The sequence below is a fragment of the Elgaria multicarinata genome, chromosome 18 (assembly GCF_023053635.1).
Source record: "Elgaria multicarinata webbii isolate HBS135686 ecotype San Diego chromosome 18, rElgMul1.1.pri, whole genome shotgun sequence".
Lineage (NCBI taxonomy): Eukaryota > Metazoa > Chordata > Lepidosauria > Squamata > Anguidae > Elgaria > Elgaria multicarinata.
In genome coordinates this window covers 24,067,176-24,122,371 of record NC_086188.1, presented here as the reverse complement: position 1 = coordinate 24,122,371, position 55,196 = coordinate 24,067,176, and the positions used below count along the sequence as shown (strand labels likewise).

Genomic DNA, 55,196 nt, shown 5'->3' with positions numbered 1-55,196 from the left:
GGTAGCGCCATCTTCCTCTGGATGAAATCCTAATGGAAGAAAATACCATTCCTTCATTCACTTAAAAGAACTATAGGCTCCCTTTTAGGAGAACTCCTTGAAAGGCAGCAGGCAAAATTAAAACCATAGTACACACACAGACACACAAAACCAATAAAGTATAAAAAGTTAAGAATTGAAACCAGCTAAGCCCCATCTGTCCAACGGCACATAACAAACTAGCTCAGCTCTAAGCCAAGGTGGACAAAAGTCTTTAGGGCCCATTTAGAGGCCTGTTGCAGAAGAGGAACAAGTGCCAGGCCACTGCTAAGAAGGCCTGTCCCTCACACCCACCACCCTAATTACAGGCGGGCACGTAAACAGAGCCTCCAGTGCTGACCTCAGAGTGTGGGCAGCAGCAAGCTTCACAGAGCTCCTCTCCAGGCTGGATCTAGGGAACTTACACTCTCTCCCCAGGAGACACTAGTCCAACCAAAGAGACACACTCGCCTACTTTGGGTCTCTCTCTGATCAAAGCCTGGCAAAAGAGCATGGCTTTGCCAACTGGCAGAAGTCAGCCAGAGCCACCTGTGTTGCTTGGGGGGAGGTGTTCTCCAATGTTGGTCTGCCAACATCTGGGCCTCCGCCCTTGGTGGGGCTGGCTGATCGATCGCAGAGAGGGAAGCAGCCCTCGTGGCTGTTGCCCCTGCCCCCGCACGTGCTGTGCACGCGACCCCCATTTGCATTATTCCCTGAGCTGCAGCGTGGGACGGTGGGTTGTTCCAAGCCAGCACACGGAGGGTTGGGGATTCATACCCACCCTACAGCCTACAGTGTGCAATAGAGCTTGCAAGGTGGGTGTGACCTGCTGCCAGCTGTGGCGCGTGCCAGGTTCAGAAGACACACTAACCTGCACTGCAGTGCGGGGAATAATACAGCTGGCGGTCACGAGCACAGCAGGGGCAGGGGAACAGCCGCGAGGGGTGCTTCCCTCCCAGAGATCATCTGAACTTGCCCAAAGAGTGGAGAGTAACACACCAACCAGGGCCTTTTGAACAGTTAGCATCCCCAGAAGACGCCCAAGTCCCCAAAAGGTAACACGGCTATATTCTGCCCAGATTTGGGCCATTATTGAGTGGACACCTAAAGATCCTTGTTCAAATCGCAATGTTGCCCCCCTCCTTCGTGCGGGATCTCTCTGCCTCGACTCTCCTTCCTCAGCTCATCTCTTGTCCCAGTGACCTGTCACCCCAGCTGGGCTGAAGCGCTTCAAAGCCACACTGCTGACCTGGGCTTGCCACCGCTTAAGCTGAGAAATCTTCAGGGCTTAATGAGGATGGTGGTAGCTTTGCCCACTGCTGGGCTAGAGGCTGAGGGGCGTTTGCACCAGCAGACCACAACTGCGGCAAAAGGACTGATGCGCTGGGCTCAAAAGTGTTGGGCACTGGCTAATTCCCGAAGTGCCCCCCCCCATTTAGTATATTTATATACTGCTTCATATCTAAAATAGATTCCAGAGTGGTGAACATAGGTATAAACAGTAAAAAGAAAGAAGATTAAAAGGGCAAATTAAAATTGTTCAATTTAAAAAACAAAGGACCAGTAAAAACAGTGGCTAGTCAGTTGAGTTGAGGAAGGCTTCTCAAAACAGCATTATTTTCAGGAGGTGCCAGAAGCATCCTAGTGTTGGCATCTGCCTGACCTCCAGGGGCAGGGAGTTCCACAGAGAAGGGGCCACTACACTAAAGGCTCTTCTCCTGGTGTATTCCAATCAGGCCACAGGTCCACGTGGAACCACCAGGAGCCTGCCCTCCGACGACCTCAGTGACCGACAGTTTGGTAAAGGAGAAGACGCTCTCTCCGGTATCCTGGTCCCAAGTTGTTTAGGACTTTGTACACTAGTGCCAAAACCTTAAACTTGGTCTTTGCTTCTGGAGCAGCCATAACGGCAGCCCCACATAGAGTGCATTGCAGTAATCCAGCCTTGAGGTTACTAATGCCCGTACCATTGCGGCCAAGCTATCCCTGTCCAGAAGAGGCCATAGCTGAAGAGCCAGCCAAATTGGAATCCACGATAGTAAGGAAGTGGTAGCTGAGCATAGTTGGATGTATACCCTGAGAAAGCCAGGGAATTCAGGGGAAAACAATTTCAAAGAGAGAAATGTAGGCTAGAAATCCCCCCTCTCCCTAAAAACTTTGGCTGTTGGGTGGTATAAAAATGTAATAAATAAATAAAATAAATAATAAATAAAAACAACCTCCAGAGTGGTGGGAAATTCTGAAAAGTGAAATACTCAGGGCACAATTGCAAACTATTCCAGTAAGAAGGAATGGGAGACATCTAAAGGAGCCAGTGTGGCTTCACCGGTTCTCTGATGAACTGAAACTTTAAAAGCACATTTAAAAGGGATGTAAGGAGGGACTCGTATAGCACATTTATAGAAGATGGAGGGAGTGTTGTCTCTATCATCAAAATAGTTTAGGGGGGGATGGGGGGGCGGAGAAGGTCCGGGAAACCATAGGCAGATAATAAACCATAGGCAGAGGCAAATTTATAGAACAGATTATTAAGCAGTTGGTCTGTGAGCATCTAGAAAAGAATGCATTTTTACTAGGAGCCAGCATGGGTTTATGAAGAATCGGTCATGCCAGACCCCCTTTATCTCCTTTATAGAGAGAGAGTTTCTAATTTGGTGGATCCTGGCAACACGAATGTCATGGACATAGTATATAAGAACGCAAGAAGAGCCCTGAGGCTGGATCAGACCAAGGGTCCATCTAGTCCCGCACTTTGTTCACACAGGGGCCCGCCAGCTATAGCCTTATTTCAGTAAAGCATTTGAAAGGGCCGCCCGGCCATGATATCCTGGAAGACAAGATGGTAAAATGTGGGCAGGGTGCACAGCTAAGCAGCAACTGCTTGTTAATGGTTCTGCGTCAACCTGGAGGGAGGTTCCGAGTGGAGGGCTGCAGGGCTCTGTCCTTGGCTTTGTGCTCTTTAACATATTTAGATATGACTTGGAGGAGGGTGTGGAGTGGATGCTTATCAAATTTGCACATGACACAAAGCTGGGAGAGACAGTCAGCACCACGGAAGACAGGCTCAGGAATGAACTGCTGCAAAAGACTGTGGCAAGCTTTCAAGTTCTCCAGAACTCTTAACTGGGCTAGATGGTACAAAAACTTGGGGTGGGGTGAGGTGGAGGTGGACAGGCATTATATAAAGATGAGGGCAAATGTTGTGGCCCATGAAGTCTGCAACTTAGACTTTAGGTAAAGCTTGTAAATGGAATGAATTAGTTACTGGTGGGTGGTTCAGGAACCAGATTAGACCTGGCATTCTGGGACAAAGAATCAATGGCTTAGTTTATTACAAGCTGAGTACGAGCCAGCAGTGTGAGGGGGCTGCTTAAACATTTATTCAGTCTTAGGCTGCATTAACAGACAATATGCTAAGTCATGGTTAGGCTGCTAACTCCTTTGCAGCAAATGGTTAGTGAGTGTGTTTTAACCATGATTATGTAGCCACTATGGTTAGGAATGGTTCACATGACACGTTAAGTCATGGTTCACATGATGAGATGTTAAGCCATAATGTTTAGCTCAAAATGCTTAACCACCATGTCGTCTGAACAGGGTCAAAATGTCAAGCTGAAGGACCGAGGGGACAGGAGCAGGCAGAAGTAACATCGGGGCCTGCTCCTGCTGGACTCTTCCCCCCCCCCCCCACAGGGCAAACTGCCATCTTGGCCCTCTGGGGAAGAAGAAGAACCGAGGGGACAGGAGCAGGCAGAAGTAACATCGGGGCCTGCTCCTGCTGGACTCTTCCCCCCCCCCACAGGGCAAACTGCCATCTTGGCCCTGTGGGGAAGAAGAAGGACCGAGGGGACAGGAGCAGGCAGAAGTAACATCGGGGCCTGCTCCTGCTGGACTCTCTCTCTCTCTCTCTCTTTCTTTCTCTCTCCTCCCTCCCTCCTTGACTCCTTTTCCTTGTGTGTCATGTCTTTATTAGATTGTAAGCCTGAGGGCAGGGACTGTCTTTTTTCCTAAGTGTAAGCTGCTCTGAGAGCCTTTTTTGGCTGAGGAGCGGGGTATAAGTATGATAAATAAATAAATAAATAAATAAATAAATAAATAAAAGTCATAGTTCTGCTCAGTTCTGCGCCGGTCTGTCCGCATTTGGAGTACTGTGTCCAATTCTGGGCATCACATTTGAAGAACATTGACAGACTGGTGTGTGTCCAGAGGAGGATGACCACCATAGCGAGGGGGCCTGGGAACAGTTGAAGGAGCTAAGTATGTTTAAGCTGGAGGAGACACAATAACATCTTAAAATATCTGAAGGGCTGTGACACAGCAGACTTGTTCTGTGTTGCTCCGGAAGACAGGATTAGAACCAATGGGTGGAAACTGCAGGGACACAGATCTCAGCTGAGCATTAGGAGAAATTGTGTCCAGTTCTGGGCTCCACAATTCAAGGACACAGACAAGCTGGAGCATGTTCAGAGGAGGGCAATCAGGATGATCAGGGGTCTGGAAACAAAGCCCTATGAAGAGAGACTGAAAGAACTGGGCATGTTTAGCCTGGAGAAGAGGAAATTGAGGGGAGACATGAGAGCACTCTTCAAATACTTGAAAGGTTGTCACACAGAGGAGGGCCAGGATCTCTTCTCGATCCTCCCAGAGTGCAGGACACGGAACAACGGGCTCAAGTTAAAGGAAGCCAGACTCCAGCTGGACATCAGGAAAAACTTCCTAACTGTTAGAGCAGTACAATAATGGAATCAGTTACCTAGGGAGGTTGTGGGCTCTCCCACACTAGAGGCCTTCAAGAGGCAGCTGGACAACCACCTGTCAGGGATGCTTTAGGATGGATTCCTGCATTGAGCAGGGGGTTGGACTCGATGGCCTTGTAGGCCCCTTCCAACTCTGCTATTCTATGATTCTATGATCCTATGAAATTTCCTAACGGTAAGATCTGTTTGACAACGGAACAGGAGGTGGTGGGCTCTCCTTTGCTGGAGGTGCTTAGCAAAGGCTGCCCAGCTATCCGGCAGGGATGCTGAAGCTAGCATTCAGCATCACAGAACCTGCATTGAACCAGAGATTGGACTACCTGACCTCTAAGATCCCTTTCAACTCTGACGCTATGATCACTAAAGGCTTCCTTCCAAAATCTGCAACAACCACGGAGCAATTCAGCAGCATCTGTAATGGCACAGCGCCACCTAGTGCCCAATCTGTGCACTCCTAGTATTGGCTTACTTATCCAAATTCACCCCCTACCCGCACCCCAGGGAGATTCCTTAGAGGGTCTTTGGTCCTTGTGAATGCTCAGAATCCTTTCACTGAGGTGACTCAGCTTTTACAGTGTATTTGCTTTTAATGCCAACAGTTCTCCCCGGGCTTTGAAAAACCTGCTGAATAATTTACTACACAGTCTAGAGCAACAAGCCAAAGATCAAAGCATCATTGAAACTGGAATGAACTTGAAGTCTGCTGCTGCATTGGCGTATTTCTGCCCCTTCTCTCTCCGCCTCCCCATCCTCTCACTCAAAACGCTCCCTGAGAGAAGGGCCTGGCTTGGCTTATGCTACTCTGTGTAGCATCTTGCTGTTGATGGAGGCCAGAACGTTGTCTGAAGGCACCTGATGCAGCACCTTTGCTGAGCCCAAGAAGGCCTAAATTGCCTGGATGGGAAACAGCCTGAGAATCTGAGGTAGGCTCTCTTGTGTTCCACTGAAGGAAGATGGGATTTGAAGAAATAGAATGGCATAACAAGAGAGTCTCCCCAACTCTGTGGTGTGTGCATGCCGTGTCTATGGCTCTCTGGATGTATAGCATCTTTTCATGTGATCTCTCCCAATGGAGAATATTGGTGGACTATTAATATCATCATAATCATCAATATTTATATGCCACTTCTCATTTGAAACAAATACCAAAGTGGTTAACAAAAGAATCAAGACAAACAACAAAACAGACTACACACATATACACATGCACATACAAAGATGACTCGTGGTTGGAGGAAAGCCAAAGCAAACCGATGTTTTCAATAAACACCTAAAACATGCTACCACCATTGAGGCCTGACGTACTTCAGAGGGGAGACCACTCTACAGGATGAGCAAGACTGCAGAGAAGGATGTGAGCTGGGGCAGTGCTGATAGTCTAAAAATGCTCTGCTCCCTGCTCATCTTTTTAAGCTGTCCTTACAGACGTTACATGGAAGGGCAGCTACTACTGCAACTACTATAAGTGTGTTCAATTGCAGAGGGGAAGAGCACTCCGCAGCTTAGGAGTATGTTTCCTATATCATGCAATTTAATATCTATTTCCTTGAAAAATGAGGTGCCAAAATCTGTCCTCCAATTTCCTAAAAGTTTTCTTCCCCCATGAAAGAGGCTTCCACTTTTCCTGCCGCATTCTCAGGGTGTTTTATAATTTATTTTGAGTTTGTTTTGGTGGTGTTTTTGAGCTGACCTAATCACTACAAGATGCCCAAGGTTTCTATTGCACATCTATCCATTATACGACAAAGGACAGGAAACTTGTGCACACTCCTTGGCCAGCTCATAAATACGGTAAGCACAAGAGCCCTGAACTCAATCGTTGAGAATTTGTCCCAAATTTGTTTTCTGAATTTCACTTCAAAAGTAATTCCTTTTCTATCAAACTGAATGAGAATGGTCAGGGTGGGAGAGATGCAGAAGAAATTTTGACCAGAGCACTAGTACGATGTTCTAAATTATCTCAGAGTAGTGGTCTTCTGCGGAGAGGCTGTTTAACTCTCACCCTATGCTGATCTCCTAAATCATTCCATCTTCCCTCAAACCCGCTATTTGCTCAGCTGGGGGCGGGGGGAGCATGCCCCTCTTTTGTGCCTGTATGCCCTCCCCATCCAAAGTGGGCAAATGAGCAGCACCTTGCACCGGAGCACCTGGAAGCAACAACTAGCCACAAATGACTGATGGGCTAGCAGAGGCAAAGAAGTAACTTCCACAATCTGGTGTGCTGGTGAGAGCGTGCTGAAGAACATCTGGGGCCAAGAAGGACCTCCTCTGCTGCCATCGTCACAGGGCTGGGGAAGGGACTTGGTGTATCACGGTCCTCTCAGCACCTCCAACGGAGCAGCAGGAACACCTGGCTGATTGGAGAAGGCACTCTGAAGAACATCTAGCTCCAACACCTTTCAGCACAGCAGGGCCAGGAAGCACAGAAGAGCACCTAGGATTCCAGAGCTATCCTTATGATCGGCCTATCGATCTGATGTTGTTTATTTATGAGTTATATCCTGCCTTTCCTCCAAGTTGCTCACGGTGGCAATCACAGTCCTCCCCTCCACATTTTACCTTCTCAACTGCTTTGTGTGGCTGAGGGTGAGCAGCTCAAGGCCACCCCTGGCTGCAGGACCGGTGCCAGACTATTTTGCACCCTAGGCAAGGAGAGCTACTTGCCCCCCCCCCCCCGAAACTGCCAACTTCAATTTTTAAGAACAGATGGTTTGTAGAAAAAATAAACAGCACAAAACTTGAAACTGCTAAATTTATTTTAAATTGCAAGAATAAGTCATTCTTGCAATTAATTTTTGATTATCTTTCGCAAATACAAAAGAAAATATTTTGGTACACAAATCATTTTGACCTAAAGGGTACTCGGTATAATGCATACCTCCGCTATTGGCAACACAACATGAAAACCTTTTACTTCACACACCTTTAAGTATATATACTATTTAAGGTTACTGTTAAGGTTAACAGTATTGCTAGTGTTGAAAACAATAAACTGGTTATGAACTAACAATGAACTATTATATTTTCCTTTTATGTTTTTCTGAAAACAGCTAATTTGTGTAAAACTGTGATCCTTAAAGGTCAGTACTGTGCCCCTCTGAGGTCTGCGCCCTGGGCGGCTGCCTAGTTGGCCTAATGGTAGCGCTGGCCCTGCCTGGCTAACTGGGGATTTGAACCCTAAGCGAGGATCTCAGCGTTGGTGGCAGAGAAGGGAGTTGAACCCGGGTCTCCCCAATCCTTGTCCACACAGGGTGATTTTATTATCATGAACGATATTGGGAACCACTATTGTTAGACAAAGGTTCTTCGCCCAGGGGCGAGATCTAATTAGCCCCAAAGCACGACTCTACTTTCACAATGACAGAGGGTTCAAAAAGCGCTTTATTGATTTAAATCAAGATCTGAGCTCTAGAAAGGCGAGTGGTCAGACAAAGAAATCGAAAGTTAAGTACCCTTATATAGTTAGTGTCTGGGCTTTGCCCAGTGACAGTGTTAGCCAATCAGAACATAAAGTTTGGCATAACAGTTATCTTGCTCTGTATTCCTTTCGTCTTACAACAACTGCTGTGAGGCCTATATCGAAAGCTGACATGCATTGCATCCTTTGCACTCCTTATTTGGTTGACAAGTAACTGCTTCAAAGCATACTTGGCAGATCGCCAAAAGGTGCTTCCTCTTGCGCGTGCACTTTACCTTAAATATATATATATATATATATATATATATATATATATATATATATATCTGTATTGTTTCCGCCCAAGTTGTTGGGTGTAACATGCTGATGCTCTAGCACGTATAACCTAACCTTGCATCGATGTAATCAATAAACAAGTTAAGGATATTTGGTGTCGTCTCGCCAGAGTAAGGTCCGGTTGGACAACCTAAACCATTATCCACATCAATTGGCGAGCCAGCCAGGAGCCGGAAGTCCGACTGGTCGTGTGAGGCCGTTGCGGCCCCACCGCGGCTCTCGGGCGCCTGGTGGAATTTTCTACCTCACTTAGTCGTCGGTGGGACGCTTCGGACTCCACTTCCCCCAAAGGACCGCGCTCCTGACAGGTGAGACGAACCTATATTCTTAAATTCAGGGACAAAAGGGTAGAAAGGCCTGGTAAATAGTGACCCTAATTCTACTCGGCGAAGTAGAAACTAATTAAACTTGTCGTGGCAAAAGACAAGAGGAGAAAATTTTGAATCATGGGTCAGGGACAAAGTGTCCCGAGTGGAAGTCCACTCAGTGTAATGTGTGAACAGTGGGATAAAGGAAAACTGCCTAGCACGGCAGGATTGTCAAAGAAACGTATGATTGTATTGTGTGTTAATAAGTGGCCAGTGTTGAGTCACACTTGGCCAGAAATAGGATCCTTTAATTAAACTTTTTTAAGAGATCTCAGAAATGTGTTAGAAGAGTTACGTCCTGGCCAGATGGACTATTGGTATCTGTGGGCGGATGTTGCCTATAAAAGAGCAAAATTTAATAAAAGTCGTGGCCCAAGTGCTCCACCCCCGGCTTACCAATGCCCATTGGACGAAGTCAACAAGACCAACATCTCAATGCAGGCGCCTTTAGTTCAAGTCCCCCAAACAGTGGTCACCAGGCCGGAATTACCCGCCCTGGGAGACCAAGCAGGCATGCCAGCTGTGGTTACCCATACAAATAGGTGGACCCATGTGCCCTTCAAACCAAAAGACTTGATTTTGTGGGCCAAAAACACCCCAGACCTCTATGAAGATCCAGAAAAAGCAGTAGACCAGATCCATCTAGTTTTTGATATGTACCATCCCAGTCCAGCAGATTTGAATCATTTTCTCAGTAGTGTTTTAAAGCCCACCCAATTCCAAGATTTCACTGCCAGAATGTCCGCCAGTCTGGCTTCCGATCCCCTGTCAAATGCTGGAGGTATCACCTTAAATATGTATCCTATTAACACCACTCTTGATCCGAATGAAGAGCCAGAACAAGATCTAATAGTACGCCTTGGCCAGAGAGCACTTGTAGTTTTAAAAGACATGAGACGGAAAACCATCAATTGGTCAAAAGTCAAAAGCATCCCCAAGAAAAATCTGAAAGCCCAGCCAATTTTATGGCTAGATTGAGAAAAGCGATTTGGACCTGGGGAGGTTTGGATCCGGAGGCTGACCAAAATGCGGCTCTAATAGTTAGTTTGTTTGTTAATCAAGCAGCTAGTGACATTAAAGAGTATTTCAAACTACACCAGCCTGGTTAGCAAGGAAACACAGTTTCCCACATCCTCACCACGGCTAAATATATCTTTGATGGTAGAGAAGAAAAAGAAAGTGAGAAGCGTAAGAGAGAGAAACGCGAAGAAGCGACGATGCTCGTTGCCGTGCTGACTCAGACACAATACACACAAGCAGGAAGGGGCCGGGGAGGCAGCCCAAGAGGGCGTGGAAGAGGCACGCCGTTCTTAGTAACCAGAGGACGGGGCCGAGGTGGCGGCCCATGGAGCAGTCAGCAAGGAGGGTTCAATCAAGGTTGGGGAGGAGCACCATGCTGGTCACCAAGTGTGCCTAACTCCAGAGGCGCTCACGAGCAGGTAACGCCCCGCCAGTTTCAAGGGACGTGCCACTTGTGCGGTGCATATGGACACTGGCAATATGATTGCCCATTGAAGCAGGAATCTCCTGCTGGGCCTGGAAACATGTGGCCATCAGGGGCCGCAGAGCAGAGTCTGCAATGACTACCTGATGCACCTCTCCCTGACGCCTCCGCATCCATCCTGGCTCCACAAATGTCCCCAGTTGCCACTTGGAAATAAGATATTGAGAAACCATTTCTCAAAGTGAACATTGGTGGACAGACCGTCTCATGCCTTGTTGACACCGGCGCCTCAAAAAGCATGCTAAACTCGTAATGTTTGCCTGTTTCTCCCGGACGCGGGACTACAGTTGTAGGTATTGAAGGAAAACTGTCATTTTTGCCTGAAAGTATACCTGTTAAAGTTTGCATTGGGTCTGCTGAGGTCATGCATCCTTTCTTGATAAAATCTGACAGCCCAGTCTGCCTTCTGGGCAGAGATCTGCTAACTAAGTTTCAAGCAACCATCCACTGCAATCCTGATGGCTTGCATGTTACTCTCCCATCAGAACACCTGTGTTTCCTGATGGCCATGATGCCAACCCAAATGAGTTCTGATTCAAATGTCCCCAGCCCGAGTTCATTATCAGATTCGGTCTGGGCAGAGACTTCCCAAGATGTAGGGCTGCTGACCTCTACTGAACCAGTGCGAATTACTATCAAACCTAATGTACCCTACCCAAATGTTCGTCAATAACCCACGTCTCATGAAGCCCATCCCCTCAACCCTCCGGCTTCAGCACAAGCCGCTGAGCTCATAGCACTCTTCCGCGCCTGCCACCTCGCTACAAACCGCACAGTGACTATTTACTCAGATTCTCAGTACTGTTGCTCATGCCACTGGCGCTATCTGGTGGCAGTGCAGCTACCTTACCTCCTCCGGTTCAGAAATTGCACACGCTAGGCTTATGCACGGACTTCTCTACACCATTTTGGCTCCCTCCAAGATTGCCATCATCCATTGTAAAGCTCATGGCAAATCCAGTGGTGACATACACCAAAGGAATGACTTTGCTGACCAGACAGCCAAAGCTGCGGCTTTGGCCACGACCCCCACCCCTGCCCACTTGTTTCCTATGCTTACTCCTGATGACACCCAAAATGACTGTTCCACTCATCAGTCATTAGCCTCTCAAGATGAAATACAGACTTGGCGTGCAGCCGGAGCCATGCTCCAAAGAGGTGCCTGGACTATGCCTGATGGCCGCCTTGTGTTGTCCAAAGCCGCCTTACGCCCGTTCTGTATTAATGCTCATAGCGGAGCCCACTTCGGGTCTACGAGACTCACTCAAGCCATTCTTCACAGTTGGTTCGCCCCAGGGATTCACGAAGTCGCCAAGCGGGTAGTCTCTTTCTGTCCCCAATGTTCCCAAATCTCACGGAAGCCCACTCCTCCAGGGCCACAAGGGGGGCGGCATTGGTTCCAATTACCCTTTGAAAGTGTTCAAATCGATTATGCCCATATGCCCAAGTCCAATGGTTTCCAGTGGCTCCTAGTAATTGTAGACCAGCTTTCCAGCTGGGTCAAAGCATGCCCCGCCCGTCGGGCTACAGCACGAGAAGTAGTGAAACTCCTCCTCCAGTTAGTAGAGTGACTGATGCTCTGCACGTCTCTCTACTGGGGGGGACGAGCAACTAACGTCTTATATCATTTAGTTACAGAAACAATTTCAGGTATTGCGGACATATGCCCAAGATGCTCAATCCCTGCCACTAGAAGTTGCTGCGCACCTACTGAAACCCGGAGACGCTGTGTGGATCTGCAAGATACCTGCCCGCCCAGGCGAACTGAAGTTGAAGGGCCCGTGCCCTCTCCTCCTTACTACACACTCATCTGTTCGAGTGAAAGGAGTCAACACCTGGATCCACTATACTCATTGCAGCAAACAGCCACCAGTAGAAGGCCTCACAGCCAAGGTGAGCCCCCGGGGGAGCACTGCCAGCCTCCCTACGGACCCACAGGACGAAAAGAGGCCAGAAACAGACGAAGCAAGATACTCTTGCCACCACGACCCTGACAAACCCCTCACCCTCATCCTTCACAGAACCACCTCCCTGTGACAAATAGACCACACGTGGGAGTAGTTCCTCATTAGCCTGCTAGTACTAGTGTTTGCTAGCATCTGGGGTTTCTTCCACTAGTTGCATTTTTGTGGTTCAAAATAGTATGGCATCGTCCCCGAGCCTGAACCTGATCCTGATCCTCCGGATCTGATCTTGTCATGGAATTACATGACAGTCCAGTGTGGCATTGCGTGCTGCCCTCCAGACATACCGAAGTGTGGCCCTTCTAACTATACCCCTCCAGAGTACTGGTCACGAACTGTAGTTGGGCCAGTCCCAAAGGGGGGACACAATGCTTGTAGTGGCCAACAAGAATTGCAAAGGCACCAAAGAAAAGGCCGCCTCAAGGTAGCACACATCACGGCCCATACTTGCACCGAAAATGATTCACATGTATAGATACAAGGGCAGTATGAGCACGCTTAGCCAATGCAGTACTGGAACATTTGTATGAGTACAAGCCTAGAGTGGGCCACAGCAATGGTCATACACTGTTCCACCACAGTGCAGCACAAGGTCGTTATCCCTTCAAACTTAATATGGTCCACCCTCAAGAAAGTTGGACAATTTTATGTAGTGAGACTGCGGGTTACCGGTAACGCCCAGCTCTGTATCCCCAAATCAGCAACTGCGACCTATAACAGAGCCGAACAGAGGTGGAAAGCTCGGTTGTCAAAAAATACAGCTTTGCAGCGCCCTTCTGTTGCCCTAAATCAAACTGTATGCACAAACATGACCATGAGGCCAGCAGATCTTGACTTACAAAAGTATCAATATCTCTGCCTCACTCAGTTTAAAGTTTCCCCCAACCTTACCGAAGGAACGAGCTGGAAAAAGCAAGGGAAATCCATCTCCTGGATGCGGAAGCCGGGGACAAAAAGATTGGTTCTCATTCGAGCCTCTGGCTCCTGAGAACGCGATCATGTCCACCGTAGAGGTTATCCAGTCTACCTTGCATTTAAAAAAACTGTTTTGTGTGTCTTAATGCTGGAGCTGGGCGACCTGGGTCTCCAGTGCCATGGGGAATCCAGCCACTCCAATTATGGAAAAATCCTGAGAAAAATTAGCTCAAGACATCAGGGATGTCACATACGTCCCTGTACAGACCTGGAAAAGCTGGGATGTCTAGAGTTAGCTCACCAGTTGGCTGCCAGATTGGCCCTGGTTGAAGTAGATAGTAGTCATCGGGTTAGCAGTCCTTTTAATCATCCTCTGCCTCCCATGCCTAATTCCTTGCTTCCAAGGGCATTGCTCTGCAATAATAACTTCTGTTGTCCGCAAAGAAGTGCGCCACCAAATGTATATGGCCTTGCCTCAACAAGACGACGAAACATCCCGTGCTGGAGGCCCCCACCTCAGAGCTTGGGTAGGTACAGCCCTTTGAAATGGACCTGCACCTTATAGGTTAGGTCCAAAGGGGGGATTGCTGTGAGGCCTATATCTAAAGCTGACATGCATTGCATCCTTTGCACCTATCAGAAGAGTATATTTACATTCGCTCCTTATTTGGTTGACAAGTAACTGCTTCAAAGCATACTTGGCAGATCGCCAAAAGGTGCTTCCTCTTGCACGTGCACTTTACCTTAAATATATCTATATATATATCTATATATATAGATATATATATCTGTATTGTTTCCGCCCAAGTTGTTGGGTGTAACATGCTGATGCTCTAGCACGTATAACCTAACCTTGCATCGATGTACTCAATAAACAAGTTAAGGATATTTGGTGTCGTCTCGCCAGAGTAAGGTCCGGTTGGACAACCTAAACCGTTATCCACATCACAACCAACACTGTTCCTTTGTTCCACATCAACAATGGCCTTCCAGGCCGGAGCTAGAAGTAACTGTTTTTGTTAGATAAAGGGGGAAACAAGCTGACACCTATGGATAGACGTGACTTCTCGCTTGCTGTGAAATGGCTGCAATTCTACTTCCTTTCTAAAATGGCTTCACTTTGGCTAACATAGCTCTCTTTTTTCCTAACACTATGGTTTAAAAGTGGTAAACAATTATTGTAAATTTTTTACAACTGTTTCCAAGGCTGGATGGTGTGCAGAACGCTTATCCATGTGCAGGATGGTGTCTCCACGCAAAGGGAGCCATGAAATTGGGTGGAGAGGACCATGTGGACACGGCATCCATCTGTGGAACATATTTGGGTGTTTGATTTGTGTATGAACACTCTGCTTTTAGATTATTTTTATTGTGTCTATTTTTGTCGTGTGCGTTATATCGATTATAGCCTATATTAACTTTTGTCTTCCTTGATTATGGATTTTGCCATCTTTTCTTGTGCAAGGTGCTTCATTTTCACGGCGCTTTTGTTAAATGGGCACCACGCAGGAGAAGGCAAGGCGCTCTGCACATGCTCACGGGGTCCCTTTTCCTTATTAAGACCCCGGAAAGGAAAAGAGACAGCTCTTGTTCTTCAACCGCCGGTTTTAAACAGAAAAAAACGGAGGCAGTGCAGTAATGAGCCCCCGCCTCTACTCGGGGGATGGAGTTGGTTGCCATGGCCACAACCAGGCCTCCAAGAACCCAGGCGGGAGCTTCCGTCTTCCTCCCAGCACTGTTCCCATAATCCAGCACGGTCAATAGCCGCGCTGGAGCTTTTTAATTGGGCAGTCAGCCTTGGACTCTACTATTAGGCAGAGGGGGGGATTCGTAAGGGCTCGTTCTGAGCAAAAGGTTGCAGGGGAAAGGCATCATCGTCGTCCCACTACCTTGTATGATACATCATAGGCGCTAAGGCAGCCTGGAGGGACCCAAGCAGAAATCGACTTATTTCCCCTCCTCCCAAATAAATGGACGACATCCGCTCCAAAGGTGGAATGTTCCACCCGCTCCGCGCGCCTCGGCGGAAATTCGAGCCTCCCCCGCCGTAATGGAACCAATGGACCGCCCCAACCGCTCCATCCTCTTCCTCCAGGTCCGCCAGGCAGTCAATCTTCTCGGCCGGCTTGTGCTCTCAACGCAACTTGCTCCTCCTCTCGCGCCTATAGGCCGGTGGCCTTGCCGATATGCAAATAGCGGAACTCCGCCTGCCAACGGGGAGGCGCAAGGCCGCTTCGCGGCGCGGCGATTGGCTGGCGGCGCGGGTAGCCGGCAAGGCTAGCGGGTTGAGGTGCCCCCTTGCGGCTGAGGCCGAGCGGCTGCGGCGGAGGTGTCGGCGTGAGGAGCGGTTGGTGAGGGCGCTGGGCCGGCGGCCGGGCGGGCGGGCATGTGCGGCGGCCGCAGCGAGGCGGGTCCGGGGCCCAGCTGAGGGGCCGCGACGGAGCCAGAGATGCTGGCGGCCGGGGCCGGCGGGCTGCCGCCGCCGCCGCCGCGGCTGGCCGCCTCGTTCCTGTTCCCGCTGCTGCTGGTGCTGGTGCTGCCGCCGCCGCCTGCACCTCGCGCCGCAGAAGGGGCCAGCCTGGCGGAGAACGTCATCTGGGCCGTGAACTCGGGCGGGGAGGCCCATGTGGACGTCCACGGCATCCATTTTCGGAAGGACCCGCTCGAGGGACGGGTGGGACGAGGTGAGCAATCGGCCGAGGCGCTGCCCGGCCCCCGCCGGCGTGTGGAACTCCCCGTCACAAGGCGGCGCGCGCGGGGCGGCGGCAGCGGCTGAGAGCGGCCCGGCCCGGCCCGGCCCGACCCGGCCCGGCCCGGCCCGGCCCGACCGCCAGGCCCCCGGAGGCGCTAGACTGCGACTCCCAGGTGGCTGGCGGATGCTGGGAGTTCTAGTCCCAACCTATCTGGAGGGCGCCCTCTTGGGCGAGCCTGGCTTTCCCGGCCTGGTCCCCTCCCGGTGTGTTGGACTACAACTCCCACCATGCTGGCAGGTGTGACGGGCGCTGCAGTCCAAAGTACCTGGAGGGCTCCAGGCTGGGGAAGGCTCTTTTTGAAAAAAAGGGGGGAGGGAGTGATTGGGAGGAGGGCGATGTGCTTATCAAACAGCTGTTAGACACGACAGCTAAATGGGACCTCCGTGCGCAGGAGCCCTCTACCTGGTGACTGGGATGAACAGCAACGGGGAAGGGCTTTCTTGCTTTCTTTCCTGCTTGTGATTTCTCTGGGCATTTGCTGTGGGAACAGAACGATTGCTGGGCAAAGAGATAGGAAGTTTTATGAGTGGTGTGTGGAGTTCTCGCCGTCTCCATTTCACCCAAAGGCAGTAGGTTCAGAACAGGCATAAAGAGGGATTTATCACATAACCCAGCCTTCCCCAAACTGGTGCCCTCCTGGTGCAGCTCAAAGGTTGCACCAACCTGGTGCATGGGAGTTGTAGTCGAACACACCTGGAGGGCACCAAGTTGGGGAAGGCTGACATAACCTGTAATTTATGGAAGACGCTGCTGCTGCAAGACCTAAGGGTGGCTTCTGTTTTAGATGGCTTTAGATTAGGGAGCTTCATGGGTGGGGATAAATAAATGGCTATTAGTCATGCCAGCTAGATGGAGCCACCATGTGCAGAGACAGTATATCTCTGAATATAAGATGAGGAGGACAGCCGCCCTGTTTCTCTGCATTATGCCGTGAGAAAGAACTTGGTAGTAGCTGCTTTAGAGACAGAATACTGAACTGGGGCAGGGGGGCATTGGTCTGATCTAGCCGGGCAATTCTTGCTCCTGCTGTTGTTCCATCAAGATTTTCCTTGGGCTTCTTTCCACAAAAGTAACAACAAAGTTGTGTTCTCTTCTTGCTCTAGATAGCTTAATCTGGATTATCAGAAGTAACTGCCCATGGCCCTTTCTACACCTAAGGGTTATCCCAGGAAAATGGAGGGATCGTCCCTGCCTGCTCTCGGGATCCCCTGTGTGGCATTTGTATGCACAGGACTGATCCCAGGATATAGGGCTGGTATAGTCATGCCCCAAGTTTGCTACCATGGATTAGAAGTACTAGATAGCCAACAGCTACCCTGCTCTTAATGATAAAAGTGTGGCTAAAAGGCATTACCGTCCAGTTCTGTGCACTGGTGTTATATGGTCATGGTTAATAATAGTTGAAAACTGAAATTGCAGCTAAGAGGGTGATCTGAAAAGTCTTGCAGCTAAAAGAACTGAAAAGCAGTGAATTTCCTGGCAGTGCAATCCTAGACATGTCTACTCAGAAGCAAGTCCCCTTGAGTTCAAGGGGATCCACTCCCAGGTAAGCAGGAATAGGGCTGCAGCCTGGGTTACTTTCTGCAGGCCGCTTGGGGGTGATGCTGCTGATACTAGTCTATCTTAGAGAGGTTTTGTGACGTTTACTGAGAAAACGTACATGAAAAGCATTGTGTAAATACTAAGTAGTCATATTGCATGCCATAAACGCCCTAGTTCCTGTCACCTGGAGCCCTCTGGATATTTTGGACTTCGGCATGGCCATTGGTCAGGAATGATGGGAGTTGTCATCTAAAACACCTAGAGGGCATCAGGTTGGGACCTAGAGTATAGTCCCATTTCCTCTGCTCCCCCTCACTCGCAGTTTTCTCCCCACTGGCTCTGTTTTTGCATGCTCTGGAAAAGCCTCCTGTGCCACCTCCCTTACACATCTTTCTGTCTTCCTGGGATGTCGGTTTTATCCCACTTTCTACTTCTTCCCTTATATTTGCATTCACAGCAGCCGCTGCTGCCCACCCCCATTCTGTCTTCATGATGTGAATTCCAATTCTTGCTCTGTATACAAGCAGATATTTAAGCAAGAACCTCCTTGCCGTTCTCTGTGGATGGGATAAATGAGGAAGGGGGTGAAAACATGTGGAGCACAACACAGCTCTTGTGACCTTGAACGCCTGCTTCCATTGTCCCTTCTCGCTGCAGTGGCCTGCTTCCCTTCGCTCTGCTGTTCCTTTACCCAGCCTGCTTCTCTCTTCTCCTGCCTATCTGCCCTTCCCAGCACCTTGATTTCCACAGCTCCTCTCCCTTGTTACTTGCTTCCCTCCTTCCACCAATATCCTTCTCTAAAGTTCACGCTATGTTGGCATCTCTCACTGCTGGACTTTGCCCCTTCTGGGGCTGTTCCCTGTCTCTGGAGTCTGCCAAGGACTCATTATAACCTGCCTCCCGTTTATGAATGGTGAACTGCAAACCTTGAACTTGAGCACGTGGTTGCTTCCCATTTTGTTTGGTGCATGTTGGAGGAGGGTGGGGGTGGTCTGTTGGTAGACTCTCAGCAGCTTAAAGCTGATGGTTGTGGCTGATGCTTTTGGTGAAATGCATTCCACAAAGGCGCCAGAAGCTTTTCTTGGGAACCGTTTGTGGCTCCCGTAAACCGGAAGCTGCTTCTTTTCAGCCATTTCTAGTGGCTTAGGTTATAAAATGGCTCTGAACATTTTTCTTTCTTGTTCTTTCTGCATCTTGGACCTCCTCCCCTTTTTCCATTTGTGCTGTGCTGTCCCTTTGATCTCCCTGGCTCCTGAGGGTTTAATATGTTGAGCCATTGCCTGATGAAAGCCCCTTTTATTTACAGTCTTTTGTTCTAATAGATCTTTATTTGTGTGTGTTAATTTAACCAAGGTTCCTGTACAGCAGCTTTCCCCAACCTGGTGCTTGAGATGGTTGGACTACAGCCCCCATCATCCTCAGCCAGCACACCCCAGGGGCATTCTGGCTGGGGATGATGGGGGTTGTAGTCTGGCCTGTCTCAAGGGTGCCAGGTTGGGGAAGGTTGCTGTAGACTTTGCTTTCCCTCAACTTTGGCTGCAGTTTCTCTTCCTGTGTTTAGTCCAAACTCCCTTGCCTACATGTCTTAGCTTCTGCTGTATGCTGGTTTCTGGGTCTGAACTGCCAAGTAGGCAGCCTATTCTAGGCTGAGTGACAGAACAAGGATCTATCAGGGGCACAAGGTACTTTGCCACAACTCTGCAGTGCCTGGTATCTCCATCTGCACACTTGACAGTGGGGAAGAGATATGATGGGTAAAACTTTAGCAGGCTCTGAGGTGGTAAGCTTCACTAACGCCTGCAGACCTCCAGTAGCCTTTGAAGATACAGAATGTGATTTTTCTATATACGTATAGTGAAGAGTTATCATGCTGCAGAAGTTTCCTGCCTGCTCATGTCAACATCTAACACTATTGTACAAATTAAAATCAAATTTCTCATCTAGAATCATGCCAGTTTGTACAGAAGTTGCTTAGCTTCAATTGTCATTTGACATTACATTGGAACTCCGCTTAAGACTTATTGGCCTCATTCAGAAGACACCTTAAACCACGGCTTTAACCATGGTGCTTAAGCCAGAAAGCCTTATTCACCTTGGTTAAAGCCATGGTTTAAGGTGTCTTCTGTACACGGCCTGGCTTTCTGGCTTAACCACCATGGTTAAAGCCGTGGTTTAAGGTGTCTTACAGTACTTACTGTCTGTATGCTTTCAAATTGCCCTGTGCAACCACAAGGGTTAGAAACTTGCTTTCCTTCACAAGTTTAATTTTGACTGCACAGAGTTCAGACTCTCTTGGTGTTTCCAACAAGCAAGCATTCGTTTGGAGACATTGCCCATCACCTTAAGAACTTGGAGATGGAGTATGCAGTAGGGATCCCAGTACCATTCCTCCCAGTCTTTTGTCCCATCTGCTGTGGCAAACAGGTCTTCATTTGCACCCGTCCTGTAGCTTTAGCAGCTGCATGGCAAGACAAAATTCAGCAGTTGACGCTTTTCCTTGCAGATAGGATTTCTGATGATCAAATAGCAATTAAAGTCTGCTAGAACTCTGCCAGAAAACTGTATTAGCATTGTGGAAGGAACAAGACCCTAGGGCAACCTGGTGCTCTCCAGATGTGTTGGACTACAATTCCCAGCATCCCCAATCAGCCATGCGCCAAATAATCACCCTTCTCTACTGACTCTTTCGTGGCATTACATAATGCCCACTACTGGATAGTGGGGGATGAACTGACAGTTGGTCGCAGCTGGGCCAAGTCGAGGTGGGGTGGTTGCTGAGCAGGCAGAAAGGAACTAATTGTTCTCCTTTTACAAGAATTCCACAAAGAGACTTGAACCTCAGGTTTCCTGCACTGAGTTGGAATGCTCTTTGCACATGCTCAGACCCAGGAGCCCATTGGAAATGTCTTGGCTCCAGATTCAGAATTAAAAACCAAAATGTTTGGTATTCGGATGGTGACTGCTTCTTTAATTAAAGTTTTTTCTGTATCTTTTTAATGTGAAAATGAGTCAGAATAAATAGTAAAATAAAATAGGTCAGCGAGCCTCTTTAGAGCTATAATATCAACTGTTTTTTGAAAGTCAACTGAGAGGGAGGTAGTAAAGATGATGATTTACAGACCTCTTTCCCAGAGCAGCTGACAGCTATCCCTCTGCTACATGACTGACCCCTTGTTCATTTTCGATGGATATGGGTGTTTTTTCTTGTTCAGCATTTTAAAAGTCTTGTTCTTTTCACTCGCTGGTAAAGCCTCTTTTGGCCCTTGCTTCTCCTCCTGTGCTCATTCATTTGAGCCCTTGAAGGAATGTAGATCCATGTGCATGCAACTAAGTCTTGATCTTTGCCATCCTGAGCCCTTGGGTTAAGGTGGGATATAAATCCAAATAAATCAACATTAATCTATCTTACTCACTCTGGCCCGCTTCCATTGGCTGCCTGTATGTTTCCGAGCCTGATTCAAGGTGCTGGTTTTAACCTATAAAGCCTTTCATGGATTGGGACCACAATACCTGATGGAATGCCTCGCCCAACATTTATTTATTTATTGCACTTCTATACTGCCCAATAGCTGAAGCTCTCTGGGCGGTTCACAGAATCATGAACCTACTCGTACACTGCACTCAACATCCAAGGTCCTCCTCCAGGTGCCTACTCCGAGGGGAACTCGGAGGACGGCAGCAAGAGAGAGGGTCTTTTCTGTGGTGGCCTCCCAATTGTGGAACAATCTCCTGAAGAGGCCCACCTGGCACCGACATTGTTATCTTTTCGGTGCTAAGTCAAGACTTTTCTCCCAGGCATTTAGCAATATGTAATTAGCCTGGGTTTGTTTTTGTGGTTTTTAAATTGTATGTTTTTGTGATTTAAAATTTTCGTATATTGTTTTTACGTGTTTTTATCCTATGTAAACCGCCCAGAGAGCTTCAGCTATGGGGCATTATACTAATGTAATTAATAATAATAATAAATAATCTTACAGTGTGAAACTTTTTTTTTACTCTCCATTAGCTCTGGATATTGGAGCATATCTGTGTCCTGTTCGACAGTGCAGTCAGGGTTTGTGACTCACGCCAGAACACCTTGTTGTGGTGCCCACCTTCCTTAGATTTCATCCTCATTCCAAACTTTTCCTTCCCCATCTAATTTTAGTGGGAAGGCCATGTTCAGAAAGCTGAGGCACTGGAAATCACAGGCATGCTTCATTCTTACAGCATGGAAGAATTTACTTTTAGCACAACCTGGTGCCTCCAGTTGGTCTGGCTAGATGGGAATGATGGGCACCAGAACAGTGGAAACTTTTTTGGAGTGTGTGAGAGAGTAAAGAGTTCCCTGACTAGTCCAGTGTCTTGTGCAAGAGGCTCTAGGCTGAGCTCTTCTGAAGGTGGGAGAGGTCTCCATCGGGAGCGATGGACTGGTACACATGGGCACCCATGTGACAGACGTAGCCCACCTGCAGCGAAGGTTGGATTATTGTTGTTATTATTATTATTTATTACATTTATATACTGCCCTATAGACAAAGCTCTCTGGGAAGTTTACAAAGATTAAAACAGTGAATGTTAAAAACAAAATTTAAAAGCATAAAAATAGACAATATCTATTTAAAACAACTATTCTGGAGTCAGTTAAGAAAAAACTCAGCATATGTTGTTAAATGCCTGTGAGAAGAGAAAAGTCTTGACCTGGCACCGAAAAGATAACGATGTTGGTGCCAGGCGAGCCTTGTCGGCAAGATCATTCCATAATGGGGGGCCACCACTGAAAAGGCCATCTCCCTTGTTGCCATCCTCCGAGCTTCCCTTGGAGTAGGCACTCGGAGGAGGACCTTAGATGTAAAGCATAGTGTACAGGTAGGTTCAGGAGAGGCGTTCCATCAAGTATTGTGGTCCCAAGCCAGTTTTATAGGTTAAAACCAGCACCTTGAATTGGGCTGGGAAATGTACAGGTACAATATTTCTGGAAACTTTGAAGCCACAGAAAATGTTTGGGGGAAACTGATAAATATGCAATACTTTTTTTTTTTAGTGCCCTTTATACATCTAAAATCACTTTGTTACTTTGGGAGCATAAAATGTATTGCACATAACTTAGTTTTCTCATAAAATCATCCTGTTTATTATATTACAGATAAAGGTACAGTGTATTGAGACAATAACTCCACATTTACAAATTGAATTTAGTTTTAAATATTTTGTAATAAAAGGAGCTACTAGCTGCTGAACTGTAAGGAATCTAGTATCTCTTCCTTTTTCCCAGTTTATGAGAAGCAGGCAAAAAGTCAAAAGTTGAAAACAAAAGAAACCACCAGCACATATAATACAAGTAAGAAAGTGTATTGATTTGATTTCTACTCTGTCTTTCTACCAAAAAAGGGCACTCAAATTTATTATATGTACTGAACCTAGTCTCCTCCACCGTGTCAAGCAGACACAGAAAGCACCCATTTTCAGAAAAACAGCTAAAAGAGAGGAAAAAACAAGACTCATTTCATAATCCATTTTTTTTCAGTGTTCTGATTTGGGGAGGGGGAGAATACAGGGAAAGAAACTTTTTTTCTGAGCCGTCAGATCTCTATTTGGAAGGAGGCAAGACCAAAGCAGTGACTCACCCAGAGCTAGAGCCTCCTCCTGCCACGCCACATGGCTGCTGTGATCCGGATTGGCAGCTCATTCCATATTGGCAATCTCTGTGGTATCGGTGGAAGTTCAGTCATAAGAAATTGCCCTTCAGCTATGGCTGTATTACATCTCAGTCAATTAAGCACACAAGTTTTAGTCAGTTGATTTTTCAATTTGTGTATGAGTGTAAACAATAGTTTTGAAGCAAGAAGTCTGCTTTCTTTGTTTATATGTATTCATATTAAAATCTACTTCCTGACTGATTGGGGATATCTTTGTAGTCGTTATATGTTTTTTAATGTTATTCTAACTTTTTAAACACTTTCATAGCCAAGATGCTTGTAGAGCAGCCTCCCCACCCAGCGCCCTCCAGATGTGCTGGACTGCAACTCCCATTGCAGGGAATAATGGGTGTTGCAGTCCAACACATCTAAAGTGCGCTAGGTTGGGAAAGTCTATAATAGGGAAAGAAGTGTCCATTGTAGCTGCTACTCCTTGGCTCATTCTGAGCTTAGTCCTCCTGGTAGCGAAAACACCACAACCGCTCTCAGGTCAGTTTCCAAGGGCTGGGGCTGGGGGTGAGGGTGGGGGGAAAGGGAGCAGACTGGAAATGGGCTCAGAACAACTTGGTCACTGTCTTTGTGCAGCTGTTTGATGTGCTTTACAACTGGACCGTGTGCATGCCCTCTTCAGAAGGCAACTCTCCTGTCAAAGGGGTTGCTGACATTTTGCTCACAAAATGTTGCTCACATTTTGCTGTTGCTCACACAGAGGCCACTTCCTGGCCCTCTCCAAGAGTCATGTTCCTCTGCAGTTTCCTCCTATGCTTGCATAGTTGTGGAGATGAGCTTGGCTCTGTGGTCTTCAGTTTTGCCTGGTAGAAGCACTGATCTCTTACTGCATCCAATTTTATTGGGGGAGGAGATAAAAGAGATTAATTGGGCTGTTCTTCTTGTGGCTGATCCACCTGCCCTCACCCTTTGCTTTGTTAGCCACAAGTAGCACTGGTGTGCACCCATTTGTTGTACCTTGAGGGTTGGGGCTGCCATTAATTTCCTCTTGCTCACTGATATGGGCTCTCTTTGGAAGCTTTTTGCTGGCTGCTTCTTGGAAGCCTGTTGCTATTCTAGCTGCGGGTCACAGGCTTTGTGCACAGGTTGGGGATCTCGTTTTATCCCTTGCAGACATTCTTACTGGGAAAAACTGTCCCACCCTTCCAGCTTCTGGAATTGAAATTGGGGGGGGGGGGGCTTTACTCTTGTTACACCCAAAAAGCATTAATTCTAGAATGTGAAACTTGTGCAACCCTCAGAGGAGGCCCAACTTGTGCAGAGTGTTGTTGGGCGACTCATGCATTGGGTAGACTCCTCTAAAGCTGTGTGATTTTGTTGTGTGCCTGTGTTGGGAATCCTGTGGAAGTTCAGTCTCACCAGATACAGGGATATAGCAGAAGGATCTGTCCTCAAGAAAGGCTAGAAGGCAAGATGGAAATAGTCAGTTTTATTTATTTATTTATTTGTTACATTTTTATACCACCCAGTAGCCGAAGCTCTCTGGGCGGTTCACAAAAATTAAAACCATGAAAAGCATAAAAACAGCCAACAATTTAAAAACATGAATACAATATAAAAAGCACAATTTGACAGTTCCACTGCACGCACCCTCCTCCTTCTTTGGGGAAGTTGGGAGCCTTTAATTTTTCTCATGGATGTTAACAAGGACTTCTGTGTAAAATTAACAAACTTAAAACTTCTTGTTGGTGATTTCCAGGCTCAGACATTTAATCACAAAGTTATGAGCTGATCTTGGCAGTCTAATGTGGATTCCAATATTGAGCAGGTGATTGAACTTGATAGCCTTATAGGCCCCTTCCAACTCTACTGGTCTATGATTCTATGGGCCTATTCAGTCAACAGGCTAAGCCATGGTAGACTGCTTACCCTTTTGCAGCAAATGGTTAATGAACATGTTTTAACCATGGTTATGTAGCCACCATGGTTAATAATGGTTCACATAGCATACTAAACCATCATTTTTAGCTCAAAATCTTTAACCACTGTGTGTTGTCTGAACAGGGTCAAAGATTCGATGATTCTGTGTCATTTCTTCAAAGTAAATTCCCCTAGAATTCAGTGGTCTGAAACCCCCTTTGTCATCTCTAAATGCTTTCACTCCCTGGTTCTTCTCCCCCACTCCCCAATCCAGTGAGACAGTGAAGGAAGAGTGCTGCCTGTGGAATACAGAGCAAAAACTTCCAGCCGTGTACAACAGAGTGAAATAGATGGCTCTATGATTCTGTTTGGTCAGCATAGCTTGAAAATGTTTGGTCTGCTCTTAATTGACCAGCTATTCAACAATCATCGTTTTGATCCAGGGTCATGTAACGGAAAAAGTTCTAATTTTCACTGCTGACACAGACCCAACTGAAAATTCAGCAAGTCGTTTCCAGTCCACATATTACACAGCTATAATGTGAGAATGTCAACATCAAGTGATATTTTGCACGTGTAGTTTAGCCAGTGCAGACCAAATGTCACAGACAGAATTTTCATGCCACTTCACACATGAGTCAGCTTATGTATTAAGCTGTGTTTCAGCCAATATTATCCAGTGATGAGAAATCAAGATAGGTACATGCGTAGAACACTACATGTGTAGTGTTCTAGCCACCAGATCTTGCCCTGTGTTAGTCTCTAAGCAGGATGTCCTACCCCTGAAAATTGGGGGGAGGGGAGGGGGCAACTTGTGTAGACCTGATAGGACTGTTAGGAGAGGTAGATGAGTAGCTAAAGGTGTGGGCATTCACACAAACAAAAGTAAACTCTGCAAAGTTGGTGTGTTTTGAGCGTGTTTCCATTTATTTTTGGAACACAGCCTCCGACTATGGCATGAAGCTTCCAATCTTGAGATCCAACCCAGAAGATCAGATTCTTTACCAGACAGAACGCTACAACGAGGAAACATTTGGTTATGAGGTCCCCATCAAGGAGGAGGGCGACTACGTTCTTGTGCTGAAATTTGCGGAAGTCTATTTTGCACAGTCCCAACAGAAGGTACGGAGTGTGTCATCCTGGGAGGTACTCCGTTGGGTCTCCGTATATAGACTGTCTATGCCTGGGTGTCTCTGTGGTCTCCTTTTTTTGTGAGTGGACAATAGCGTTTGAAAGTATTGGCATAAAGTTTAGCTGCAGCCAAGGGTGGAGTGCCCTTTTTGGCACTTCTGGAATGCCACAGAACTGTTTTCTCCTGAATTTTATAGCATCTTGGGGAGTCACGCAATGATTCTTTTTGGTGATGGCCTATCCCCATTCTGCTGGTGGAACAGAGAGGCACTATGTTTCCCCAGTTGGTTAATCGTTCTGTGTCCAAAAGGGTGAGAACCATTTTACAATCAAAAATTCGAAGTTCCCCATCTGCCTGATTTTGCCACTAAGGGGCGTTGCCATTCTGCCTGAAGAAGAGCTCCAGGTCTTGGCATATTCTCTCCAAAACATGAGGTACAAAATCAGTACAGCAATATCTTTCTTAGCATGACATCTGTTGGTGGCATGGCTTGCAGATATTTGAGTTGCACATACTTTTTCATCAGGCAGTATGGAAAAGCAGCTGCTTCCATTCTGTGCAACTTTCAAACTTGCATTCAACTATGCCAATGAAAGTACTGTTGCCCTCGCATCCCATAGCAGTAGCGAGTAGCAAGGGCTGTCTTTCAAATTCTTTATCAGCTGGTGGTCGTCCAGCCCGTGGGCCTGCCAACCAGCGCTCAGTATCAATCTGCCTTCCACTCAACTAGAAGCATGATTTCTTTTCAGTCTTGTCTTCCTCCCATCCTAAAGGTGTTTGATGTGCGTTTGAATGGCCACATGGTGGTGAAGGACTTGGACATCTTCGACAGAGTCGGACACAGCACAGCCCATGATGAGATTATTCCAATCAGCATCAAGAAGGGGAAGCTGAGTGTCCAGGGAGAGGTTTCAACGTTCACAGGGAAGCTTAACATTGAGTTTGTCAAGGTAACAACAGACCCTGGCATGGTGGTGGCCTTTTTCTCTCATTGTGAGGTGTGAGTAGGGCAGGCCTGCTAATTACTTACTCTTGCTAAGTCATTTAAGAGTCAGGCTCCGCCACCAATAAGCCCCACCCCTGTGTTGTGCAGGAACCTAGGATGAGGCTTATGCAGGAGCAGGCTTGATTCTCAATGGTTACATGCCCTGACTCCCACAAAGAGCATAATGGCAGTGGGAGACGGGTGAGGCCACAGCACTACCCCCACCGCCAAAAAGGACACTCTGCTCCAACTGTCAAGTGCCCTGGGCCTGCAGAGCTGGAAGGGAGCAAACATTAGCCCCATCCAGAGGCCAGGGGGCTACGGTCTCATGGTTTGCATGAGTTTACGGTGACTGGGTTTGGATGATCGCAGTGGGGGGAAAAGCCAGCATGGCTGCTTCTGCGCTGCAGCACAGGTTGCTGCGTCGTCTGAACCCGGCATGGGGGGTGGGAGTGTCATACCCACCCTACCACCCACGATGTGCAGTAAAGGTTGTAGGGTGAGTACGAACGAAGTCATGCCCACTGCGCCGGGCACCAGGTTTGATGGCATGCTGACTTGTGCTACACGGGGCTGGAGAAAGCCCCCTCTGAGGAAAAGTGTCACCGTCTGTGGCTGTTCCACTTTGAAGAAAGGTTACTACGAGGAAACACGGTAAAGGTGAACAAAATTATGCGTATGGTGGAGAAAGTGGATATGAAGATGTTCCCCCCCATAATACTGGAACCCATGAAGATGAATGGTGGGAGATTCAGAAAGGAGAAAAGGAAGGACTTCTTCACACTATTCAGCTATGTAATTCACTGCCACAAGGTGTAGTGACGGCCACCAACATGGATGGCTTTAAAAGAGGATTCAACAAATTCGTGTAGGTTAAGGCTATCAACGGCTGCTAGTTGTAATGTCTCTGAATAGTAGTTGCTGGAGAACATGAGCAGGGGGGTGCCGCTGCATGCATGTCCCGCTTGTGGGCATCCCGACAGACAGCTGTGTGAAGAGAATGTGGGACCAGGGAGGCCTCTGGTCTGTGTCCCTGTTTTCTTCTGCTTGCTTCACTTGGAGGAGAAAGGGGGAGAGAAATGAAGCAAAGGACAACAGAGGAAGTGACAGAAATTGCCACCTTCCACTTTCCTCCTCACCTCCTCTGCCTTCTCTTGGCTTGGCTCTCCTGACAGCTGATCCGTGGTTGTTTGGAAGCCTCCCTGGCTGTCTTAGCAGTGCCCCCCTCCCCTGCCCTCGTCTTTGCTGGCTTTCCTTTCCTACTAACTCAGTGATCTGTGGCTATCGGGCTGTTCCCCACCCCAAAGATGTTTTGCAAACACCTTTTGCTAACTTACACAAACCTTGGGGTTCTCTCAGACTTGCTCATACCTCCTCTCGGATGTGAATGGTGATGTTTTGGCTCTGTAAGCAGCAGCACACAGAACCAAGATCACAACTATTGGCAGAGACTGGTTAACATCCATGCTTGTTCAGGGAAAGCATGAATGAGAAACTTGATAACTTGATTTAAATCAATATCTTTGATGGTTTTAATCAAATTTTAAATTGCCTTGATCTTACTCAGTCCACCTGTGCTACCTAGTATGAAATGGCTCAACAGATAGTTATATAACAACGTTCTCCAAATTGGGGCCTCTTGCCTCCCTCAAATATACATGGATTAAGGGTAAAACTGTTGTAAACATTGTTTTCACACTAAATAAAGACCTTGTTCTGTGGAAATTCAACTTAAAAATTTGCAATTGAGAACGAAATGTTTTTTTAAAAAATTGTTTTTGAAACCTCTAGGCAGGAATTGATTGTAGGCAATTCTGGGTCGGCCATTGGTAGGGAATGAAGCTTCACCTCTGCTTTCCTTTCCCACAGGGGTACTACGATAATCCAAAAGTCTGTGCACTATACGTCCTCCGAGGAACCATGGATGGTGAGTTTTCTTACAACCCCTCCAATGTCAACCTCCTCTTTCTCCCAGCAGCCAGGGGTGTTGTATGTGATTGCAGGCGACCCTAAGGGAGAGTCTGAAAGGGGCCTCCTCAGGGACCCTTCCTCTGCCTCAGGCCCCACTCCACCGCTGCCTCCTACCCAGGACCTTGCACTCCGTGCGTGAACAAAGGGCAGTTTTGTATCACCCAACTTTGCAGCTTTCCTCCCCAGTTGGGTGCATTGGCTGGCTGGCTGCTGCTGGTCACAGACTTCTCCCGGCCCAACTCAGCTTGCTTTGCCTGTACCCCAGGTGCAGTTGGTCACGACAAGACCCTGGGACAACCCTCAGCCCCATCCTCTAGCTTTTCCTGCTTCTCTTTGCTAGGGGAGGGCTCTTGCCCTCATGTCTTCCTTGTGAGCTTCCCAGGCGGGACATCCAGTTGGCCACTTGGAGGAGCAGGATGCTGGCCTGGAGAAGCTTTTGGTCGGACCCAGCTGTTCTTGGGTTCTAGCAGATTCTGCCTCCAGACTGGCTGTTTTCCCATCAGGAGAAGCTGGAAGGGCTGAAGGCAATGCTGGTTGCAGGTGCTCAGGCTGCTTCTGACCTGGAGTGCTCCAGGGAACCAGGGATTAGGGGGACTGGCAGCTACAAGTTTTAGCTCGGCCGCCAAAAATTGGTGACACTGTAGGCTATTTCATACATTTCACAGAGGCTAACCTGGGTACACCATTGTTTGCACTCTCCAGCTCTCTGATATGCATATCTGTTTGACTCGTGTGCCTGTAATATTCACATTAAGCCAACGTGAGTGCGTGCCTGAAAAGTGGGGTGTAGCCTTGCGTCTCCATAGCCACGAGGTCCAGACCTTTAGTCCTGAATCCAAATGCTCCCTGTTCTCTGCTTTTATTACATGTGCTGCAGACCCTTGACCCCACTCCTTCTCTTAACCCCCACAGATGTTCCAAAGCTGCAGCCCCACCCAGGCCTAGAGAAGAAAGAGGAGGAAGAAGACGAAGAGGAATATGAAGAAGGCTCCAGCACTAAAAAGCAGACAAATAAGAACCGGGTCCAGTCGGGCCCCCGCACACCAAACCCCTATGCCTCGGACAATAGCAGCCTCATGTTTCCTATCTTAGTGGCCTTTGGCGTCTTCATTCCGACTCTCTTCTGCCTGTGCAGGTTGTGAAAAATGAGACACAGCAGGGCTGGCTGCAGGTCAGAGACGAGAGTCAGGCCAAGCATGGAGGCTGTTTTGGCTTCCCAGTGTTTCAGATAATTTAAGGAAAATAAAGGTTTGTTGAGGAGCAGCCGGTACAATAAAGGGAGAGTTCGCATCGCCCGCTTTGGGGAAGGCCTCCTTCCCCTTCTCTCTCAGCAGAACCTTTGGGTCTCATCCAGCTGTCCTATGAGCAGCTGCCTTTCCTGTCCAGAGAGTCTCAAAGCTCAGCCTGCCTACGTCTGGCTGTCCGATGCTGAGGAACTGCATTCCCAATGAAAAGCAAGATGGAGCCAGAGAGGGGGAAGGAAACGCAACGGAGGAGGCACAACTGCTTACTGCAGCAGACTTTGTCACTGAGCATCCTTGGCAAGGATCCAGGCGTTTGTGCTGGAACTGCTGGGGGGCTGGACTGGCTTCTTGACCTCTGCTGGAATGTTTGTAACTCAACACACGGTACTTCCTTTCTGTTCTGAACGAGAAACGGTTCACCTTTGTTGATCGGTCTCTGGGTTTAAAAGCCTGTGGCGACTGGAACAGGGCGAACCAGTTGGCCTGGCTCAGCTGCCCTGCCTGGGAGAAACGTCCTTTCCATGGTCACTGTAGCTTCTAACCTGACCTGTTGCCCTGGGAAAGGTCCCGCTTCAGGCAGGCCGTTTTCTGTGTTGTCATGGCAACTCTGACACAGCAACCTTGGCTTGTCCTTGGGGGGGATGTCCTCCCCTCCCCTCCCCAGTCCCTCTGTATCTTTTTTTCCTTGCACAATGGCTTCACGCTTAGAACCATCCCTCTCCCTTGGCCTGATGAGAACTTCCTGTGTAGAGGCTTCCGTAGTTCTAGGCCAGAGAAGCCACCTCTGCAGTGTCCCCACCCCCAATGGCTTTTTATTCCCCCTTGTCCCAGGAAACGTGTGGCCTTCTGAACTGAGGATGGCATCTCTTTTTTTTCCCCTTGACTTGAGAGCTCCAGGGCAGGGAGTTCTTAGTCTTAGCCTTCCCCAACTTTGTGCTTTCCAGATGTGTTGAGTACAGTCTTAGCATCCAGGCTGGGGAATGTTGGGAGTTGTAGTCACAACACATTTGGAAGGCACAAGGTTGGGAAAGGCTACCTTAGACACAGATTTGCATCCTTGAAATGCTTCTGTTGTTCTGCCTCTTTAAATGAACCAGAAAACCTAGGGAGGGATGGTTGGTCCTGGCACAGTCTGAAGTGCCCCTTAAAGGCGCCCCCTCCCAAGGAATGTTAGTTGTAAGGTGGCAAACCCTGTGCAGCCAGATTGTCTACAGCATGGTGCAAGAATGCATTAAACCAGTATCCCCCTCCTCATTTTGGAGAAGGTTTTGGAATGTGGCTGAGATAGATGGTAGGTCTTTCCTTGAGTAGGGGGAAGAGCTGTGGCTACTGCGGTTGTCTTTCATAGGCCCCTGCTTGTCACGGCCTGTCAAGTATTTCTCCCCAGGAAGAATTGTCAACTTATACAGTGAGTTCCTATGACTGCCTGGTTTTGCATTGCTGTAACTTGAAGAAGGGCAACATGGCATCGAGCGAGGCTTCTCCTTGATCACCTGGAAGAGGGCCTCCTCGTAGTGGGAGGAGTGGTTGGAGTTGCAAATGAGGCACGGGTGGACAGTTCTTGCACCCTCTCTGCAGATACCTCTTCTCAGGCCTGGGGGAGCGCAGTGGGGCGCTCCTCTCCATGCCCTACTGGAAGGTTGACCCAGGCAGGCAGGCTGATGTTATGTTGTGCTCTTCCCTGGCCCTTATCCCCCCCTTACTATGTATGTTCTCACATGTTCCTACACAATTTAAAAGTGCCACTTCAGGATGTTCTATTACATGGTTGGCAGCTTTTTGCTTTCCAGTGTTCTGCCAGAGTGGTCCTGATTGGGTGGGGCTCCTGAGCCCTGACTGGCCTGCTTCACCTGCCTTTTCAGAATGCTGAAATGTGGAAGATGTATTCCTGTAACCTCACCCCTTTTAGCAGTTGGGTGTGCATGACTCTGAGGTCTGTAGATTCCCCCCCCCCTCTTAGTACAATCCCAATGGGGAACTGAATGGGGCCACATTTTCACACTGCCAGTAAATGGATTAAAGTCATTCCGTTTTTCAGTTTCTCCTCTGACCCCAATCCTGAGTTTTCTCTTAAGGCAAACCTGCCTAAATTCAGCCTCCTGCTGTACATTTAACCCAAAGTAAACAGAGGTTTGTTTGTTTGTTTATTCTTAAAGAGGCTAAGATGCCCTCTCCACCCACCCCACCCCGCTGGTGCTCAGTTTTTTGTTTTCTTTGCTTCTTGAACCTTATCTAGCACCCTGAAAATGCTGTCAGGGATTTGGTGCTGCCCTGCACTTGGAGGCTGGATGACCCATTGAGGTACCACCACGGCAGTTTGTTGTCATTCTTCCAACTCCTCTTTGATGGGATAGGAAGGAGGTGCTATGTTTCTTAAATCCCAACTCTTGGCAGGCTTGATGTGGGAGCCATTTTGCCACTGCAGGCCTGGCTGTCAGCTACATGGTACATGAGTTCAGGTACGTGACTGTGGGTGCAGGGGGCTGCTTTTAACTTGCTAGATAATCGCCTTTTGCAGCTGCTTATGTAGAGGCTGGTTTGGGGTCGGTAAATAAGCAGGACAGCAGTGTGTGTGTGACACAGACAGCCTGATTTCTCCCTATAGAATTGCAGGAATCCATCCTAGGCAGATCATCTTGTTTCATCTGAGGTCTGAAGCAGGGCGAAGTTCTGTAAGTGTAACCGAGGCTAGAGTGTGGCTTCACATGCGCTAAAGCTAGTCAAGGGGACTTGCAGTCCCAGCGCCCCACTTTGCTTCTAGTCCTGCATCTCCATGCCTTAGAAGAGGCGGGTGGCTGCTGATGACCTCTCAGTGATTCTAGGTTCCCATCTGCCCCATTCCAGAGGGTTTTTAATCTTTAAAAGAGAAGAGGGTTTGCTGTAAGGCAGGCTTTGGCCCTGGAATGTGTGGGCAAATGCTGTAACAGGCCCATGCTGCAAGAGCAGTCATGTTCCATGAGGAAACGTGACAATTTGGTTTCTCCCCACCCCCTTCATTCTTGAAAATTGCAAAAGGGTACTATCTGATTGAAAAGCTCTCCTACCCCCAAAAAAATCAGCAAGAGGGCTGAGATTGTCCATTTCCGAGTCTTGAGCTTGGGGCTGGGGTAAAGAACAACTGGTAACATCCTTTATCTCTGCTCCCGTTACGCTGTGGCAGGAAGCGCTTGGAGGAGGAGGAGGAGCAGGAGGAGGCCGTCCCTGCTTGAGGCCCTGCCTTTATGCACTGCTCTTAATATGCCTATTTGGAATTTTGGTTGTTTATAGTCTCTTTCCTTTTCTAGCATTTGTATACAAGAGGGGGCCGTGAGCTGCCCCATTCTGGAGGGAAGATGCAGGTGGAAACTTGGAGGAATGCCAAAGTCTAGTTTGTATATGTGTTCCGTGTGCCTTCTTTAATTTTCAGGTGGTGAGATGGCAACAAGCTTTGCTTGTAAAGAAGCTTCTGTTTTAGGGAACTTCTTTCCTCTTCTAAAAACGAGGAGTGGGTGGGAAAGCTGAGCCAAACATCCTCCCCACCTGCACGCCTTGCACACCCTGCACTGAGCCTCTTGAGCATGGGGTGGGGGTGGGGGCTGTGCTGGAAAGGCAGCGGCAGCCTCGGGCTCCCCTTTTGCAGAGGGGCTTCATGCTCCGCCTGGCATCCACACTTCGCTGGCAAATCGTCTTACCCAAGCATGTCGGACCCATGTTGTATGAGGTCACTGAGTCATATTGAAAGAGAATCCTCTAAGTGCACCATGAACCTGGGCTAGGACTCCAGAACACCAGAGAGGAAGTTGCTGGATCAGGCAGCCTGGCCTAAATATTGCGAAGAGAAAGGGAGGACCAAAACCTCTGCGGAAGATCTTGTGCTGGGTCTGGCTGGGGAGCAAAAGCATTGTCTGCTGGACATCCACAAGGGACGGGAGTCCACCAGCAGTGACCCCCAGAGCAAAGACTCTTCCAAGGCCTAATGGATAAGACTGGATGCAGATTGAAATTTCACTTGTTATTGTCCAGTATAGGCTTGCAGGGCTGTGGAGCTTGCAAGCTTTCTTTTTTTCCCTACTGTGGAAAAAGGAAGTTTGAGTAAATAAGACTATTGTGTGGGGTCCTCCCGTTTACTGGTCTTGGCTGAAGGCAAAAAAGGAGTGCCCTTAAAGGCCGCTGGCGCTCATGGCCATTGATTGCAGCGACAGATAACGTGTTTACCATGGAGCCCGGTAGCAGCCGCTTCATCCATTTGCTGGCATTTCAGCAGAGAGAACGGCTGCAGAGTCTGCATCTTCCCAGCTCTGGCTGACTCGGAGCTAGATTTATTAGAGTAATCGTTTTGGAGAGGAGAGGGCGCTGCTTTTTCCTGGGTGCTGCATATGCCTTGCCTGGTCAGCAGAGATCCTTTGTCAGTGTGGATAGGATGCTTTCCTTTTTCTTTTTTCCGTTCTCTTCTCCAGCCAATACTTTATTTTAACAGATTGAAGTGCTTTCCACCCTCCCAAAGACACTTGTATTTTGAGTACCTTGTAAAGATCTCTTGAGGAGAAGGAGATGCATGTGAGTGTTGCATCCAACCTAAGGGAGATTTCACAAGTACAGTACTCTGCAGTTTGCTCTTGGAAGGCCAAGCGGTTGGAATGGGCCTAGAAAAACTGGAAATCTCAGACCCAGGATTCTGAACGGACCTGTGAATCCCCTCTTCCTCCAAGAACATTTGGGTCAGGTTGGCCCACTCCTTTGAAGACAGGCACATGCCCCCCACCCCGCCCCCGGGCCTGCCAGCCACAGCTCCAGTTTCCCTTATAGTGCTTCTGTTTCCCTGGAGCCATGGTGGCTGCAGAAGCTGTGAATGACGATCATGGACGGGGCAGGGGGGAGGCAGGAAGCAGCAGCAAGCATAGCGTCCACTGGAGCTCCTTTTCAGTTGAAGTGCGATGCTTTTGAACCTGTCTTAGAGCTGCTGCGCTTCAATGGGAGTGTGTTGAGGACTCAGGAGCTGGGTTATTAGCATCCTTATTCTTTGATCCAGGTCTTTCTGTTATCTTCGTGTTACTTCCTTGAACAAAGAGATAATTTTGCGGGGTGCTTCTGTCATAAAATTTGTGAGAAGTGATTCCTGGGGTGCCTTTAGGGAGTGCCTTGTTGAGAGATTTTTTGAGTTACTCCAGAGGAAAGGCGTGATCTTTATTTTACCTCACTCCCTAAGCAAATATGGCTCAATGTTGACCCATCACACTCTAAGCTTGGGGGGAGATAAAACAATTCTTACCAATATTAAGGCAGATTGCAGCTCTGAACTTTTGCAAACCAGTAATTGGGTGTTTGGGACCGATCTCTTTTTATTCTACTGATTGTACACATCAGATCTTGCGTCCCCTTTTGGATTTGTGCCCCTGCTTGTTAATGAGGCATTGATATGCTTTCATACAGCTGATCTCTTGGGCTTTTAGGACAACCCAGATGTAAGCTGCAAGGTAACATGCCTAGGCTGGGTGGAATCGATTTTCTTACTGGTAATTCATCTGTAGCTTCGGCGTTAGTACATGGGTGTGAAGGAGGATGGTGTCTTTAACTGTCCCTTGCTTTATGTCTTTAATAATTTGCAGTGATTTTTTTTCTTTATGGGTGTGTGTGTTTAATATCAAGCTTCGGCAAAGGATAAAAAGCACAGATGTCTTATGTCTGATTGCGTTGGCTTTGCAAAAAGGATTCTTTCCTGGGTATGGGTGAAATGTTCTGGGTTTATTTTTCTTCTCTTTCCCTTCACCCCCCTCCAAGTTTTGGTACATTTAGCTGGGTTTTGTTTTTGTTTTTATAAATTGTGTTCACTTTTTTTTTTCCTCCCAGGATGTCTGGTTGAGGGAAATATACTGAAATCTACTGCCTGGCAGTTTTAACCAGCAGTGTGTTAAAATAAAATGAAATTATATTGTCATTCAAATGAACTGGTGCTTTCTTTAAAAAAAGAAAAGAAAGAAAGGTGGGCTTCTTTCTCTCTCGGAGGAAGTTTTAAAATAGCTTTGGATTGCACAGCATTGCAGTAGCTCTTGCAGGCTGCCAGAGAGACCTTCATCTAAAGCATCTCCACAAGAATTCCTGCAGCCTCCAAGCAGCGGTGTTCTTGCCTCTTTGCTAAAAAAAACCCAACAACCTTGCTTTGCCCCTATGGGTACCAGAGAGGGTTGGTATTTTAAAAGTCTTATTTCATTCACTGTATTTAAATTTAGACAAAGGGGTTCTAGTTCCCTCCCAAATGGCCCATGGGCTTCCGAGCATAGGTTTGGGCAAGTACTATTATCCCTCCATGTCCCCATCTTTTAATGCAGGGTGGGGAACTTCAGGCCTGGGGCCAAATCCAGCCCTGCGGTATTCCAAACAGGGCCGCATTACTGTGTTATCTGTACAGCACCATGTACATTGATGGTGCTATATAAATAAATAATAATAATAATAATAATATGCTGGTGTTTTTGGCCTCGCCCCCTTTTACCTTCAGTCCCTCCTGCCACTGGAATGCACCCCCCCCCCCAGCGTCTCTAAAACTGAATTTGGACCTCTGCCTGAAAGAAGTTCTCGAGCCCTATAGATCCAATTACGATTTAGGGGAAATGACATTGCTTTGGAGGGGTTGTGGGCCAAAATTCGTGCCTCAGCTATTAGAACTTGGGTTTGGTGCCCCCTGGATTGAACCTGTTAATTATGCTCCCCCAGTCCCCAATCTGCGGACCTTCCCATGTAAAGGTGTGCACAGGAAAGGCAGACACCTAATCGCTCTGGCCATGAAACCTTGTAGCAGGCAAAGAGGTTTCAGTTACTTGCTGTGGCCCGGCTACTGGCATTCTGAACTGCAGCTGGGCTCCAGTCCTCTCCTCTCCTGCCTTGTGGCCGGGGCCAAGATGTGATCTGCACGTGGTTCATCATCCTTTATCATGTTGTGCACTAGCCTTTGAAGGGTGGGATGCTCACATGTAGGCGGTACACAAGCCTTTCCAGTCCAGTGCGCTCCAGATGTCTTGGATTGCAGCTGCCATCATGCCCAGGCAGTGTGGCCGTGGTGGATGTTGTCCAATACATCTGGAGAGCACTAGGTTGGGAAAGGCTGTGATACGCTGTCCCAAGGTGGCCCCTGCTGGAACCATAATTTTATTTCAAATAGACAGGAAAACAACTTTAAAAAACAATCAAACCTGGGGGGGGGGCAAGTGCTAGGAGTAAAGATAGATCCCAAGTCTGCAAAGATTTGTGACCATTTTGTGACTTCAAGCATTGAGAACGTTGGTAATAGTGGACAGGCTGGTGTGCCGCTGCCCTTTACAGGTTTGTTGGGCTTCACTGTTTTCAGTACAGAATAAACCATGAACATTCCCCCTCCCCAATCTCTTCCAGGCTTTTCCACCCCTGCTTCATGTGACCATGTATGTAGTCATACATCAATTAGAAAATAAAGAGCCTGGAACTGAACAACAAAAAAGTTAGTTATAGAAGGAAGTAAAAGCAAACAAGGAAGGAGAAAAACAAAGAAATCAGTGTCCTGTGTGTGTAAGCCTACTCTGGCCTTGTAGCGGTTGCCATTACTTTGTTTACAGCTCGAGAAAATGTTCCAGTATCCTTTAACAATTTTTTATAATAGAATTTTTCATGATCAACAAATTTTGAATCCAGATGTTTATATTGGGGGTGGGGGAGAAGAAGGAAGGTTGCTTTCCAATTTTTTAGAATAATGTGAGTAGCCATTTGCATAGCCTTGCTAAATCAACCAGTGTGACCATTCAGTAAACTCCACTTACTAGTGGAGGTTCTTTATCTTCAGCAAGATTTCCAGGATCATGGTGAGTCTGGGTTAAGGTCAGCTCCAACTTGCAAACAGTTGCACCACCCACGCTTGCCATCTTGCCCAGCCAAACTCAGCCATGCCTACACCCCAGTACAGACTGACTTCTTCCTAAACCCACCCAAAGCTCCCTTATCTCCTCTCCTTGTCTGTGGGGCTGGCAAGGGGGAAAGATGAGTCATCTCCACCTATGCCTTCAGGGGCCATCCCAGATGGCACTGAAACACACCACCAGAATGTTGTGTACTATCAATGGTTGGGGTTAGAGGTATTGCTTCAAGGCACCTATTCTGTAGATCATCTTGCAGAAAGATTAAAGCCATGGATAAGAGTTGGAAGTGATCCTGTGGGTTATCGTAACCAATCTCAAACCATAACAATATAACTAATATTGTAGTCTTCATATATACTGATAATGATGCAAAACAAGACCACCAACTAAGAGCAGTTGGATGCAGAATCTGTCATTAACAGTGCTTTGCCCGACAGCCCAGTAGAGCCTGAGCCTGCTGTAGAAAGGTGAGTGGGGGGGAATGAGCTTCTCGAGCCCATGGTTGTAGCATCTGAAACAAGGCAGGGCAGGCTCGCACCCCTGCGACACCCTCCGGATGCGTTGGACCACAATGCCCATCATCCCCAGCCATTGGGGATGTCTTACTTATATTTATTTTAGATTATTTTTATCCCGCACCTCAGCCAAAAGGCTCTCGGAGCAGCTTACAATTTATCAATAAAGAAGACAGTCCCTACCCTCAGGCTTACATTCTAAAAAAGACACGACACACAAGGAAAAGGGGATGGGGAGGGAAGAGGGAGAAATTGAAAAGAAATTAAGGAGACTGTTTAGGCTGGTGGGAAGAGGCCCCGCTCCCTCCTCTCATCTCCCAGTGGGGGGGGGGCAGACCCACAGCCCCTTCTTCTTCCCCACGGGGTGAAGAGGTTAGCCCTGGGGGGGGGGAACTGATGTCTTCCCTCGCCTGATCTAATGGGGGAGGCGGTGCTGGCTGGGGGAGGCGCTGGGCCCTCGCACGGCGTCTCTCTTCCAGAAGCCGGACCGCAGCAGGCGGCCCTTCCTAGCTGCCCAGCGCTGGCCGGGCTCTCCGGCGGTGTGCGCGTGCGCGGCGCTTCGCTTCATTGCCCGGCAACGTGCCCCGCCCCTTTCGCGGCCGTCATGGCGGCGGTGGCGGCTGGCCCCGCCCCCTCGCCTCGCTCCCATAGCTACCGGAGGAGGCGGCGGCGGCGGCAGCCATCTTGGCGGCGGGGCCGGCGATGAGCGGCTCGAAGCCGAGGGTGGCGCCGGCGGGGGCGCTGAGCCGGCTGCGCGGGCGGAGGGGCTCCGGGGATGCGGCCGCGGCTCCGGTGCGGGCCGTCCTGCCCCGGACGGAGGTGGAACTGCTGGCCCTCGAGGCGGTCCGGCCCGAGCACGTCCTGGGGCTCAGCCGCGTCACGGAGAGTAAGTAGACGACCCCCCCCCCCCGACCCACACACCCAACACTGACCCCCCCCCGACCCCACATCAGTGCCTTGCCCTGTCCTGAATACCCGGAACCCGCCCCCGTTGTTATGGCCCGCCTCTGGGGGCGCCCCCGACGCCTAATTCAATTTCACTCCGAATAGCGGTCTCTTCCCCCTCCCCCACAAGGAAGCGGCCGGTGGCGGCGGCGGCGGCGCTCCCTCCCCCCCCTTGCACCTTCGCCTCCTGCCTCTGCGCTGAAGAGATCCCTCCCGCCCCAGCTCCTCCAGGACCCCCGCCGTCATTCTCCTCTATGCCGCTAAGAGAAAGCCCCCCCCCACTTTTAAAAAGAAAAAAGAATTGCGACGAGCCGCTCTCGCCCACTTTTGGCGGCCCCTAAAACTTCGATCCCCAAGTTCCCCAACCTTCACGTTCCTGGGTTGCTGCCCCCAATGCAACGCGTTCCGTTTCCCTCAGGGCAGCTTCTCTTGAATAACTGCTGGGCCTCGAGTTAAGCTATGGAATTCGCTGCCTCAGGGTGTGGTGATGGCCAGCAGTTTGGATGGCTTCAAAAGGGGTCAGACAGATTTCTGGAGGAGGAGGAGGAGGCTATCAATGGCTACTAGCCCTGATGGCTATGTGCCGTCTCCGGTATCAGAGGCAGGAAACCTATGTACACCCATTGCTAGGGAACATGGGTGGAGGGGCGGGTGCTGTCCCACCCGTGTCCTGCTGATGGATCAACAGCTAGTTGGCCACTGTGTGAACAGAGTGCTGGACTAGATGGACCCTTGGTCTGATCCAGCTATGGCTCTTCTGAGGTTCTTAACCCAGCCAACGAGCTGGGAACCGGAAGCAGCCCAACATTAGCTGGTGATATGTTATGAGCCCTGGGTACTCTGAAGAGCGATCCCTCTTTTACTCCAAATAGGCAGTTATGAGCACCTTCCCTGATTCTCCTATGCGCCTTCCATAGCTACCTTGGGCCATGCTGGCCAGAAGTGGCCGCAGTTGCCGTCCAGCACGTCCGGAGGATGCCAGGTTGGCCAAGGCTGCATCCTGAGCACCCCAGGGTCGGCCTCACCCTGTTTGAAAGAGCTTTCTTCTCCCTTCTTTTTCCTTTACAGAACACAAAGTGCTGATTGCTTTCTTATTCTGAATAATAATTGCCTTCTCCATATGCAATAACGGAATCCTCAGCTGATTCTTTAGTTATATAAAAATGTAACTGGTGTGTCAGACTCTATGCACGAAGCTGCAATTCACTAAGGTAGATGCTTAGTCCATCTCACCCAGCGCTGGTTCCTCTGCTCAGCAGCGGTGTGGGCGGATAGAGGGTCTTCTCCATCCCTTTGAGATCCTTTCAGGTGGCACCTTCTTCTGTATCATCTGAGCGCTAACTCCTCTTGTGGGCTTCTCAATACCACTTCTGTTTTTTTCTCTTTCTCTCTCCTAGATTATCTGTGCCGACCTGAGGACAATATTTACAATATTGACTTCACCAAATTCAAGATCCGGGACCTAGAGACTGGGACGGTGCTATTTGAAATTGCCAAACCTTCAGCTTTAGGTAAAGTAGCCATGAAGAAATGGGAGGACAGAGTTGTTTCCCATAAGGCCCAAGGTCAAGCCTATGTTTAGAAATTCCTGGGGCCACGTTGTGCCTCCACTTGCACAGTTAGGTCGTTTTTTCATAATCCTAAAATTTGTGATTGTATAAACAGATGTGTAGCTAGTTTCTTCTAAAAATTTGAAAACAGACCAGCATGAAACTACTTCCACTATTTCACCCTTTTGTCTGCTGTTGCATTTACATTTCTCTAGCTGTCCAAATTCCTAATCTCTCCACACACAAAAACACCATATTTTAAAGGAGGAAAGTCCCCAGGTTTTCAGCGGTTAATGCAAATGAAGAGCACTTATTTAAGCTCTTTTGCATGATATACTGTAAATGCAAAAGTTGGCCTTTCCGGTTTTTGAGGGCTGGACACAGGATTCTAGTCTCTGCTTTTCCATGCTGCCCTAGTCAGGAATTCCAGGATCTTCTGTAACTGCAAAGACAAGCTGCCACAAGTCAGTTCCTCATATTCCACTGCATTGGTTTTTGGTTCCTAAAACGCTCTTGAGAAATGTGTGGGTTTGCGTGTGTCTGCTGTTGCATCTTTCACAGTTTTATACTCATTTTTTCATAGTTACTTCAGAGAACTTCTCAGGTTGCAGTTGTTGTCTGCTAGCAGTCTTCTGCAGCTTTTGCCTGTCCCTCTCATTGCATCGTCCCTCTCATTGCATCGTCCCTCCCATTGCATCGTCCCTCTCATTGCATCGTCCCTCTCATTGCATCGTCCCTCTCATTGCATCGTTGCTTTCCTATGATTCAGTCCAAACATCTTTTTGTGTGATGAGGCAGATTGTTGTAAAGTCCTGATTCGCTTTGTGTAGGCATTTTCCTATCTTCTGGTGTCAAACAAGTACAGTGGTGATTTTAGATGTGCTTATCACCTTGACCTATTTTCTTTTTTTGTCTAGGTTCTGCTTAAGACATTTTGGTGTCCAAGGCAAAAAATAATAATTTTAATCTAAATGATACTAATTAAGATCAGAGACAATTTCCTGGGAAGTTCTTGTGCACAAAACACTCACTGAAATGGTGTTGCTGTGGTTTTAAGCAATTCCTGTTCACCTCAGAGGCACACTTCCTGGGGGATTGTGCCCTGTGAGTCAGTTCTATCTATCTGGGTGCCATTAAGGCTGACCCAGGGGAGAAACTGTCACCTCACCATGCCTCTGCTTTTTAAAATTACGTTATCTTTTTCCTGTGAAATATGGCCCCGTTGTTGACGTGCCAAAAGAAAAACAAAACGAGCCAGCATTACCATTCCTGTATCTGCCCTGCAATTCAGCTTGACTCTAAATCTGGCTGTACTGAAGCCCTGCTTCAGCAAGTAGTAAGCTCATTAACTGAAAAGGCAGAGCACCAAGAAGCTGGCAAGAAGCCACAAACGTGTGTATACTGAACTGGTTCACATGTAAAGACAACCCCGAGTACGGATTGAGTATGGGTTGTTAAACCTTGGGTTGTCATTAATCACGAACAACACAGGGAGAGAACCCATGGTTTGTTGTTAGGTTGTAAATTCTGGGTTGTTTTAACTGTGGGTTGTCATTATTTGCTGGGTCGTTTCTCCGGTCTACATAGGTGGCAGGCAAGGGTGGTAAAAAAAACCTGACTGTTCTACATGCCAGTACTATGGTGTTGCAAAAGCATTTGGAATACAGGGAGTGAGTTGGTGGTGAAGGAGCCAGGAAACAACCCAGGGATTGGAAGGGGAAAAAACCCTGCACTTCGCGCGATCATCTGGCAGACAAATCATGGGTAAACTATATGGCTATATGGCTCGGGTCCAGGTTATTTGAAAGAACGTATTCTCCCTTATGAGCCTGCCTGTGCTTTGAGCTCTTCTGGAGAAGCCCTTCTTTTAGTCCCACCTTCTTCACAGGCACGCTTGGTGGGAACATGGGAGAGGGCCTTCTCGGTGGCTGCTCCGGTGCTCTGGAACTCTCTTCCTGGGGAAGCTAGGCTGGCTCCCTCCTTGATGGGCTTTTGGAAGCAGGTTAAAACTTTTTTGTTCCAGCAGGCCTTTGGAGAATAATCTGGCCCTCCATCTATGTTAATGTCTTATAATTTTGTTGTGTATTTTAAACATTAATGGTTTTGATTCCCCTCCCCCAATGTATGTTTTAAACTTTGTAAGGCTGCCTTGAGGCCCAGCATTGGGCAAAAGGCGGGATACAAATAAATATCATCATCATCATCTAGCTAAGGCAACAACATCTTGGTTGTCACTATGCAAACCAAACTCCTAATTTATTTCTTTTTCATTGTCATTTCTTACAGAGCAAGACGATGATGACAATGACATTGGGGAGGTGGACACGAGCGCAGGGCGCTTTGTTCGCTACCAGTTTACTCCTGCCTTTCTGCGCCTTCGGACAGTTGGTGCAACGTGAGTAGGATTTCTTAGGGTGGGGAGAGGCAAAGGGCCTTTCTGGCACTGTGATTGTAATCAAGTGATTCTGAGTGAGTTAGAAACAAGTTCAGCAACCCAAAAGGATTTAAGCTGTGTCCAGAGCTCTTTGCGCTGCTAAAAAAAAAGCTAAATAATTCTGCAATGAGAAAAGCTGAGTTTTGCAATCTGCATAAATTGACATGGCTGGCTTCTCTTACTTGGTGTGAGAAGAGAGCCTGGCTCTGGCGCTGTAAAGGATGATAAATCTTTAATGGTATTGTCGAAAGATAAGATTTTTATTTAAAAAATCTCAAAAAGCTCAACATTTTGGATACCAGGATCCTTCATCAGAACCAAAGCAGCTTTTTAGGTAGAAAACACAGCTTTCGACGAGGACGCTCCATAGAAAAACTGTTAACCTTTGCTCCCGATGAAGGATCCTGGTATCCAAAACGTTGAGCTTTTTGAGTTTGTGTTTTTTTTAAATAAAAATCTTATCTTTCGACAATACCTTTAAAGATTTATCATCCTTTACAGCACCAAAGCCAAGGCTGTCTTCTCACACCGCTTAGTGGTGCTTTTTCTCCTTTTTTCTCATCTTGATTTCTCCTGCTTGGCACAAGTCTGCCACTTTTATTGTTTTGCAAAAATTTATTTGGCTGTTTGTGGGAGGGGCAGGAAATTATTCCCTGAAGCCTCAGTCTTTGATTGCTGGAAATGTCCTTCAGCTTCTGAGTCTTAACCAAGCATGATCTTTTCTAGCGTATCTTGACAACCATAAGGATTAGTAACTTTGATTTTATTGTGTTTTTAAAAATGAGCGCTGTTGTTTCTAGGAGCCGAAATCTGCACAGTACCACATTTTGTAGCTTTTTGCTGCTCTTGCAGGACCCCAGGACTCTGGCTGTCCCTCTGTTCAATGCAGGCGTCACCCCTAGGGCTGTGTCTTTGCAGAACCCCAGTGTCACTTTCCCTGTCTTGCATCACTTAAAAGATTGGCTTGACTGTCTAGCTGCCCCCTCTTTCTCCGCAGTGTGGAGTTCACGGTGGGAGACAAGCCCGTTTCGAACTTCCGTATGATTGAGCGGCATTATTTCAGAGAGCGTCTCCTCAAGAATTTTGACTTTGATTTTGGCTTCTGCATCCCCAGCAGCAGAAACACTTGCGAGCACATCTATGAGTTCCCCCAGCTTTCAGAGGACCTCAGTAAGTATGTTTTCATGTCATAATTTCTGGGGCTGGCTCAGACTAAACTTCCATGGAGTCCCAGCACTCCCAACAGTGCCCCAAAAACCCCACGCGCTGCGCACCTGGGACCACTGTTTGGTCATCAGCAGTACAGTTTGTAGCTCTTGCAGCAAGTGCCCCTTATCTGACTTCTGTCCACCAAGCGATCTCTGAATGTTACTCTCTGGTGTGTGTGTGTTTTTTAAGTTGTCCATTTTGTCATGCAACAACATCCAGTGGCAATGAATCCAATAAATATGTTCTGTGTAAAGAATGTCTTCAACATGCCACTCAATTTCATTGGATGTCTCCAATTTTGAATGGCTTTTGAGGGTGTGTTAATAACGTTTTGCTCTAAATTCTCTTAATTTAGAGCAAAAAAATTTAGAGCAAAATTTAGAGCTTAATTTCTCTTAATTCTGAACTGCCCAGAGAGCTCCGGCTATTGGGCGGTATAGAAATGTAATAAATAAATAAATAAATAAATAAATAAATAAATAAATTGTAAAGGCTTCTGTCATGAACTCCCCCACCCCTCTTCCAATAGTTCTATATTGATTTTTATAAACTGCCACTCAATAAATATTTCCAGGGCGTTTTACAAAGGTCAATAGAATGACTGAAATACAATCTTTAAAAACCCCAAACAACAGAAGAGAAATATTAAAGGCCCAGGAAAACAAAAAAGGGTTTGCCTGGAGCCAAAAGGCATCAGCATTGATGGCATGCAAGTCTCCCCATGGAAAGAATCCATAAACAGGGACTTCAGCCAAGACCGCCCTTTCCCCAGCTGCCCACCCACCTTGTTTCAGATGGCAGAGGCACGCAGGTGATCTAATTACCTAGACAGGTTGACATGGACGTAGGCTTTTCTTCAACAGCCGGATCCCGAGCTATGCAGGGTTTTAAAGGCAAGTGGACCAGTTGCCAGTGCAGCTCTTTCAACACCAGCAAGAGGTGCTCAGCGATTGGTCCTGTTTCGTAGTCCAGTGGCTGCATTCTGAACTAGGGGTAGCTTTTGAGCAACCTTCAAAGCCCCATGCTCAATCTGACCTAGAATCTTGCCCTGCTTAAGCGATTTTTCTGAATTGCAATGCCAGCAAAGGTACCACAGGAACTGCAAAAAAAAAAATTAGTCTGACTAAAGAGCAGCCTGCTTTCTTCAAATGATCTCTTTTTTAGAGGAAGAATGTGGTTAAGAACAGAGGACACGAAATCAGTTGACTTCCTGGTTCTGTTAAACTTTTATGGTGTTACTCAGCAAGTTGTTTGTGGGCTCTGTGACAGTTTCCTCATTTGTTATCCATTCCCTGGCTGCATAGTTCAGTTGCCTCGCAGCTAAAAGGGAGACATAATATCATGTACCTCAAATTTAAATGAATTCTTAACACGTGGGAAGGTGCTAGAATGAGTTCCACAGGAAATAGCTTTAACTGGCTAGACCACTTGACTCTGGATATTCCAGACTCTTACTGTAGCGAATAAGAACATAAGAAGAGCCATGAGGCTGGATCACACTGAGGGTCCCATCTAGTCCAGCACTCTGTCCACACAGTGGCCAACCAGCTGTCGACCAGGGACCAACAAGGCAGGACATGGTGCAACAGCACCCACCCACCAATGAACCCCGGCAACTGGTGCACTCATGATTACTGCCTCGAATACTGGATATAGCACACAACCATCAGGGCTAGTAGCCATCGATAGCCTTCGCCTCCAGGAATTTATCCAACCCCCTTTTAAAGCCATCCAAGTTGGTGGCCATCACTGGGATCACTGGGATATCGCCCTGTCTAGCCATGCCCTAAGTGTGGTCGCAACATAGATTTGTATAAAGACAGTATGATAAAGACAACCATCTGTCAGGTATACTTTAGGATGGATTCCTGCATTGAGCAGGGGGTTGGACTCGATGGCCTTATAGGCCCCTTCCAACTCTACTATTCTATGATACTGGCAGTTTTATTCTCAACTCCTTTTCTTATAATGCCTAACATGGAGTTTGCCTTCTTTACAGCGGCCACATATTGAGTTGACATTTTTAATGAGCTGTCCACCACAACCGCAAGATCTCTTTCTTGTTGGATCACTGTCAACTCAGATCTCATCAGGTTATACTTGAAGTTGGGCTTTTTTGCCCAAACATGCATCACCTTACACTTGCTTACATTAACCGCATCTGCCATTTGGAAGCCCTCTCTCCCAACTTGGAGAGATCCCTTTGGAGCTCTTTACAATCCCTTTGTATTTTAACAACCTTAAATAATTTGGTGTCGTCGGCAAACTTGGCCACTTCTCTGCTCATTCCTAATTCCAGATCATTTATGAACAAGTTGGAAAGGATTGGTCCCAGAACCGATCCCTGTGGGCCCCCACTATTTACTTCCCTCCATCGGAAGAATTGACCATTTATTCCTACTTTCTGTTCTTTAACCAGTTACTGATCCATAAGAGGACCTCTCCTCTTATTCCATGTCTGCTAAGTTTGTTCAGGAGTCTTTTGTGGGGGACTTTATCAAAAGCCTTTTGGAAGTCCACTGGATCACCCGTCTACATGTTTGTTGACATTCAAAGAGTTCTAGTAGATTAGTGAGACAGGACTTGCCTTTGCCGAAGCCGTGTTGATTCTTCTTCAGCAGGACCTGCCCTTCTATATGCTTACTAATTTTGTCTTTAATAATGTTTTCAACCAATTTATCTGGAATGGATGTCAAGCTAACTGGCGTGTAATTTCCTAGATCCCCCCTGGATCCCTTTTTTAAAAATGGTGTTACCATCTTCCAGCCCTCTGGTACAGAGGCTGGGCTTAGGGACACGTTGCATATTTTTGTTAGAAGGTCCGCAATTGCATATTTGAGTTCTTTGAGAACTCTAGGATGGATACTATCTGGGCCTGGTGATTTATTTGCTTTCAATTTGTCCATAAGGGTGAGAACTTCATCTTTTGTCACCACTATTTGCCTCAGTTCCTCAGACTCCCTTCCTGAAAACATCAGTTCAGGCACAGGCATCTGTCCTGTATCCTCTGCAGTGAACACCGATGCAAAGAATTCATTCAGCTTCTCTGCCATTTCCCTGTCCTCCTTTAGTACTCCTTTAGCTGCATTGTCATCCAACGGTCCAACTGCTTCTCTAGCTGGTTTCCTGCTTCTGATATATTTAAAGAATTCTTTATTGTTGGACTTGATATTATTAGCGATGTGCTCTTCAAAGTGCTCTCATTGTCTGCTTGCATCACCTTTGTGCCAGCTTGTGCTCTCTTTTATTTTCCTCACTTGGACAAGACTTCCATTTATTTGAAGGAAGCCCTCTTTTCTACAATAGCCTCCTTGACACTGCTTGTTAGCCATGCTGGTGACCTCTTGGACTTGGTGCTACCTTTCCTAACCTGTGGAATACATTTTAGTTGAGCTTCTATTATTGTGCTTTTGAGTACGTACAGTCCATTAATTTTGCAAGGATTTAGCCCTCTCGATTCCCCGGCGTAGCACAAGTTGTAAGCACCCTTCCCTTGCAGACTTTTGGTGTTCTACAAATGACTCAAATTAATATGTGTGGACAAACTAATACAAATGCGTTAGGGTTAGAACAATCTTGCAAATTCATCCAGAAAATTTGTTAGCTTCCCTGCCATACACAAATAGATTAATAAAGATGCTGAAAAGACTAACAAATGTATTTTGGGCCAGAACCCACTTTGTCAAATGTGCCTGTTATCCTCAGTTGGTAGATATATACACATACATGGGAACAGGCAGAAGTGTGTGTGTGTGTGTGTGTGTGTAGGGGGGTGGGATATTGCAAAGGGCCCCAACCATGCAAAAGAGGGTTGTTCTTTCACTACTCTGTGAGCAGAAGAAGTCATCTGCAGGATGAACTGCCATCACTACCACGACCTCTTTAAATAAGCTGTTTAAAACCCACGTAGGCTTTTTACTGTTTTAGTGATTATTGTTTTACTGATCTCCCATAACCTGCTGCAGGAGCCTGGCTGGCTGAAGAATGTAATAAAATGCTTGAAATAAATTTAGTATTATGTGGAATCAGATGCAGACAAGGTCCAGTGAGAAAAAAAGCTTTTGATGCTTGTTTGCATTTGAGTCTGCATCGATACATTTGCTGTAGCATAAGAAAGCTGTGCAAGCATTCAGTTCCTGCAGGGGCCAGTCAGATGCCCACAAGAGGCCCGCGGGTCAGGCATGAAGCGCGACAGCACCCTCCTGCTCGTGTTCCCCAGCAGCTGGCAGTCAGAGGAATTGCTGCCCCTGATGCTGGAGGTAATACAAAACCATCATGACTCGTAGCCATGGATAGCCTTATCCTCCAACAGATGGGACCTAGTTACCCTTCTGGTAGTCGTTGATAGCACCCCATAACCCACAAGGAAAAGCGAACCAACCCTCTCTTCCGTGTTGGTGATTCCTGCCGCCCTAAGTGACCAGGCGAATGGCTGTTCTCAAGCCGTGGCTTTACATCCATAACAGTCAAGGTGCTCAGCCGCTATTTTGTGTGGTTTCCCTGGCATGCCAAAGCAACGTAGGGAGCATGCAGGTCATCAGCGGCCTTGTCCGCTGCCATCTTCCCTTTTCTGCCAACAGCCATGCATGTGCCTCAACCACATCAGATTTAGTCTGGATTTTGACTTTTTAAGAGGGTAATGTTCATTACCTTTGGATGAAAGGTGCAGATTGTTACAACTGACTGACTAGTTAATTACTGAGTTTCCTTGCCTGTTAAAACATATCTTCTCTTTGGGTGCTCTCCAGGGAGTCCCTGAGGCTCAGAGCTTGGCTTTCTTTACAAGAAAGGGGAAGGCTGTGGCTGGCACAGCTGAGTGCAGAATTAGCATATGAGACTTAGCTCTGTAAATAGGGCCATTCATCTTTTATTGCTTCTGATCATGGAAGAAAGTGGGGGACAAAAGAGAATTCCACAAAGGCAGAGGTTCTACTTGGGCTGCCTGTTCCTGGTTCTGAACAATAAATAGGGTGACTGAGAGGCAACCTTGGTTTGTACCAACTATGATTTCCAGAGTTTGTTCATGAAAATTCATTACCACACCATTTGGTGATGACCACTAGCTTGGGGACAGGGGAGAATCCGTGGCACTGTCTGGGTCTGATTGTTTGTACTTGGATGCTTTGGGGAGCTCCTCAAGGCCTCTTGCTTGCTACTGTTGGACTGATCAAGTAAAGGAGGAGGATTTCTTGAGCAAGCGGTTTAGGCTCTTGTCACCATGTGGCTTTAGCAAGTCTTAGATTCCTTCTGGTGTTGTACTGCTGAAAACGGCTAGATCTACACTACTGCTTTATAGCGATATTGAAGTGCACGGGTAACTGTTGGGGCATATGTGCCTTTCATAAGGTCATTTCACGAGAGGGATATAGCGTCACCATGATGGGATTGTAATGATTTGACCCAAGGCGCAGACCTGGTCTGACTGCCCCTTTCTCTTTCTTCTGCCCCACGTAGTCCGTCTGATGGTCGAACACCCCTACGAGACCCGCTCAGATAGCTTCTACTTCGTTGACAACAAGCTGATCATGCACAATAAGGCCGACTACGCCTACAATGGGGGGCAGTAGCCATCACATCTGCATCCTTTGGACGTTGCACTACAGCTAGTTATTGTGACTGCGCCGAAGGAGAGCAGAAAAGCTGTTCCTTGCTCCAAGGCCTCTTGTGGAACATCCTGCAGTGCTCAAGGCATGCCGTTGGAGGGGCCGACGTGGCCGTAAAGGAGCTTCTCCTTGCAGTTCTGCCCTTCCCAGCAGTGTTCCTTCCTTGGCCTCTGCTTGTTTTCATTGGTACCTTGGTCAGTTAACAGGTCAGATTGTCCGTTTAAGGTTAACTGATGTAGCAGTTCTCGTAGTTTGGCGACCTTGGTCTGTATTTCTTGTGTGGTCTTCCGCTTTCCTAACTCATCCCCTGTCCCCCAGAGACCGGTGAGCCAGGTTCCGCAGCATGAGGCGGCTGCCTCTTCCGAGTAGCCTGTGAAGTGTAGCTAGTAGTCCCCCTCTGGAGGGACAAGGCGGTTCTAGTGAATCACTTTGGCAGCAGCCGTGATTGCGCCTGTCTCACAACTTCCCTGCCCTCACAGCCATCATGAAGAAATACAGTCTGGAGGGGGACTTAAGTTAAGGGGATGCTCCAGGCTGTAATGGTGCACGGCTCTTCCCTGTACTCGTGGTCTTGGGGGATCCGGCACCGCTTTTCAAAGGAAGGTTATCCACTGGGTCTCACTAAATTGGCCTCTTTTGGGAGGAAAAGGGCCTCTCCTCTCTCAACAGTTGCAGCCGGCCCCAGCTCCCCTAACCTGGCTGCGTCTCGTGTTCTGTCCTCTATGACTGTTTTGCTCTTTCCTTGTAGGGTGTGGACAATTGGGTGGGTAACGGTTGCTGAACGTGTCGAATGGCAGAGCAGCTCTTCCCGGGGGTTTCTTCTGTACGTGTTGAAAATGGAATAACCCATAAATGGTATTCGCATAAGAAACAGTGGCGTTACCCAACCTGCATTACCTGCACTGGTGCTTCAGTATGTGCCCCTAGCTCCAAGATTCCCCAGTGCAATGGGACAGGGCCTTCCCACTTGGCAATGAGGTGGAAGCAAGAAAATAAAGGACTTCTCCTGAACATGGGAAGCTCTGAGTTTTCTGCCTGTGCACTTCCTGCTTCGTTGGCTTCACTGAAACATCTGGTATAGGCAGCCGGTTGGCTTTTACTGTTGAGATACAGCTACTGCTGTTGGTTAAGCCCACATAGCTTGTAGGCTTGGAGCACAGACAAATTGATGAGTGTCTGAGGCTGGGGAGAGGAGGGAAGTGTGTCTCATCCATCAGTGAAGCAGGAGCCTTGCCCTAATGCTTCTGTCAGCAACTAGTTGCCACAAAGCAGTGTTCATTATCCACCCCCCTTCCTGATCTCATTCTTGCCTTGCTTCAGAATTAAGTTGGCATTTCCTACACCAGAGAAAATGCTGTGTGTCGGAATGCACTGTGTTCAAAGGCCTTCTGGTCAGCTGCTGGTAATCCCAGCTGTGTAAAATGCTACTTCCGTAAACTCAGACTGCACAGAAGAACTATTGTAGGCTCCTTAGGCTGGCCCTTTTTTAGGGGTGGGTGGGGGGATGTTCACATCCCACTGAAATAAATCCATGGGGGATGATGGTTACAGAATAGAGTACTGGGGTTGCTGGAGTGGTCTTAGAAAGGAAGCACAAGATTGAACTTACTTCGAGTAGGATATTCCATCCACCCTAAAATATTGGGAATATAATAAAAATGAAAAGGGCAGAACTTCATGTGCATAGCCAAATTTTTGTGTGTGTGTGTGTGTGTGTGTGTGTGTGTGTGTGTGTGTGTGTGTGTGTGTTTTCAAGAACTGGATTGTTCTTCTCATTTCCTTCCAAAGAAAGCACTTATGCATGAGACACCCTAAAGTCCGATCACAGCTCCTGCACTGTGATCCAGTCATCTCCAGAATGATGGTGATACCAGTCTTGCTGCAGTGTGCCTCCTGCTTCCCTAGAAAGGTGCCTTTTGTCTCTGTCTCCAAGGCCACATAAAAGGAACCGTAAAGAAGTCCTTCCTCATTCCACAGGCGGTGGTGTGGAATTGATGTGCTTAAACACCAGGTGCCTTTTAAACTTTATTCTTCATGTTGCTCAGGCTTCTCCAGATAATGGTCTTGTCCGCCTTCCTACAAGTTAATACTGGATGCATTTGGAAGGGATATGCCAGGAGCAGGTACTATTCTTTGCAATAAACTCTCAGCTGTTTGCCACTTTCTCCAGCCTCAGGACTTCTCTCCCTCTCCCTCTTGAGAGCTGAAATCTCTCCCCTGGAAGAATATCAATGTTCAGCATGTCCTTTGTAGCCTACTGTCCTAAGCAATAACAAATGGAAAAGTGGGAATGGAAGCAGAGGAGTACTTGCATGTTAAATGCTACAATTGCTTGTGCTTTGATGGACCAAATGTTTAAAAGGGGAAGGGGGCAAATATCCTGCCATCCCAGGTAACGTGGAGCTTCATGCTCCCTGGGATGTTTTGTGTCAAAAAGGGCTGTTTGACCCATGGTTAGAAGATGGCCTGTCTTTGGCTGGCTGGCCGGCCGGCCTTTAGCTTGCTTATTTTGCTGCTTTTGGTCCAGATTCTCACCATACCTGTGGGGTTGGTAGGGCTTTTGTAGACATCTGTGTACCCTCTGCAAGGGCTCCCTTTCTGTCACTCTGATTCTGTATCCGCGGATTGCATGAAGAAGGGATGAAGAGTCTGTTTCCACCATGTTGGCCAAAGAGTTAACGGAGACGAAGCAGATAAAAGAATAGTCTCCACCCAAAGAATGGGGCATTTAAGCTTATGATTTCAATAAATGGGTCAACTACTCAAGCAGTTACAAATCCTTGAAATCATTTATCCTGGGAAGATGTTCTTGATTCATACTTCCTACCTACCTGGCCTTGTATGGATGACTTCGTTACAGCATTTGATGCACGAGGCCCACCTGGTGAATATGGACCAAACTGTCAAGTCTGTCTGACCCGATTTAGAGCCATTGTCTTCCTTGTGTTTCTTCCTCATCCCACTAGAGAAACTGAAAACAAAAAACAGAGGGCACTCCCTGTGGTTAGCCTTGTGTGGGAAGGCTCATTTTGCTCCCTTGTTGAAGACCCAGGAATCGCACACGACACTTGAAAGCAAGAAATATCAGCTGGACAGGAATTTACTTCTTTATTGTATGTGGATTGATAGCTGCCTTAAGATTCAGAGATGCCCTTTCAATATTTTTAGCAAAAGCTTCCGTTTCACCCTCATAGGTAGCTGCCACCCAGGTGTAAGTGTTGACGTCCTAAAAGGCTCCACCCCCCACCCCAGGTAATGGAGACATGGTAACAAAGGAGGAGTGATGTTACATTAGGGATTCTTGTTAGTCAAGCCCCAAACATGCATGGAGCACCTCTGGGTGTTTTTTTAATTATTATTATGTGGGTGGGTGTTATAAGGCAGCCCAGGCAAGATTATACAGTAAGAGGACTGGTGTTATCAGGATCAGCAATTGCGGGGGGGGGGGGGCAGCAGGAGGAGATACTAGTTGCAGCACTGTGACGAAAAAGGGCCCCCACCATGGCGTTGTGGCTCAGATTTGGCCACTGATCCTTTTCCTTGCTAGTTTTCTCTTTCTGCTCCATGGCTGTCTGCACCTGTGACCCTTGGAGTGGTCTTGTGAATTCCAGAAAAGATCTAAGTTTTATATTTTTCTGTCAATGTATTTTTCCATAGAAAGTGACAGAAGTGTCAAAAAAAAGTATGTGTGATTTCCCCCACTACCACCACCATGTTGAACCTTCATCATGATGTGTTATCTTACGTCTCTCCTAGACCTACAGTAAATTAGCTGACTTATTTGTATAAAATGTTATTTTGTCACAAGCAATAGTAATTAAAAAAAAAGCCAAAAAAGTTTTACGTGCTCTTCTTGCATCATTCGCGTCATGCTCTTAGGGTGGAGACTGAGGCAGAGTCTTCATATTGTGAGCCTAGTGGTGGCTGGGAATTGTGGCAGTTGCAAACCAACACCTCTGGAGAGCATGAGGTTGGGGAAGGGCGATTCAGGAGCCCACAAGCAAGACGGGTGCAACAGTGCTCGTCCGCCTGCCCATGTTCCCCAGCAGCTGGTGCACCCAGACTGCCTGCCTCTGATACTGGAGGCAGCACAGAGCCATCAGGACTAGCAGCCATTGGCAGCCTTCTCCAGGAATTTACCCAACCTCCCCTTTAAAGCCATCCACGCTGGTGGCCATCACTATCTCTTGTAGTGAATTCCATAGTTTAACTATGCCCTGTGTCAAGAAGTACTTCCTTTTATCTGTCTTGAATCTCCCAGCATAAAAGTAAGTACTGCCTCTGCACATGGGTTTTGTTTAGCTATCATGATTTTCAAATTCTTTATGATGATGATCTTGGGAATGTCAGGTTTCATGCTAATTAGCATGAAACCTGGTGCACAGCCCTTTCGGCCTCAGGGGTGTCTGCCGGGGTGGCCTGGGGCAGCACATGCATGCAGGTTCACGCACATCTCACGATGTTCAACTTACTGGCCATCAAATACCCTGTGATAAATTTCGCAGGCGAATTGAGTTGCAATGGTTTTGTTCGGCTCTTCCTAACTCCATTGTAGATGGTGCCACTCAAAAGTATTTGGTGACTGCTGTACAATGTCATGACAGGCGAAGGGCAGGGCGTGATC

General features: G+C 47.6%; 2 protein-coding genes across 2 annotated transcripts; both read left to right on the top strand.

Moving 5' to 3' along the window:
* The first annotated feature begins 15,729 nt into the window (after positions 1–15,729).
* On the top strand, positions 15,730–36,374 carry MLEC (malectin). Its single transcript, XM_063143836.1, has 5 exons — positions 15,730–15,964; positions 26,066–26,244; positions 27,028–27,204; positions 29,109–29,166; positions 30,123–36,374. Exons 1-5 carry the CDS (start codon positions 15,730–15,732, stop codon positions 30,350–30,352), a joined length of 879 nt encoding a protein of 292 aa, XP_062999906.1. The 3' UTR covers positions 30,353–36,374.
* A 3,159-nt stretch (positions 36,375–39,533) lies between these two features.
* UNC119B (unc-119 lipid binding chaperone B) lies at positions 39,534–54,411 on the top strand. Its single transcript, XM_063143783.1, has 5 exons — positions 39,534–39,717; positions 41,174–41,287; positions 43,613–43,721; positions 44,758–44,930; positions 50,424–54,411. Exons 1-5 carry the CDS (start codon positions 39,534–39,536, stop codon positions 50,534–50,536), a joined length of 693 nt encoding a protein of 230 aa, XP_062999853.1. The 3' UTR covers positions 50,537–54,411.
* Positions 54,412–55,196: the final 785 nt, after the last annotated feature.

Bases quoted from the DNA above. Each gene is read 5' to 3' on its own strand.
- UNC119B (XM_063143783.1), top strand. From the start codon at position 39,534: ATGAGCGGCTCGAAGCCGAGGGTGGCGCCGGCGGGGGCGCTGAGCCGG. The intron at 39,718-41,173 runs GTAAGTAGACGA...TCTCTCTCCTAG, and splicing joins GCTCAGCCGCGTCACGGAGA to ATTATCTGTGCCGACCTGAG. The intron at 41,288-43,612 runs GTAAAGTAGCCA...CATTTCTTACAG, and splicing joins TGCCAAACCTTCAGCTTTAG to AGCAAGACGATGATGACAAT.
- MLEC (XM_063143836.1), top strand. From the start codon at position 15,730: ATGCTGGCGGCCGGGGCCGGCGGGCTGCCGCCGCCGCCGCCGCGGCTG. The intron at 15,965-26,065 runs GTGAGCAATCGG...TTTGGAACACAG, and splicing joins CGAGGGACGGGTGGGACGAG to CCTCCGACTATGGCATGAAG. The intron at 27,205-29,108 runs GTAACAACAGAC...CCTTTCCCACAG, and splicing joins TTAACATTGAGTTTGTCAAG to GGGTACTACGATAATCCAAA.